Genomic DNA, 51,615 nt, shown 5'->3' with positions numbered 1-51,615 from the left:
TCACAAATATGTAATATTGGGCCATGTTCCTCAGTAAATAAATTACCAGGTTTAATATTTTTGTTTAATTTGTTTAACTGGGTTCTGTTTTATCTACTTTTTACTTTAAATCATATTTAGGCAGAAATTCTAAAGGGTTTACAAACTTTTAAGCACCACTATATACAAATAAACTTGTCACCTTCTAATGAATTTGCCCTGTCCTGATTACTTTTGTGATAAGATCTTTGGATCCTTATTGGCTTAGAGAAGCTTATGGAGGCTAAGAGTTGTTTTTAAAGAGTCAAAGAATATTTTAAGCTTCTAAATCAATTCAGCTCACATTTTATTAACAATTGGTGACATGCTTTAGGCCTGATTGCTACACAAGGGCTAAAACCTTGTTAGAAATCGGCCTTGCAGTGCTTATGGTGCTCTAATTTTGTACGGGCCTCATTATTTGTTTCATTTAATAAAATACAAATTGCTTTTTAAGTTTAATTTGCAAAGTCTGTGTAAAACTTCTGCTCAAATTTAAAGCCCATCTAGAGATATTTCAGGCCCTTTGCGAGTGTTTGGGGAGTCTTCTGGCCTGCTTTTCTTTACTGTATTTTTCTATAGATTTTTCCATCTTTCCTTTACTCCTCATATACATATTTTACAAAAACATATTTTAAATGGATTTTTAAATATTACGGCCCTGGGTAAATGAAAACTTTTAAAATGATTTTATTTCCTGAAGGCATTTGGGAGTCAAAAGAACAAACAACTTAACATTGACGCACATTTTATTATTGTAAGTAAGTAAGATGACTACATACTCAGGGCTGTCTAGTCAAAACAGCGAGAACACAAAATCACAATCATTTACCAATATCTTTGTAAGAACTTTTTGAGAAAAGTCCCAAAAAGTCTGTCAGATTTTAAACCACATAACTATTCAAAGCTAACTTAGAAATTGCATAGCTTTTAGGGCTGATATATTTCAATACCAACTTCTTCCTGGCCTTGTAATGCCTAAGACTAGAGACTAATAGCTCATTTACTATTTTACTTAAAATTAAGCTTAAACTAAAGATCTTTGCGGACATTATTTGTTTTGATCTGCACATCTGTCCCGCTAAAACATTTTCCCGCCAAAAATCGGCAAAACTAAATTCCTCTTCCATCCACTAAAGAAATTTTGGCCCACATACTTTACAAATAATTAATTTTGTTCAGTAATATTATGGCTGGTGGACACAAGGCCACTTTGTTTTAATTGTTGCAGGTTGCCAACTGCATAGTAAAATCTAAATATCTCCTTACCTTAATACTATACTAATATATAAAAAGATGACTGACATACTAACGTTTTTTGTGCAATAACGCACAATTCAGGCGTTGTTCAAGCTATTGGTTAATTTTCAAATATTTAAAACGATTTCATTACTGTTTTGTTGGTTATTTAGCCTTCTTGCAAAATAATGATGCACAGTAATTATTGCGTGATTAATATTATTTTACATATTAATTTGCCAGATTTGTTGTATTTTGTATATCATGACACTGAAATTTAGTTCTGTACCGCAAGATAGAATGGAAAGCCTTGCTGTTATTAACAGGTTGCATGCATAACTGAGGTACCATGTTTATGCACAACCATCCTATACACCTCGCTACCTTTAGCCTATAGTTGAATTCAGGTTATCAGATAATAATCACCATCTCCAACCGCGCATTCCCCAGCCGCGTATTTTTTCTGCAACTTTCACCCAAAAAACAATTTAAGTACTTTCTTGTACTCAAAGGCACACTTTTCATAATTGTACCCTCAAAGGTATAATATTGGTCTTTACAGGGCCATGGTACATTCTGTATTCTGGATCACTGTAGTAATAAACAATATATATTTGAATTATACATTTTGTATTTGAAAGCCAGACAATTTTGGAGCATCACGTTCCTGACACGTATTCAGTTGATGATAATGTTTATAATTTTTACTGGTACAAAAAACAAAGGTACATAAAAAGACTTTCATTGAAAGGTACTCTGTTGTACCTCAGTGTAAGGTACAGTCCCAGCGCCAAGCTTTGTATTATTTTAAGTTCAATTTTGTACTTATTTTAGTGTGTTTTATCTTAGTGTATGTGAGGACAATGTGAGGACAATTTTCTCTACACAGCTGACCAGGAAATACAAAACATAAAATGTATTGTCATCTTCAAATAATTTTTGTTTTGTGTTTTTTTGCGCGCGCATTTTATTAAAGCACCAAACAGTTTTAACATCTTTATTTGTTTATTCATTTATTTTACATCTGAGTCACATTTAACATACAGCTCAGTTAACTTTTCAACAGGCCATTTATACTTGCACTTCATATTCACTCACGAATTATGTGATACACACGCTGAACACCAAAGACACTGACGAAACGTCTACGGCAGGGGGTTGGAGGGATTAACGTAATATGGTCTACTGGAAGAAATTAGGCTACTGAGGACTTCTGACACGGATGATTTCTTTTCTAATCCCATATTTGGCGAGCTCGGTTGGTGTGCTCTGTGGATTTTCCCTGCTGCTTCGAGATGCTTCATCTTACCATCAAATAAAGCCTCTAAGCTTCACTGCAGTGCGCACTGCAACAGTCATTCCAGCTAGTTTCAAATAAAACGTAAAAAAAAAATCTTGATTTGTCACACATTCTCACTGTAACTAGTTACGCATTTCACTGATTGGCATATGCTTATATCATTTGGATACCGTTTGCTAAAATAATCAACAATTAACCCGCTTAATATAGGCCCATATCTCATAAAATATAGCACCAACTACTCTTATAGGTCTAAAATTTAACGTTGTAGTGCTGAAAAAATAAGTTATCAAGGGCTTCCCTGCCTTTGGCACTCATTTCACAGTATATGTCCAAATGTTTGTAGACACTTTTCCGTGAAACATTTCTCCTAAAATCAGGGGGAATTAATAGTCAGTTTATTTATGCAGTTGTTTTCCATTCAGCCACAGATAATGTCAGATACTGATGTTAAATGCGTTCTTTATCTCATCCCAAATGTATCCATTGTCACTGGAGCACTTCCATTGCTCTTCTGTAGAGGTTAACATGACATTAAAATATATACGTTTAGAAGGTTTTGATCTCATTTATCATTTAGAATGCCTTTACATTACACTAAAGAACACTTGAAGAATCTTTTTAAAGATTATATATTAAATGAATGTGCATAAGTGGGGGTACTACAGGTTTGTTATGTCAATGCACTGGCGTTTTTAACAGAATGGGCACATTCTGTGGTGCAGCTAGTTCCCATATGTGGACTGTATAGTTTTGAAAACACATGATAATTATGGGAGAAACAGTAAAGTGGCATTGACAGTCTAACTAAAAAAGTGCTGTAAAATAGACACATCTCAAATCTCTAAAACTGTTATGTAACTGTCTTAATTCTACCCATTTAACCTCTAAATCAATTCCATTATTCCTGCAAGCCCTAAGTCAACAGCCAGTTTTTATACATGTACTTGTAACTGTAAACATTTATTAAATCTGCCGAAATTATCAAAGTTCTAGCTTATTGCTTAACAACCCAAAGGAGTTTTCAGATTTAATTTTGGTGCCAAAGTGTAGTGTAAATGAGCGTGTAAACCATATCCTGGTATTTTTGTCCCCTGAAACCACATACTTAATATTTCTACATTAAATAACAGATTAAAAGTCTGGTACCTTTAACAGTACAATGCTTGCATATACCATGTTTTATTACAAAAACGGAGGAAAGTTTTGCCATTTACAGTAGCTGCATCCCCTAGTTAGAGGATTTCTACAAACTTTTGGACGTATAGTGTATGCACATTTTACTGGAAGTTATTATTCAGTGGGATTTGCGCGCATCTCTCAATGGTTATTGCTCACAAAAGTCGACAAAATAAAGCACATCATCACACTATTAGAACACGAGATATTGCACGTTTGTAACAATAAATAAATAAATTGGCAGTTTTTTATTTATTTGAGTGCGAGCTCGCTGGTCGCCATCCAGAAGAAGAGTGCATCAGCATTTCAAAAGGGGAAAGCAGCCTTCCCCTGCTTTAATCCTGAATGTTGTACTTAAAGGCCTCGATGAGCCCCTCGACGGAGTGGATGAAGCCGGAGATGCTGCAAATTCCCCCGATCACGAAGATGGAGACGTCGAAGAACACTTGGTGCCACAGAAGTTTCCGCCACATGAGCTTCAGGTGGAAGAGGCTAGGCAACAGAAAGCACAAGCCGGCGCCCGTGAGGCTTCCGGTCAGGCCCATAAGAAGTGCAAAATGTGGGACGAAGATGGCCATGAGAAGGGTAAAGACGACAAGCGCCACTCGCAGGGTGAGCCCCCATGACTTTAGCTGGCCGCTTGGCCCGTAGCAATTGGGAAAGAGCCCCCGGCCTCCGTCCTGGAAGAGTGACTTCTCTAGCACCTCCACGGCGGCAAAGAAGGGCAATGGATAGGAGAGCAACGCCTTAGCCACGAGGAACATGTTGACCCAGGCGCGGATGCCCCCCGGTAGGTTGTCCGTGATCACCTCCTTAGTGGCGTCGGCCCATGTCAGGTAGGCCACGAGGGCAAAGAGGCCCTTGAGCACGCACGCGGCGATGTGCGTCCAGTCCATCATGCAGTGGAATTCCTTTGGGTTCTGCATGTTGCCCTCGAGCGAAGGCAAGAAGATCTGCGACGTGTAGCTGAAGACGATGATACCGATGGAGATGGGGAACTTCTTGACGTCGATATAGAACTTGACCTTCTCCCACGCCCAGTCGTGCGCGCGCGACAGGCAGTAGGCGATGACCAGCACGTTGATCACGAAGTGCGCGAGCGTGCACAGCAAGCTGAACTTGGACACGGCCTTGAGGTTCTTGAGGAAGGCGCAGGGCAAAAGCGCAGCTGTGGCCACCACCGACCAGGCCTTCTGCGAGACGGGCATCCCCGGAAAACTGTTGTACATCAAGTTGCCACTCACGACCACATACAGGATGCATGTCATGACCAGCTCGATGATTTGCGCCACGTTGACCACGTGGCCTCCAAGCGCAGGGAAGCGCGGCGCGCAGCACGCGTTAGCGATGTCCACGTAGGAGTCCCGCACGCGCACCAGCTCGCCATCCTCGTTCTCCTCGTACAGGCACGCTATTAGGATCTTGCCCGTGTAGCAGCACACCACGGCGGCAAAGATGATGAGGAAAAGGCCGAGGTAGCCGCCGTGCAGAATGGCGTATGGGAGGCCGAGGACGAACATGCCCTGCGGAGAGACACAAGCGAGGCCTTTAGAGGTTGGAAGGGGAGGGGTGGTTATGTGATGGCGCAGCGCGAGCGAGGCTGACAGGGAGAAAAACCTTTCACTGCCCTTCCTCAAGGATGCTGGCCTTAAGTCGAAATGGATTTTTTAGGTGTTTTTGATGAATCCATTTCTACCACTTTGTTGCAATACTGAGTAACAGTATTTTTTTATTTCTCATATTTTTTGTACTTTTAAGATACACAGATTAAAGATACACACATTAACACAGAGTCATTTTCATATGTTTAAAGAGGAGGCATAAATGTGAATGTGATTGATAGAGTGTGTTCTGGGTGGTGCCATTCAGCACCCCCTTTCCTCCCAACACATGCACGCACGCACGCAAGCACACACACACACACACACACACACACTTAAAATTAAATTAATTAATTTAAAGCAAGAAAAAGCGACTATTACGGAAAGTACAGCTAATGGAGATTGGGATTTTCGTTATTCATGATTTTATAGATGTTAGATATTTATAGTTTCCCCCCTAAACTATTGGTACTTTTATTTTTTAAACTATTGTTTTTTTATTGTTTTTTCACCACAAAATAACCAATACATTTTTTTTCTTAAAAAATTCTAGACGTTTAAACGACCGCATGTCCTATACGATTGATATTAAATTGGAAAACGCACCCACTCACCCAACCCCCTTCAAATAAACAAATTAATGAATAAATAAATTGAAATAAACGAATAAATAACCTATGGTGGAGTACCTGGATGGCGTTAGTGACGTTCCAGCCCGCTTCCCAAGCCGTGATCTTGGGTTTGTCCGTCTCGCCCAGTTCCTCACACAAGCCAGTGCTGCCGCGTGAGCCCCGCGGCCCCGTGCCATCCCGCTGATAGCGGCTGTCCCCCTCCAGCCCACCTTCTCCGTCCACTTCCCCGCCGGCCTCGTCCGTCTGCAGCGAGGACATTCGCATACCCTGCCTGTAGTCATAATCCAGATCATCGCACTCGGCGAAGCCCACCGCCTCCTCATCCGTGGCCGCTTGGAAGCCCATGCGCGCGAACGCGCCGCTTACCTTCGCCTGCGACTTGTTGGAGGCCGTGTTCATCGCGTTCGTGATCTTGTTGGAGATTTTGTGCCGGATCAGATGAGCCATGATGATTATGAGATGTCGGCGCTCGAATGGTTTAAAAACTATAAACAGATGTGTGTGAGATCAGCCTTTTTTCAGACTATTTTCCAGATTATTTTCAGTCAAAAGCATAGAATTTTACAATTCCTGTTGCAAATGCATGTCTTTTCTTCTCCTATCTGAGTTTTTATTCAGATGTTCGTTGCAGTCTTGTTTAGTCCGGTTACAGACATGTCCACTGTCCTTGAGAACCCGTCACACTCTCAGATATGCGGCTGTGTTTCTGGAGCTCGACGCGCATCTTCATAAAAAAATAGCTTCCAGAGATAACGTTAACCCTGGTCGAACGCAGGTGATCACGGAGAGCAGGAACGCATTTAGCCGTTCAGAAACACGACCAATTCGGGGTTTTCCGCCTCACACCCACGCAGTGTGTGTTACTCCGTCAGTGACGAATGCCAGTTTCGCATGGATGTGTGTGTGTGTGTGTGTACACGTGAGTGTGTGTGTTGGTGTGTGTGCAAGAGAGAGGGAGAGAAATAAAGAGAGAGAGAGAGAAAATGGGGGTGTAAAATAGGAGAGAGTGAGGAAGAAGATGGGCGCATTTTCTGTGAAGCCCGTGCGCTAAGGCGCACCGAGAGCGCTCTTGATCCATCTCCGAAGAGAAGATTTTGATATCGCACTGGTTCATCTCCGTAATCGTGTTTTTGGCTTCAGGAGATACTAAAGAGAAAAGTGACAGATAGGTAAACGCGTTTGAGCTCAAGTGTGTGCCAATTGGACATGTTGGAGGACAGTCACGATTAAATACGGAACAAAAAAAATGGCAGAAAAATTGTATCTTTATTGTCGTAGAGATGTTGCAATTATTTTATGCATTCTTGATAATAATAACAACAACAACAATAATAATAATAATAATAATAATAATAATAAAATACCGTTAAAAATAGGAAGAAAAAGAGAACGAGCAAAGAAAACAAAAAGAAGAGCCGACAAAGACTAAGAGGGAAAGCGTACAGCATCATCATTATTATCATTACTACTATTGTTGCTATTTGTTTATTCATTTTAAAATTTCATTACAGCTAACTCTACGCTACAAAGTTAAAAATAATTATATGAATAATTACAATAACCTAAACGCAGCAGTGACTGCTCACATTAATACGTCAAATTGTGTTTGGTTTGGATGTAAAAGTATAATTTTAACTAAAGTATTTTCTATTTGGAGAAAGCCTTAAAACCTTTAAAAGCAGCAAAATAAAATGACTACAATTACAACTAAAATGTGCATTTGTTTTACTTTACAGGCGATAACGTTCAGTTTAACGAATCTAATTTAATTACGATTTATTTCTTGCTTATATAGTTTGAAAATATTTTAGATGATTACGAATTGTCTGTTTGTATTAATGTGTACATTGATTGTGCGCCTGTGCCGGCTTTCCATTAGTTTTTTTTTTTTTTTCATCCCCAAAATGGAAGTCTTTTCAATGAGTCACATGACAATCATAGAAACACACGCAGAATAGACGCTCTAATAGATGTTACTGTAGTATCACTACTGATTAAAGAGTGAAGAAAAAAGATTCAGCACCACAGTCAGCAACTCTCACGCCATTAACCTAAACTAGGATATATTTAGGATTTCCTTTTATGGGCGATTGAGCTACAAACACTAAAATCGCACTGACTGCGCCTTTGTCATCTTCCGTTTGAACACGTTTAGTTTAATTAAGAAAAAGAGACATGAGGGACCCTGTGCCCTGTGCCCTCCGTCCTCACGTCACACAAAGCTAATGCAACGCCCAACAGCTCCTACAGGGGTTTACAAAAAAAAGGAAGAAAGCATACAATTATACAAAACCTACTGAATAACATTTAGGGTAATAAAGGTCGGGGTTTTCCACAAGAGTAATCTAGCCTGTCATGGTGTTGATAGACACTCTACGGCGCTCAACATTTCAGCTTTAAATCGCAGACGCTAAGACGATTCTCAGGTGAATAAAGAACTGATTAAATGCAGCCAAAAAGGTAGCTTTACGGCAAGTTTAATTACACGCGTGTGTTTTATCTGTGCAACGGTGATGTTATGAATGTCAGTACAGTACGCGTGGTTAAGCCTTAATCTTAAAAGAAGAGAAGATGCAACTCTGCTTCTAAATATAGCATCAACCCAGAGGACAGAAAAAAGTTCCGCATGTTTTCATGGTTCGCTTATTTAGCCAGCTGCCATTGGAGTCTCTCTCTCTCTCTCTCTCTCTCTCTCTCTCTCTCTCTCTTTCTTTCTTTTTCTCTCGCTCTCTCTTTCTGCGCGTGTGACTCAGCCACCCTCCCCCATCATAGGCGAAATCCGGAGCAATACTTTGGGTCAGAAAAAGTAAAAATCTCTCTCTCTCTCTCTTTCTCTCTATAACATGTTTATTAATGTCTATTATTATTATTCTATTATTATGAATGTTATTAATGTCTGTGGTAATAAAAACATAATACTATTTAATGTATTTCCTAATATATAATACAAGCGATTTTAATCTCATCAGCGATATAAAAAATACCACGTATAAAAATAATGCAATCATTATAGTAAACACACACAAAAAGAAATAATAGTAACAACAATAATAATAATAATGAAAATAATACGTTTATTTTTTAACACAATATATTATAATATATTTATTATACTATATGTTTGTTTTAATATCACTAAAACCATTTATTTTTATATATTTTTATCTACTGTAAATATTTCCATTTTATTTTATTGATTTTTAACGGCTATTTTTTCGTTGGCGCCTCTGGAGCGCTTGAGCGGCACGTGCGTCCAACATCAAAGTGTGTTTCCATGGTGATGTAGTGAGCTTTGGGTGACCAAAGAATATTGCTGCAAGTTGTGGAAGCAGCTGAATTAAGGCTCGCGGGCGGAGCGGCGCTGGTGGGTGCGGGTTTGGGAGGGGTTCGTGGGTGCGCGCGCTCATGAGTTTTTTTGTGCAGGAGCGCCCGTGGATTAGGCGGCTCGTGTCTGGGGGGCAATCCCCTCAGATAGTTGCCATGGCGGCGGTAATTGGCGGAGGGCTGGGTGCGCGTGAGGGCTGTGAGATAAGGAGGCCACGTGCGGAAAGCTCAGCGCTGACGCTACCGCAGCTCTACGCGCGAGACAATACGGCTGAATACACCAACACACACCGACTCTACAGATCCCAGCAGCTTCTCATTTCTACTGTCACGCTGTTCTGCAGCGAGGCGATGCGCGTGCATCGGCAGAACTGCCCCCCAAACCCCACCAGAGCCGCTGAGCTTATTCCTCCTGACAGCCCCCCAACAGCACCGCAGTATCTGCAGCCTGCACAGCACACTCTCAGCTCTGCACCCAGAATCACAGATTTGTCATTTTATCAATTTAGAGCTGCAATTTATCAAATCATTTATATTAACACGCGCGCGCGCACACACATGCAGGCATGCAAACAGACAGGTGCACAAACATTATTCAGAATGACAAAAAGGTCTATTTGCTTACAGGACATGAAACTGAGGCGAGTGGAAATGACAGTCTGTTTGTGTGTGTGTGTGTGTGAGAGAGAGAGAGTGTCTCAGTGAGTGTGTAAGTGAATGTGCCTGAGAAAGAAAGTAAAGGGAGTGATAGAACAGGCCTTGGTTAGTGTGTCACTTTTCAAGCTTGTGAGTGTGAGTGTATATGTGCGTGTGTGTGTATGTGTGTGCACTGTTAGCCTGTATTTGCTGCATGCTGGGCTGTAGGACATGCAGGTCTTTTTGCAGCAGTGTGTTTAAGCTGTGCATGTTTTCGCTTTCACCTCCTTTTCTGCCTCAGGCTTGTAACACAATCTGTTACAGCAAAAAATGAACATACACACACTCAACATGTATAGTAACTGCTGAATGAATGTATGACGGTATGAGTTTTAAACAGTGGTCTTTACACTAATTTTGGACATTTTCATGCTTATGTTCTCTAACATTTTTGAATTAACACATCAGATAATTATTACTAGATAATTAATAGTAAGAAAGCTACATTTTGTCACGTCCTTGATCTGTTTCCTTTACCTGTTCCTCCTGATTGTGTCTCCCATGTGACCCGTGTTCCTTAGTGTTTCATTTCCTTCACCTGTTTTCATTTTGTAGCTTTAGGTGTGTCCCATTTCCGTTTATCTTCTTGTGTATACCACAGTGTTTCCGCCTTTCCATCGTGGTCTTTGGTGTTTATTATTCTGTGTTTCCAGGTATATTCTACTTCTCGTTTACTCTCTTGTTTATTTCCCTAGTTTGTTTTTCCTGTTTTTGCTTTAACATTAATTTTCCTTGGCTGTTTTGTTAGTCTGTCTGTTTGTTTAAGTTTTCTATTTTGCTATTTGGTTGTTTCTTTGTTTAATAAATATATTTACCCCGTTCTTACCTGCATTTGCGTCCGCCCCTCGTCCTGCCGGCACCGTTAATGACAATTATAATATCACAGTATAATAATGAATAATATAATTCACACAGAGAAAATAAGGAATTGAGTAATATAAATAAACAAAACTGACAAAAATGTCTTAAAATAAAGAAAAATGTCACTCAATTCTGTTTGTTTTATTTTTATTGTATTCCTCTTAGCAGAACTGCTCAAGTTCTAACAGTTTAAAAAGTCATTGACAATGAAGAGCCCTTTTCATGTAGTTGAGGTATTGGCTTTGACTCTATCACTTTATTAGAATATTCTCCTTTTTGTTTTTAAACCATTTCTTTGTAACTTTCACTAAAGGTGTCAGGCTTTTGTTTTGCTTTAAAATAAATATTCTCCCAGGTCGTATTTCTGTTTCAGACAGAATTAGATAATTCTGCAGGATATCTCCCGACCCTAGCAAGCTTTCCAGAGCCTGCTGCCAAGAAGCATCTCTAGAGTATGATGCTGCCACCACCATGCTTCACAGTGGAAATGGTGAGTTTGTGGTGATGTGCAGCGTATAGTCAGGATTTAATTATTTTGCCATTCTACCAAGCTTGGTACTGGACTGGTAAAGAACCAACAGAAACAGAAAGAAACAGACATAGTTTGCAGAGTCTCTCCCATTTAAGCTGCTGAAGCTTTGAGCTCCTTTGGAGTACTCTTATGTATCTTGGTGGAGTCTGGCTTCTTCACACTAGTCTTCTTCTCAGACAGTTACTCAGTTTGTGAGAATAGCCTGCTCTGTGCGTATTCAAATAAATGTGCATTATTTTATCTACTACTTAAAGCTGGATTTACCTGAACTCACTACTAATTACAGCAGATGAGAAAAAAACAGGGAGTGGTTATTATTATTATTATTATTATTATTATTATTATTATTATTATTATTATTATTATTATTATTATCGTTATTATTATTATTATTATTATTATTATTATTATTATTATTATTATTATTATTATTATTATTATCAAGACCACATCAAAACTCACAATGTTTATACAGATACTAAAGTAGATTAGGAATGCTCTCTCTCTCTCTCTCTCTCTCTCTCTCTCTCTCTCTCTCTCTCTTTCTCTCTCTTTATCTCCCTCCCTAGTATAGGAGGTGGGCAGTAGTGATTGGTGATTGTCCAAAATCCTGACCCCTATAAAGATTTTGTTTCTAAATGCAATCAAATCCTCACAGCAATGCTCCAAAACAGCTACTCCAACAAAAGCAGGATTAACTCATTATTAATATCCTTCATTTGGCAAGAAACAAAAAATGAGCATATGTCTAAATACATTTGCCCATGTACTGCATTATTGGTATAATAATAATAATAATAATAATAATAATAATAATAATAATAATAATAATAATAATAATAATAATAATACGATAACATTTTTATTCGACTATTCCCCCATATTAGGAAAGGAATGAGGAGAGAGAGAGGGAGAGAGAGAAAGATAGAGAGAGAAAATTGTCCTTCTCTCTCTCTCTCTCTCTCTCTCTTTCTCCCTCCCTCCATGTGACACATGCGTGGGCTCCATGTGTTCTATCCAGACCACTGTCCCTTCGTGCCTGCTGGGTTCATGAATGTGTGGGAGAGTACACACGTGTGTGTGTGTGTGTGCGTGTGTGTGTGTGCGTGTGTGTGTGCGTCTCAGCTGAGATGACCTAGTTCTGCTCATTAATGTCACTGTGGGCTGATTCAGCCACATCTTTATGCCTGAGCACTGAACTGTAGAGCTAACACACACACACACACACACACACAAACACACACACACGAATACACAATATTTTACAACATCCATCACTCAGGTCTTTTGATTTCCTGTACAGTGCAGTGTTATAAAACCAGTACTGTAATTTAGTGCAACATTCCTTTTTCCTGCTTTATTGAAAAATCATTCTACACAATTATATTCAGTTCTGGTGCAAGATATTCCACACAGCAGTCGTGCTGTTTATTATCATAATGTCTTTACTAAGTATAAGACTTGTGAGAGTGCTGGGATTGTGATACTGCAGTGAAATGTGCTGAGAAGGTTTAAATATGAAATATTATTTTTATTATAGGATATACAGTATCATTCATACTCATTTGTACATACAGAGGCAAAGAAAATGAAATATAAATATTATTTTACATACAGCTCTGGAAAAAATAACAGACCATTTCAGTTTCTGAATCAGTTTCTCTGATTTAGTTATTTATAGATATTTGCTTGAGTAAAATGAACATTGTTGTTTTATTCTATAAACTACAGACAACATTTCTCCCAAATTCCAAATAAAAATATTGTCATTTAGAGCATTTTTGCAGAAAATGAGCAGAGCTTTCAGAACTATAAAAAAGCAAAGAAAACAAGTTAATATTCATAAGGTTTAAACTGTTCAGAACTCGATATTTGGTGGAATAACCCTGGTTTGTAATTACAGTTTTCATGCATCTTGGCATGTTCTCCTCCACCAGTCTTACACACTGCTGGCAATACTGGCTTCTGATCATCCACCTTCCTCTTGATTATATTCCAGAGGTTTTCAATTTGGTAAAATCAAAGAAACCCATAATTTTATGTGTTCACTTTTTTTTCCAGAGCTTTCTTTTCCCTCTGTCTGAATGTTTTTGTCCATGGCTCCATAGTTTTCTCTCCTCTCCCACTTTCATCATAGTCAGTTACATCATACGTTTAATGTTACATTAAACTATAGCCCCAAACCAGAAAATATATATTTTTTTACAATTACTTTTATTTATGTTTTATTGCAGACAAAATAGACCCTAAATATTTCATGTTTTTCCTGGTCAACTAAAATTAATTTGCTTTACATGTGTTTCTGCATTTCAAGACTGGACTAATGTGTTAAAGATGGTATTTTGTTATTAATGTATCCAGGTGGTGAATTGAGAAAACACCTGTGTGTCTGTAACTTTAAGAAACACAATCAGAAGTGTTGTCACCCTGAGAGAGGAAAGGGAGGAGCTAAGAGCATGGTAGAGAAGGAGGCTCAAGCTGCAGTGAATGGTGGTGCTCCATTTTAGGATCCATCCAGAGCCATCCTAATGAAATAAGAGGTAAAAATCAGGAAATACTGAACAATATAAGGTTTAGTTGGCCTATAACAGTAGTAGATGCCTATATTGCCTTTCTAAACATGTATTTTGAATGAATCACAACCAGATGCGGGCAGATGGCATTGTTTCTGTGGGGTAGTGTGCTCCTCGTGGTCAAGCCTTGTATTTTTCTGGGTTACAGAAGCTGTTTATCCAAGTTCTCTTAAAGAAATGCTCAAGTCTTGTTGAGTAAAGCTGAGTAAATCGAGTGCCACTACCAAATACTGTACTGTGTTCTAAGCTAGGGTTTTACAGTGTATTCATTTTTATTTTTATTGTTTTGAGTAAAATTTAATCTGAATAAAATACCCACAAAAAAAAAATTATTTTGTCATTTGGTGTGCGTCCTTTTCCCCGGTGACAGAAATTGGTACCAGGAGTGGGGTTTCTGATAGTTTGGTTAGGTTTCTTAGGTAATACATTAGAACACAGTACAATTGTTTGGTAGTGGTGAAGTGTCGCAGGTTCGAGAGGGAGAGAGTGGAACCAGGACCTGGTGGTGGTGGTAGAGGACCAAGAGACCAGACGTCGGACTGCAGATGGAGTTGCAGAGACGGTGGAGTGGAGGACTCATCGCTGCTGGCTGCTGCTGTTCATCTCCCTGGACTGATCCAGAAACCTTATCCTTTATCTGGCAAAGACTATTTTTCCTAAAATGTCTGACCATTCAGAGGAGGAGAGGGACTCTGATGATGGGGTTGAGCCAGAAGAATCGGACATTCAGAAACAAATTGGTGAACTGAACAGAAAACATGCTGTATAGGATAGGATGCCTGATAGAACATATGTCTATGTGCCACGAGAGCGTCACATTGCTCCGTTTACTGGTGATTTTGAAAAAGATGGAAGACTAGTAGATGATTTCATTGAGGAAACTGAACGCGTCTTACGTGCACGCAGTCAGTCTCCTCCTGAGCAGTGTGACTTTGTTCTCTCTTTGTTGCGAGGGGCTGCATTAGAAGAGGTACGTTTACGAAGTGATAGTGAAGTAGACCAGGTTAGTGACCTGTTCACCTACCTTCGGGAAGCTTTTAGTGATAGGTGTAGTGGGGATCAGCTATTGCATGACTTTTACAGCCGCAAACAGAGAGAGAGTGAAGGCTTACTGGAATTTTCACATGCCTTATCACAAGCACTTAACAATGTATTGAGACAAACACCTGATGTAGTACCAAATATGAAGGTAGTATTGAGAGATCAGTTTGTCGAGGGAGTTCGGGACCCTGCACTTAAGAGAGAGCTTAGGAGGTGGGTTAGAAACAAACCTGATTCTTCGATGGTAGAAGTATGTGAGGAAGCTTACCTATGGAATATGGAAGAGCCTACTAATTCAAAACCATCTAGAACTAGAAGCAAGGTGTCTGATTCTGAGAGGGGTGCATGCTGTGCTGTAGTAAGTGTTGGTGAACACAAACCATTGACTTTGGATGACGTCATGCAGGTTGTTACTGAGCAGGGAAAGCAGCTTAGTGAGCTAACGCAGGCAGTAATGGAGTTGACCACTCAGAAAACTCACACGTTCAAACCCGTCTCTAATGCAAGGGCTCCACTCAGATTTACAGATGATGGCAAACCTATCTGTCTGAAGTGTCAGAAGGAGGGACACATTGCCAGAAATTGTCCACAAAAACGGCACACTAAAAATCCAGCCTTTACTGATGCACAGGGAAACGAAAGGCCCCGATTGCTGTGAGTCGGGCAATTCAGGGGCAAACTACAGACTCACCTAAAGCCAAGTTTAGCCAAGGTCAGGTGTTGGAGTGTGCGGTAGGAACGTGCCCTACAATAGATGTTAACATTGGGAATGTTCCTGTTTCATGTTTGCTGGATACAGGCAGCCAAGTAAGCACTATTACAGAAGAGTTCTTCCGCCAGCAGTTAGGGGGAGAAGAGGGGGATATGCTTTCAACCTCTGGCTGGCTTAAATTAACCGCCGCCAATGGATTAGATATTCCCTAACTGGGCTATTTGGAGTTAGAGATGGATACCGTGGGTATTAAAATCCCTGATTGTGGATTTTTAGTCGTGAAAAACCCTGAGAGTTCTCAGTCATCCCTACCTGCTATCATAGGCATGAATATCATCAGTCGCTGAATTTGATAGAACTTTGGATGCAAAGCTAGACTCAGATTGGAGGACTGTTTTCCAACAGATGCATAAATGTGATGTTGACAAGACAAAGATGGCACGATTAGCAGGAAAAGATTTGTACATGTCCCAGCTGAATCAGTAGTCACTGTCATGGTCAGAGGTTTCTCAGACACCAAGTCACCAAACCAAGGTTCATGGTTGTTGGAGCCTGGTAAACTACCATTACCAGGAGGTATTGTAGTAATGCCTTCTTTGGTTAAGGAACACAGACATCAGGTTCCAGTGCAAGTAGTTAATCTCTCTAGAGAGGATGTGTGGCTCAATCCAAGAACTCGCATAGGTGTCTTGTCACCTGTACAATGCATTACCAATAATCAGCACTGTGAAGTAACGTTTCAGCGTATTTCTGCCAATACAGAGCAGGTGTCAGTGGATTTAAAAGAGTCTCAAGATCATCAAAAGGTGTCTGATATACTGAGTAAGCTGGATGTAGGTGGCACTGAAAAAGAACAAGCAGAGTTAAGGGCCTTACTTGGTAAATATTCAGATGTGTTCGCTGTTGGAGATGATGAGCTAGGCTACACAGAAAAGGTGAAACATGAGATTGTGTTAGTTGATGACACTCCAGTGAACCTTCCATACCGTCGTATCCCACTGACCCAGTACAAGGAGGTCAAAGATCACATTTCTCAGCTTCTAAGGAAAGGAGTGATTCAGGAGAGTACCAGCTCCTATGCTTCACCTGTGGTAGTAGTAAGGAAGTCTGATGGTAGTATACGACTCTGCGTCGACTATCGTAAGCTAAACTTAAAAAACTAAGCTAGACGCATTTCCTTTACCTCGTATAGACGAAAGTTTTGATGCTCTGAGAGGTGCAAAGTTCTTCTCATCTATAGACCTGGCTAGTGGATACCACCAGGTGGCAGTACATGAACGTGACCGGCACAAGACTGCATTCACAACCCCATATGGGTTATATGAACATTTACGCATGCCAATGGGGGTTGTAAATGGACCAGCTACATTTCAAAGGTTGATGCAGGCAACTATGACTGACCTAATTTTTCAAATAATTTTAGCATACTTGGATGACATTTTAGTCTTCTCTAGGACATTTTCAGAGCACGTTGAGAGATTAGAGACAGTACTGAGACGACTCCAGGAGACAGGTCTCAAAATCAAAATAGAGAAATGTCATTTCCTTCAGGAAAAGGTCAAATTCCTAGGACATCAGGTCTCGGCAGAAGGTATAGCGACTGACCCTGATAAGGTAGAAGCTGTGAAGCAGTGGCCAGTACCTACCACTCTGAAAGCTTTACGCTCATTCTTAGGGTTCTGTAGCTATTACCGAAGATTCGTGCAGGGGTTTTCAAGGATAGCTGGTCCACTGCATGATCTGGTAAATAACTGTCTAATGGTTGGACCTCCTTCTAGAGTAAATGAGCGGTTGTTGAGCTTATGGAGTACTGAGTGTCAGACCTCTTTTGATGTTTTAAAGGAGAAGCTGGTTTGTGCTCCGGTGCTCGGGTTTGCAGACTTTACTTGCCCTTTCACTGTAGAGACAGATGCGAGTAGCCACGGTTTAGGAGCTGTCTTATGTCAGCAACAGGATGGTAAAAGGCGGGTGATAGCATACGCTAGCCGTAGGCTTAGAAAGGCTGAACAAAATGACAAGAACTACAGCAGTATGAAGTTGGAGCTTCTCGCCCTAAAATGGGCCATAACTGAGAAGTTTAGGGGATATCTGCTGGGTGCAAAATTTACCGCAATCACAGACAACAACCCATTATGCCATCTCAACACAGCCAAGCTAGGAGCTGTTGAGCAGAGATGGGTAGCGCAGTTAGCTGCCTTTGACTTTGACGTTCAGTATCGCCCCGGCCGGAGTAATAAGGCTGCGGATGCCCTCTCTAGGCACCCTTTAGCAGGGGAGCCGAACATTGCCTCTGAAGATCTGGAGTATGATGGTTGTGTGGCTATTTGTAATTTGGTCAACAAAGGAACCACACTAGGGCAGGAACTAGTAGATGTTGGGCTGGAGAGGTGCGAGGTTCGACAAATTCGAGCTAGTGAGGCAGGTCACCCTTTGGCTGGGTTAGATCAGGAAAATACACCTACTTTACCAGGCTATTCTAAAGATGAGTTGCGTTCTTTTCAGGAGCAAGATCCTGTCCTCAGCATCTTTAGGTCCTTTTGGGTCAGAGGGAAAAAGCCAAACAATAAGGAGAGGAGAGACTTGTCTAAATCTGTACTGTCACTTCTGAAGCACTGGGGTAGAATTAGAGAGCAGGATGGTCTACTGTACCGAGTAGTGGAAGATCTGAGGCAAGGTGAATGCAATCAGTTACTGTTGCCAGCTTGTTTAAAAGTACAAGTTCTTGAGAGTGTACATAACTCTATGGGTCACCAGGGCATAGAGAGGACAATGCAACTGTTAAAGCCAAGATGTTTTTGGGTTGGTATGTATGAGGATGTTGAGCAGTGGGTAAAGAAATGCCCACTTTGTGTACTTACCAAAATGCCTCAGCCAAAGATTTTTGGCTACCAGACCATTAGAGGTAATTGCTGTAGATTTTACTCTGTTGGAACCAGCTACAGATGGTAGAGAAAATGTTCTGGTTATCACAGATGTGTTCACGAAATTTACACAGGCTTTCGCGACTCGAGACCAAAAAGCAGACACAACAACAAAAATCCTTTTAAAGGAATGGTTTATGAAGTACGGTGTGCCCGAGCGTCTGCATTCAGACCAAGGCCGTAATTTTGAAAGTGAATTGATTGCTGAACTTTGTAAACTGTATGGTGTAAAGAAAAGCCGTACCACCCCTCATCACCCTACCGGAAACACCCAGTGTGAGCGCTTTAATAGGACGCTACACAATCTTTTGCGCAGTCTCCCTCCAGACAAAAAGCGTTGTTGGCCTGAGCATTTATCTGAAGTTGTGTACGCATACAATGTGACCCCTCATGCCACAACGGGGTATTCCCCTTATTTACTGCTTTTTGGAATCGACCCGCATCTGCCTATTGATGCTTTGTTAGGACAGACTGCAGAGGTATCAGCAAAAGCTGACTGGTTAGCTGCTCACCAAAGGTGACTGAAAGAGGCACATGCACAAGCTAAAGAATATTCTGAACAAAAAGCTGCCGAACGCATAGCTTTCCAGAGTGACAAAACCTATTGTCCACCAGTTGGTGTTGGTTAAACTGTGTATCTCAGGAACAGACCACAGGGACGAAATAAAATACAGGATGCCTGGCAATCTATTCCTTACAGGGTAGTAGAAATCCAAGGGACCACTTACTCTGTTGAGCCAGTAGAGGGAGGCCCATTGAAAAGGGTTAATAGGGTTGACATTAGGCCCTTTGTATTTACTCCTATTCCTACTCGTAGAAAGAAAAGCAATCTTCCTAGATCTGAGACGACTGCTGTTAATGACACTGAGTTAGATCCAGAATGTATTGAGGAGGGTGTGGTTTTGGAGGAGTTGAGTGTTCCAAGGTTGCAGATAGAAATGGACTGTCATGCTGTTCCCTCTTATGACAGGGCAGAGTCAAATCCGACCAGTGTTGAGGTTGGTCCTGAAGCAGAGACAGTGGAATCAGATACTGGGTCCAATCTTGAGGTTCACTCATTACCTGTGCCTTCTCCTCGTAGGAGCAAAAGAACTAATGCAGGACATCATTCTAACCCGCATCATGAACCCAGATCCATATTAGAGTCCGTCCCACTTGACTCAGTGACAGTTTCACAAATTTTATCCATCTTGGGTACAGCATTTTTCAGAGAAGCTGTGAAAGAAGTAAAGAAATCTTATGAGGTCACCGAGGACGTTGACTCCTGAGCAGGGGAGAATGTAGCCAGGTGGTGAATTGAGAATACACCTTTAAAATGTGTGTCTGTAACTTTAAGAAACACAATCAGAAGTGTTGTCACCCTGAGAGAGGAAAGGGAGGAGCTAAGAGCATGGTAGAGAAGGAGGCTCAAGCTGCAGTGAATGGTGGTGCTCCATTTTAGGATCAATCCAGAGCCATCCTAATGAAATAAGAGGTAAACATCAGGAAATTCTGAACAATATAAGGTTTTTTGAATGAATCACAACCAGATGCGGGCAGATGGCATTGTTTTAGTGGGGTAGTGTGCTCCTCGTGGTCAAGCCTTGTATTTTTCTGGGTTACAGAAGCTGTTTATCCAAGTTCTCTTAAAGAAATGCTCAAGTCTTGTTGAGTAAAGCTGAGTAAATCAAGTGCCACTACCAAATACTGTACTGTGTTCTAAGCTAGGGTTTTACAGTGTATTCATTTTTATTTTTATTGTTTTGAGTAAAATTTAATCGGAATAAAATACCCACAAAAAAAATTCTTTTGTCATTCGTTTCCCCGGTGACATTAAGGTGCTATTTTATTTATTAATACAGTGTGGCCATTGTTGAAATTCATTCAAAAAGTCTCCACACATTCTATATTAGGGACAAATCAGGCCAGTACCCAGGCCAGTTCTTCTTTCACACCATTGGCTTTGTGATGTGTGCAGTATGTGGTTTTACATTGTCCTATTGAACAATGGATGGACGTCCCTGGAAAACATATTGTCTTGAAGGCAGCTTATGTTACTCTTAATGTACTTTTCTAAGATCACAGGAGTGTAGAGACAAAACCCTGACCATGACAGATCTTAACGTTAGGACTTGCTAACAACTGTATGGTCTGGATGGTCTAGATTAACATTGATAATACAGATTTATTCATCTGACAACAGTAGGCGACATGTTTCCACTGTGTGTGATGGTCAGTTTCAGATGCCTCCGATCCTAGAGAAATCGACTCCACTTCTGGTGCTACCAGACTTTTCACAGGACATTTGTGCAAATTATAGATGTTTAGCTTATGCTCTTGCCCTTGTTAAAATTTACCCAATTCCTTGAATTGTTAAATTATATTATGGCCTGTAGAGAAAGAAAGGACTAAAAAGGATAGGAAAGGATAATATCTGATATAGTCTTTTATATCTGCTTTGCCTAGTTTGTATATTAATTAATAATTAGTATTTAATACTAAGGTCATCCAGACTTCGAAGGAACACATATTTTCAAAAGATCCTGACCATATTTTAAAGTATTTATTTTTTTACTTAGTTCAGTAGTTCCTGCCATAATATGGATTAGAACATTACTCAAACCGTGCTTTTCACATACCAACTTTAACTCTACAACTTCACAACTGATTCTCTCAAACACACGAAGAGGCAAAAACTTGATGAGTTCAGTACAGCTGTTAACTGAAAGCCTGAATTCCAGGTGACTCTACCTCATAAATCTGACTGAGAAAATCCATCCATGGTGTTCAAAGCTGTCATCTAAACAAGAGGTGTTAAAATATAAAACATATTCTGGTTTGCTTAACACTTTTTGTTTATTAAATAATCAAAAAGTCATAGTTAAATGAATTTAGTATTAATCTACAATGCAGAACATATTAAAATAATGGAAAAAAAAACACTTAATTTAAGTTTTGAGTTTTGTGTTAGACTCTTTTAAAAACATAAATAATTGGTACAGTGAGTGAGTTCTGTAGATAAAGTGTTCTAAGGGAAATATTAAAAAGAACTATTTTAATGTTACCTTGTGTCGTAAAAATGTTGCCCCGCCCCTAAACCTGCCAGTAGCTCTGGGCCAGTGTCGCCAATTTAGAGACTTTTTTGCCAGATTTAGTGACTTTTCAGACCGATCTGGCTAAATGTTTTCTAAAAACCGACTGGCGACACAGAGCAGAATAATAAAAATCTCTCTCTCTCGCACGCTGGCTCTCTCTCTCCGCATGCGCAGTGTGCTCCTCCTTTCTCCCGACTCACCATCTTGGCTTCACGTTAATGCCTAAAATGTGTAAATATCTGTACATTTATAGTTTCTATATTAATAATTTTACATTAAAAAATGTATGTATTTTATAGGTTATATATCTATTTTATAATTTATTCTTACATATAATGTTACTTTTAATATACAGTGTAGAATTTTGGTTTGAAGTAATACGTTTACTTATTAACTGCATTATATTAAAATATAACAGGATTTGCATATATTTCAACATTATGTAATTACGGAAATGTAAATGTATTAATAAGTATGGGCAAATTGTTCTTTTAAAGCAAGTTCATTTTACGTTTAGTTTAATCTTTTATGGCGTCATAAATATGCAAATGAGTGCATTACGCCATCTAGCGAAATTGAAGGAATTTTCAAGCAGGATTTTGCTACTTTCTTCTGAAAAAGAAAGTTGGTAACACTGGCTCTGGCTGTTAATATTTTAGCCTTGTTTAACCAACCAGTCAGCGCACAGTAACAACAACGCTAGAGTCTTTACAGCCTAAAAGTGTTTATTGTAAAATTTAAATGTATAGGTAAGGTTTTTCAGTAAAATACTTTATTATTGTAGTATATTGTACATTGTATAGACATATACTAGTTAATGGGTGGTCAGCAGGCAGCAGCCTCACATGTATCCGTGTTTGTACAAATAAAGTATCAGAAAGTCACAAGCTACTGTCTAATAGAAGTTTCTCTGTGCACACCACCAGCAAAGCAACATATGATAATTGTATTTTCTAGGATTAAAGAAATGCCCTGCACAGGTAGTAAGACACTATTTTTATTTTATTATAGTTTTAGCTCCACTCAAGCCCATTTATTGAGGTCTCACTCGCGGGCTCCCTCTACGGGGGGAACAGAAGTAGGCAGGCTCTTTGAAAAACTTCGTAATACAAATTATAATGACGTAAGATCATACGTAATACGTAAGATATATCCTGTAGTCCTGTTTCTTGAAATAAGTTGGTTTATGTGTCTTTTGTAAGTCAGAAGATGAATCCTTGGATTATTTCTTGTCAATATTCACAAAGTTTTTGGACGGACTTAACATTCCTTCTTTTGATATTGATGCAAAATTGTATGTGGAAAACGTTTCTTCTTCTATCCTGACATCTCTAATGCCATAAATCAAATCGTATTTTAGCAATAAACAACATTATTTACTGCAGTAAGAGGCATGGTAATTATAAACTTACTTTTCTTTGCTTAATGAATTAATTTAAATCATACTATTCTTCATTAAGTATTAAAAAAACTGCTAGAATCATCTCACACCATAGGTCTAAAATGCTATATTTATCAGTTCGGTATGTGTTTACGTGCACCCCTAGCTTGTAATTTGTAGTTTTAGATCCTCCACAACAGTCTGTATCTGTGTATATTGTTCTGTACTGTATGTTTCTAATAAATAATAAATAATAGTAATAAACAGGACATAACGGAACGCTACAGGCCGCGTGCTGTTCTTTCCGGCTGTATTTTGATGTGGCACTCATTCTGAAAATGTCCTCCTCGGGCGGTTCGGGCTGTAAGGTGTTTAGGTTCCAGGATCTACGCGCTGTTCCCGACCCGCTGCTCGAGCTGCAGCCGGCCTGCCTGCAGCCCTCGCCGGCCCCGGTGGTGGTGGATAATGGCTCGTTTCAGAGCCGGGCGGGCTGGGCGTGCGGCGGGGCTGAGTTCGAGCGGCCGCTCCTGCAGTTTAAATCAGTGGCGGCGAGAAGCCGGGGAGCGGCGCGGAGCGAGACCCAGGTGGGGAACGACATCCCTAACCTGGAGCCCCTGCGCTGGCTCCTCAAGAGCCAGTTCGACCGCAACGTGGTGGTGAACTTCGAGATACAGGAGCTCATGCTGGACTACATTTTCGTCCACCTGGGGATCGGGACCGAGGTTCGTGAAGATGTTAGTTAACCTAGAAGAGCTGCTGATAATGTTCATGTCTGTCTGTCTCTCTCTCTCTGTTTGTCTGTATATCTATTTATCTGTCTGTATATCTTATATATTTGTCCATCTTTCTGTCTGTATATATATGTATATCTGTCTCTCTCTGTCTGTTTGTATATCTATTTATCTGTCTGACTGTATAGCTTATCTGTTTATTTTTCCTTCTGCCTGTATATCTGTCTGTCTCTCTGTCTTTGTATCTGTCTGTCTGTCTGTCTATTTATATTTTGCACTTAATGTAATTGACACCTGATAAATTGATAAATTACCCTACTGTGGTTTACCCAAGATCTGAGTTTAAATAGCTTTTTCTTGTGTTTTTCTCAGGGAAGTGTGGAGCACCCACTGGTTCTCACAGAGGCTCCATGCAACCCGCTTCACTGCAGGCAGATGATGTCAGAACTGCTGTTTGAGTGTTATCAGATCCCACAGGTTGCATATGGAGTTGACAGCTTGTTTAGTTTCTATAACAGCAATATACAACGAGGGCTAAAGCTACCTCACACTGGCCTGGTGGTATCATCAGGATATCACTGCTCTCATGTGTTACCCTTCTTCAACGGCAGGTATGAAGCCTTGATTTGTTTTATTCTTCACAGTTCTGTGTAGTACCGACAATTATTTTTCTGTAAGCTTTAGTGTGTGTAAAATGTCCTGAGAGCAATTCAGTTCAATTCAATTCAATTCAATTTTATTTTTATAGCGCTTTTTACAACAAAGGTTGTCACAAAGCAGCTTTACAGAAAAAAACAGGTCCACGCCTCTTATGAGCAGCACCACAGAGATGCCAATTTTATGGTGACACAGTGGCAAGGAAAAACTCCCTTTAAGAGGACTCAGTCAGAGGAGACTCAGTCAGAGGAACCCATCCTACTCGGGTTGACCCGTTCAGTACAAACAAATAAACAACAAACAAACAAATAACAGAACAAAACAACAGTACAGAGAATAAATGTGAACTTTAGCTAAAATAAAAGATACTAATTTATGAATATAAAAATGTGATGGGCACAAACTATAGAGCTATGGCTAATATAGAAACAGATACTGAGTGTGTTAATGTTAATCAGTGCAGAGCTGCAGGGCTGCAGAGCTGGAGTACAACACAGCGGGCAGTTGAGAGCCAGGCTGGGAACATCAGGAACAGGGCATCTCCATACAAGAGTGATCTTTATGTTTGACATGTCTGATCTAAAAAGAGTTGTTCAGTCTAAATTTTGGGGTTTTCAACACCGCTCACTTACACAATATCACCTGACTTGGAGTAAATAACTGGAAGGATTAATTGAATTACTGTTTTAATGCAATTTTAAAAATGGATAATCAATATTGTACATCTTTATATATAGACTCTACCAGAGAGAATCTCAGTTGATAGACATTTGCTTCTGTCAGTCTGTCTTCTGTCAATGATTTTCATATTTTAATTGGCATAAGTAGGTTAACTTTGCACCTTGTTCAGTATAAAAGCTCTTTGTAAGCTTGGTAAGGGAGCTGCTTCAAGTAAAAAGCAGCTAAATTAAACATTTGTGTTTATATTGGATTAATTCTAAATGGATTCCCTTAATCTAAATGGTGTTTGCTCCTTTTTTGACACAGATAAAAAGTAATTAAAAAATTGTAGTTGTTAAAGCAGAACTACAAAACGTTAAATCGTAATTGAGAATTGCTCAAATATTTGAAAAATATTGAGGTTATATAATTAGTTAAAAATATAATTCATCTATAGTTTGCTCGGTTCTGTAGTGTTAAAGATATGGTTGAAACCGTACCCACTTATTAGTATCTAATAATTTGTTGTATTTATGAGTTTGTGTATATAAGTACACAAGATTAATGGCAGAATAGTTCATTTTGTGTTTGTGTTTAATCCCTAAATGCTATATATCAGTGTTGTTCTGAGATAGCAATTTTCTGATTGCATGTAAAGGAATATATGTTGTGTACCGGAACTCCAGTATCTGAAGGTTTGCTACAATTAGTGTTGTTTCAGTAATGTTGTCTGCTTGTTTGCGTGCAGATTGGATGCTTTTAACTGTAAGCGTGTCAATGTTGGAGGAAGTCACACAGCAGCTTACATGCAGAGACTTCTCCAGCTGAAATATCCTGCTCACCAGGCAGCCATCACACCCAGCCGCATGGAGGAGCTACTGCACCATCACTGCTACATGGCTGTGGATTACCAGCAGGGTAATGCCCTCTCTAAAAAATACATTTTCTTATATCTCTTTGTTTATAATTGAGATGTACATTTGAATTTGTGTTAAATATTGTTTTAGTTTTGTAATTCATAGAAAGGCAATTACCTCAATTAAGTGAACAGAAGTGCTGGTGGGTATCAGGGTTATCTGATATGAGAACAGCACTTTATCAGAGGAGCTCCTGCAGCTGTTTCTTGCCGTATGAGAGTTTTTATTTGAGTAAAATAAAATAAAAAACAACAGCAAACCGACAAATTATTTGCAATTATTCACTGAGAAAAGAGACATAGGAAAATTGGCACTCGATTTACAGTTCAGAACCAGTCCTGTGAAGTCATTTATCTGGGAAAAATGAAGAAAAAAAAACTAAAACGCTGGAAACGAGGTCCAAAAATTTAGGAGCAGTGTTGAGCCATTCTGAATACTGTAATACTTTAGGTTGAAGAATATTATTAAAATTTTGAAAGTTTTATTATTTGTTAACTGGAGAACCAAGGGAACTGTGACTGATAAACTGCCTCTTATGATGATAAACTTGTGCAATAGAACATTTGATATATGTTAGTTTTAATACTTTAAAATGTTAAGTATTTTAGGTTTTGTTTATAGTGTTTATAGAATTATTAATATTATTTAGTTTTGAAAATAAATCTATTTTTTAATTTGTTTAATTAGTATTGTTTACACTATGCAACTGTTTTTCTGCAAATGCAGACCAATTCTTTCATATGTTGTGTAATCTTTTGCAGTAAAGTAAACCATATAAACCCGTAATCAAGACCTTAATTTAAAAGCCTTGATGTTTTCTATTCTACAAACCCCTGACAGTGGAATAAGCCACATTCCTGTATAAAATAATAGTAATAATTAATAAAATACTGTAATATACATTTTTGGTCATACCACCCAGCACTTGCCTTAATTAATTGGCTGTCAATAACACCTGGATTCTACAGCCCATTAATATGCTCAAATTTAACATTTATTTAAGTGGGTTTCATATTTTAGATTGAGTATATGTTTTTCAGTGTTCCATAATAATCTCAGATCCTGTGAGGCGTTGGTTGGATGAGAGCAGTTGAGATGTTTCTGTACACTTCAGAATTCATCATCTTCAGTGAAATGACCCAGTTTCAGTGGTAGTCATACATATCTACACGTCTAGATATGAGGGTATTTCTTTGGCTGTTTATAGGCTGGGTCTCCCTGCTTTATTTTTACTGTGTTTTTTACAGTGTAAACTACAGGTTGACTCTCTCTCTCTCTGACTGTATCTTTCAGGATCTTGTGGTTTTACTGTGTTTGAACTGTTGCTAAACTGGCTTAAGTATTACTGCATATATCTATAGAATTATGCTATATTGGCCTTTGTGCTTTTGCTATGCCATTTAAATTTAAAACCACAGACAATTATTTTCCAGTGTTAAAACATCATTATATAGCATTTTAAATTAATTGTAATGCTTCACTGACTTGTAATAAGGAAAGTAATGCCTCTAACATTGCCTTAACTTAACCTAGTCATGCCAGCTTCTGCATTATGAAACTTTCAACTGCTGCTTAATCAATCAGTCATATTTGTGTAAACTGACATAATATTACACGTGATCCACATGGTTTTAGAACCAGGGAAAAGCTGGGTAAACTCTCAGACTGATTTGTTTAGAGCTGCACAATAAATTGTTTTAACATCACAACATGTGGTATCATTGATTTATGGTATAATTAATTCAAACGAATTATGGATTAGATTAGAAAGTCTCTAATTATTATTAACGAGCTGTTCAGTTGTGGTTTAAAAATAAAAAATGCACTCTGTTGTCCCACAGTCAAAACTGAGTGTTTCGCATTAGTTTTCTTGAGTTTCTGGTAGTTTTGTTGTTGAGACCAATTTTAATTTATTTTAATGCTCCACTGAATTTTAATAAGTAGAGCAACGTCTCTAACTATACCACTCTGGGCTCGGTCATGTCAACTTCTGCACTATGAAACTCCACATAATCAAAAATAGGAATTAGGCTCAAAATGTGACAAAATTTGTAGAAATACCTATTCTTACATAATTCTGATATAAACAGGCAGCTGAATCTTGGCACATGTCATTTTTCTTCTCAGAGCTGGAGAAATGGCGCAGTGCAGAGTTTTATGAGGAGGAGGTTCACCGCATGCAGTTACCGTTCTCTGGAAAGGTTGCGGGTGTGTTTGCGAGTGCAGAGGAGAGGCAGGAGAAACGAGTGCAGCAGCTGCGGAGGCTGGAAGAGCTCAACAACCGGCACAGAGAGGAAAGACTCCAGCAAGATCAGGAGAGACTGGACACACTGCTAGCAGTGCAGGTACACACATGACTTACTACAGTTCTTCAAATATACTAAGATTGTAAAAATACTGTAACACTAAAGAAAATGGATACATGAGGGTGACAAACATATTCCAAAAGAGGACTTAGAAAATATTTGAAGGGAATCAGAGGGGTATAATTTGTTTGTTGGATACAATGTGGATCACAAAAGGCTAATAAGTACTATATTTTCTGGAAATGCCCTGTTATTAAAAAATACTGGAGAGACATACACAATGATTTAAAGGAGATGTTGGAAATTCCTCTTGAATTTAGATTAGATTTTTTTTTATACTTGGATAAATGGGAAACTTAGCCATGGAAACATGGTGTAGCGTTTCAAAATAATATTTATTTAAAGTAGCTTCGACCTTACTCACCATAAATAGTAGACTGGATTAATGTTGTGAGATGTTTTTTATAATAGATTTTTTTTTTTTTTTTAAAAGCAAAATTATATATAAATGACATTATTTATATATGTAAGGAGTACAATTCACTTTTACAAATACAGAACAAACCACACTTTAAGCTTAACCACTGGTGGTACATTGGGAATTGTACTGGGGAAAATGGGTAGATTTTGTTAACTTTACCTACTCCAATGTATTTGTTTGTAGGACATTCACTAAAAATGTCCCTCAAATCCTGCAAATGGCTTAATCATTAGGAAGTACATCGTCTCTATTTACTGCCTGTTGAGGAGGTACGTATAAGACATAAAAAAAAATAAAAAAATTATAAACATTATCAAGCTTTGTGTATCTCTTGATCCTAGTCTGTACAATCTAGCTATGGATATTTTTAAGTCGCTTGAAAAGGGCGTCTGCTAAATACCTTAGATGTAAATGTAAATGTAAGCCCTTTATCGTGTTACAATATGTAAACTTGGCAAAAATACACACTGACCTGAAGGATTTGTATAGAAGTAAATTGTACATTTTCTTTTCAATAAACACTTAAATCTGTAACACAAACAGACAGACAAAATTTCTGTATATAAAGAACTACATATGTAATGTTTATGCTAAAAAAAAAAGGAGAAAAGACCCTCCTCTCTGATCTCTCTTCATGTAGGAGCTGCTGGAAGAGGGCGCAGTTGAGCAGTTTCACAGGCGCCTGATGGAGCTGAACATGGACTCAGCTGAAGAACTTCAGTCTTACATCCATAAACTCAGTCTGAGTGTGGAGCAACACCGCCTAGCCAGAGCAGAGGTGTGTTAAAATGTGTTCTTGTGTAAATCCTTAAATTAGGTTCAGTAATTTAATAAGATGTGCTGTCAATTATTACTGAACTAAAATAGAGGCAGCCTTTTAGCCTCAATTTAATGTGTAAAAAAAAAAAAAAAGGAACAAATAAGATAAAATTCTGAAACTGAATCAGTTTTAAATATTATGTGTGGTATAGTGTTGTATATAGTTTTTCATGACAACATGATGTGTCATTGATGTATGATAGACTTCATTATGTATTAGATTAGGATGTCTGTAATTATTATAAACGAGCTGCTCAGTGGTGTTAAAATAGTATCAAATTAGGAAAAAATAATGGTACCACTTTAAAATAAGACTATCTTTATAAAGGGTTGATAAAGGATTGACAATTAGTTTATTAAAGATTCTAATTAGATTGTAAATGGCTTAAAAATCATTTATAAACAGTTATAACAAATACGTAGAAAGAGACAATGACCTGTTGTTTGTCAAATAGTGAACCCACAGCCATCTATATTGTTGCCCTTTCTACGTATGTGTTATAACTGATTATTAATGATTTTTAATGCATTGAACACCTAATTAGTAACCATTAATAATCTAATTGTAAACCATTTATAAACCCTTTATAAAGGTAGTCTTATTTTAAAGTGGTACCGAAATAATTAATAAAAATAAAATTAAATTAATAAAAATAATTTAAAAAAACATTAAACATGATATATATTAATAAATATATTACATTTTAAAAATGTAACATTTATATTAGCTGTTGTATAGAATAAATCTCATACAGAAGCACCAGAATCTAATCTAAATTCAACAATTTCTGAGTCCAGAGACGTGACCAAATCCAAATGAGGTTAAGACCGGAGACCACTTGTTTATAATCTGTAGACTGGACTCTAGTCTGACACTGGATTTGGGTTCTACAACAATAGTACACTATACTATGTTATGTTTTGATGTATCACTGTAAAACTCTTCTCAGGGCTGCCAGTTGTGCAGTAGTATATAGTAATGGTGCCTTGAGAACACCAGATGGCGCTGAGAACAACATGATTAAAAGAATCACTCACAACTAAATAGGAATAATATTCTCTGAAAAAGGGTTTGGGCCCAGTTATGTAATGTATTGCTGTAATGCAGAGCGACATGTTGAATGTATTTGTTGGATCATGTTTTAGAGAGTGACAGTGGTTTCTAGCTCTGGTCCTAGTCATTGCTTTTATACAGGGGAATGGCTGAATGAGTTTCAATAAGCATAGGATATGTTTGTTGATAGATCACGGAGTTGGAGCAGCCTATGGATGAAGGTGAAATGGAGGCGGATTTACGTGAAGAGAGCGCTGAGCCTGAAAAAGCTGATACTATTCAGGTGAAGTGAGATTGCTGTCATTTTAATTCTAAACTTCTTTTTTTTTTTTGCAGAATACACCATGTAATGTTTCTTGTTATCTTTCTTACAAATATATGCTGTAATATATTTGTATATATAATAAATGCTGTAAAATTTTCTGGGAAAACACTGCATTGACTTTGGACGTTAAACACAGTGGACCGTCACTGACATCAGTAAATTTTACATTTTATTTGTAAATCAAGGGAGCAGAGTCTGGAGGAAGAGTGGAGAGACACACAGTCCAAACTGCTCGAGTTCTAGTGTGAAGTTTTCACCAATCAGTGATGGTTTGGAAAAACGAGTCATGTCATCTGCTGGTGTTGATCCACTGTGTTTTATTATCAAGTCTAAAGTCAGTGCAGTTTTGTTTTCCCACAAAATCTTACAGCACTTTATGTTCCCTTTGCTGACAACTCTTATGGAGATGCAGATTTCATTTTCTAGCAGGACTTGGCACACTGCCCACACTGCCAAAAGTAAAATGGTCTCAAATTATATTCTAATTTTCTGAGACACTAATAAATCTCTCACTTTCTGTCCTTTAGCCGGTGTTTAACATGGCTGAGTACCACCAGTTGTTTGTGGGAACTGAGAGACTGCGTGCACCAGAAGTCCTGTTCCGTCCGTCTCTGATTGGTGAAGAGCAGATGGGACTTATTGAGACTCTGCAGTTTGTACTGGAACAGTAAGCATCTGACAATCTTAATTTGTAGCATCAGTCTTTTCTTAGGCTCTCATTCTCTTAAAGGACTTAAAGCAGGGGTGTCCAAACTACGGCCTGCGGGCCATTTGCGGCCCGTTTCCTTTTTTGGAGCGGCCCGCGAGGTATTTTAGAAATAGAATGAAAGTTGGCCTGCTGTTAAGCAGGTTTTTATAATGTGAGATTCAAAGTTTGAACGCTAGGTGTCAGAAACGGGCCAAAGAGTCTTAAAGCCGAGAGGGTGCGCATTTCTAGCGCAGAAAAACGGGGCAAAGAGTCTAGAAGCAGAGAGAGTGCGCATTTCTAGCGCAGAAAAACGGGCCAAAGAGTCTAAAAGCGGAGAGAGTGCGCATTTCTAGCGCAGAAAAACGGGGCAAAGAGTCTAGAAGCGGAGAGAGTGCGCATTTTAAACCTCAAAGAGCCAATACAATATATTAAATGTAAATACTGGTAGATTTTGCAGTGATTCATTCTATTAAACAAACCTGTGAAATTATATAATCACTATCAGTTTTAGAGTGAGATATCAAATGTCAAATCTCTAGAGTGTATTTGAAGTCATATGATCATGACCTTGATCCAATCAACTGCCTTCCTCTCACTGTAGAAGAATTTTTAGGGTCGGTTTTCCAGACTGGAAATTAAGCCAAGTCAGAGACTGTTAATATTTCACTGAAAAATCACCATTTAAAACTCACAGTCCAAGATTAAGATTAATCCCTTTCTGGGAAATTGCCACTTAATTCATCAAGACTCCAGCTGAGTGACCTGTCTTATTTATAGATGTTTGTTCTTTGGTGTAAAAACAGTGTATATTTACACATATGGACATATTTAAACCTTTTAGCTTGAAATATTTTAAGTGTAGTTAATAAGATGTGTAGTTATTTAATAGTTTAATTTCTTACCATTTATAATTTAAGGTTTATTAAAGTTAGATTGTGACATGGTGCAGGTGTAAGGTTATCACTGCTGCAAACTGTGAATTATGCCTGTTAATGCTGCCTAGAGAATTCTCTGCTAGAAGGGTTGGAACTGGATTGGGCTTAAAATACAAAAATAATGAGTGGACTAATTATAGTAATATTATTAAGAATTTCTTTCTCTGTCTACTAGCTAGCTTTTATTTTTTTTTCCTATTAGGAAATATTTACTTGAGCTTAACCCACATTTGTAGTTTTTACCCATAGATTTCAGACAGTTTTTCACTGCTGACCAGTTTCTCCTTTTGCTGAGTAATGTTGCTAGTCTTGGCGCTGTGGTTTCATTAATTTCCAAGCACACATTCAGTGTGTACTGGTGTTACTGAGTAGACTGTGCTTTTGTGTTTCAGGTACTCTCCAGAGCAACAGGCTCTGCTGGCTGAAAATGTGTTTTTGACTGGGGGCAACCTGTTGTACCCCGGAGTCAAAGAGAGAGTGGAGAGAGAACTGCTCGCTATTAGACCCTTCCAGTCACACTTTAAGGTAGAGCTGAGGGACACACATTCACACACAGTGCTTTAGAAAAAAAATCAAAATATTTTATGTTTTTATGTTGCTCTACCAGGACCTTAATACAGAGCCATTCAGTGAGCTAAAATCAATGTGTTTGCAAAAGGTAACTTTTATAGTTTAATTAATTATAAACCATTGGCAACATCATGGTAAACAGAACAATATGTACATACATTACTGTCCTGACTAACTTTTGTCTAAATACTTGGTTATCTGTGCCCTTGTAAGTCCATTAAGATGAAATCTGTTTAGTTATTTATATAAAATCTTTTTTTTAATAAACCTTTTCCAAGCAGAACACAATATTGACATTCCAGGATATTCCTGGATATCCTGGAAATTCCTGCATAACGCCTATATATGCATAGGTACAAATCATTGTGAACGATTCAGAACACGATTAAACTCCGACCACCAAAAATCACATGATCACAATACCAGTTCTGGGCTAAAATGTGTCCCAGTTGGTGAACAATGGGCTAAAAATGAATTAAAACTATCAAATTTAAAAATCATTATGCAAGAACTGGCAATTCTTGCTCCTGGGCTCCCTCTACAGTCCAAATGTAATTGGACTAAAAAACATGTTTTCACATGCATTTTTAGACAAGCTGACAGAATGAGAACTGACATCTAAAGTTAAAGAATCATGTGGATTAAAGGCCCATGCAAATTTCCTGCAAAACTAAATTTGCAAGCTTTGCACAAAACTGAACATGCCTTTGCAAATTCACTAGCTGGCATTCGTTTGCCTGCGCTCTCGACCTGTCGATAACACAATAGATTAATATTAATATTACAGGATTTTAAACAAATATGACTTTGGTTATGCAACTTTTTGCTAAATCATTATCCTGTCTGCATGCTTCACCAAAGTTTTATAGTGCGGTAGCTGGCTTGCTGAGATTTTGCACAAAAGTAAAGAATAAAATATAATTTATTAGTTAAAAAAATTAAAACTTTTTGTACCAATAATACATCATGTTTTGCTACAATGAATAAATCAATTAAGGATGATTTGTTGATTATGGTTACTAAAGATTAAGAAGGATAGAAGATTAAGCATTGCAATGGGTAAATTGGACATTCTGTGCAGATCTACATTAAAGCAATAAAATTTATTCAGCTAAAAATTATGTAATCAGACTGCTGGCAGTGTCAAGGGCTGTAAATGTATACCACCAATGATTAACCCTTTCAGGCCCTGCATCCATTACAGTGGACATCAGGTATTTTCTTTATTTTTAAATGTTTTTTTTGCACATACCACTATTTGAGAGCTGCTGTTGTCCATCAGAATATGACCATGAACCAGCCAATGAACAAGTTTATAAACCAATAAAACAGTAACTTGGCTCCGCCCACAGCACTGGAAAAACAGTAGTTTAGTACTAAAGCCATTGAGGCAAAGTAACATTTTTTATTTTATTTTTTTTACAAATTTAATGTGATTTAAAACACCTACGATTGATATATATTTTATTTTTAATTTTTAGGGATGGTTCATTAAATAAAATAGGCCAATATTTTAGAACATATAAAATATTACACACATGCTTCAAATCCAATGGTAATAAAAAAACAATTAAATTTTTTTGTTAAATTTTTAGTTTATTTGCTGTATAGATTTTATAGTAGAATATTACTTAGTAGAGTATTACTTTTAGTGCATTACAGACAGAAAACAGCAATCTTGCTTTTTTTCCCATCAATTACCCATGGAGGTAATTCAGGTCTGAAAGGGTTAATGGTTAAATATCCATAAACACTGAGAGTAACTGTCTCTTTCTTTGTGACTCAGGTTTCTCAGGCAGCTCAGCCAGCTCTGGACGCCTGGTTTGGGGCCCGCGAGTGGGCTCTGAGGAACCCTGTTGGATCTGAAGGCTGGATTAGCAAACAGGACTATGAGGAGAAAGGAGGAGAGTACCTGAGTGAGCACTGTTCCTCCAACATCTTCATCCCCATGAGGATCAGTAAACCTTCACAGCGTGCCAATGAAGTGTCACTATCCACCACAGAGCACACACAGGACATTAGCACTGCTATGGGCTTGGACAGTGATGTGGCCCACAATCCAAACAGTGGCTTTTCTGTCTCAATAGAGTGAAAACGTCTCATGTTTCCATTCACTCTGTTCAACACTGTTACGCGTAAAGTGGTAAGGGGATACAAGCTGAATTTAAGTGATACGTAATGGAATTGGCATCGTTTATATTTTTGTTACAACCAATACAATCAAACTACTACAATGTGGTTGTGTTAATGTTTTGGTAAATGCCCAGATCTGTTCTCAAAGAGGATTTTTTTTCTTTACATGATTGTCTTACATGCATCTTACAGCTTCATGTGTCCAGTTTCTTAATTTAAAGGTTGACTAAAATCTGTGGAGATATTGACATTAATGGACTGCTATATTTCTAAGCAAATGGAATGCAGATGCTGTATGATAAAATGTTAAATAACATTACATGTGACACATGTTCATCTTATTAAAAATATGTGAAAAGGGGAAAACTTATTGATGTGCTTGTAGATGTGTGAAGAAAGAAAGAAAGAAATATTCTTTTTTTACTTTTTTATTTTAATAGCAAGTGTATTTATTTAATTCATGTATAGCTGTTATAAGAATACATCTCAGTAAAAGCACAGCATGTCCTTTAGTATCAACACCAGTGTACAGCTTCATTTTAATGTACTTGATAATTATTTTTATTTATCCAAAGAATAATTTAGATTGGTGGCCTGATCTGTTAGCAATGAAGACACCATTACATTACATTACCATTACATTTAAAATGTAGTTTATTATGAATCTTTTATATTATTTTATGGATCTAAGAACAGAGTACAACACTGCTATCTAGTGGGCGTGGTTTTTAACACAAAACAAAATGATGTAATACAATTTCAATATTTTCTTACAATCCTAATATTTATTATTATTATTATTATTATTATTATTATTATTATTATTATTATTATTATTATTATTATTATTATTATTATTATTACTATTACTACTAAATCAATTATTCCACTGGTGTTCTACCAGAGTTCTATCCACTGGTGTTAAACCTGCATTGCCCTCACAGGTTCAGTTGTGCTACAGGTGAAGATGCTGTGTATGTACATGGACACTCACTATATGCAAATCAATCAATTAATAATACGCCCCCCTGGTGACATCCAACCCTCTGCTTTTCACCTCTATCAGAAAGACACTGCTCAGCCCAATCAGCTTTCCCTTTTACTGCACCACTAAACCCATACATCATCCAGTGCCCCTCCCACACTACTCCTCCCATTTTTAAGCATTAAGCAAAAATCAGGGGGATTATTTACAATTCAAAGGTGAAATTTTGCTAAAAAAGCATTTAGTACGGTTTACTTTATTACTTCAGCTAGATTTTTAGCTAGCAGGAAACTTGTTTAGACAGCAGATTTTAAACATTGAGTCTATGGGTTGAAAGTGCAGTCAGTTGGTAGTAAAAGCCTCCACAGTGTGGTGCTGTTTCACAATTATTCTTCTCACATGAGACCTTCTCTTTGACACACATTTGAATTCATTAGGACACTGGAGCCTTTATGTCTGAGCAAAGATGGGTTCTTTTGATTTAGGACTGTGATAACAGCTTAGTCATTGTAGTTTGTCTTTTGGCACCTCCACTGCAGATTTGCTGTCTCATATTATTGAGCATCCCTAGTGAGGTTCCTATTTCAGCCTGAGCAGGAAGGCATTGACTGAGCCTGTTCGGAAAAATAGAAAATGGCACAGAGTTAAGAAGTGAGCTAGCTTTAGTTTACATGAAAAGAAGGACGTTGTGCAAGTTTGTAGAAGAAGGTGCAAGCTCTTTACATTTAGTACAGTTTTCATCCATTAGTCAATTGATTTATCTCAAATTTACTTGATGTAAAACACGCATCACTTCAGCATTAACACATTAGAACACACTGCCAGACATATAATCAAACATTGATATTCATGTATTTTCTATTTATTTAAAAGTATTAAGCTCTGCATAGAAGAGAGACTGATTTACCCGCAGTAATCAGTCACATGGTTGTTTCAAATCAGGATAATCTTTGTGAAAAATGATATAGACTGTGTTGTTTCTTTCTGTACCATTGTGTGACTCAACAAATGCTGTATAAGCACACACATGCATGAGCGTGTGTGTGCGTTCAGTTGGCTTGTGTCCAGGACTATAATCCACACAGCCCTGCTGAACTCTTAATACCTCAATCTCCTTGGGACGTTGCATTATATGAGTTTGGGTGTTCCTGCTTCTGTCTGCTTACACACTCTGTGTACTCTTGTGTGCAAAAAAGAACATGCTGTGCCAAACGGTGAATTTTTTTTTAAAGGACACTGTCTGCTGGACTAATACAAACTGTCCTAATATTAAAGAGATTTATTAAAAGTAATTCTGTAGCTCATTTCAACCAGTTTAAATTTTTCATGATTTCTATATTAGGATGTACGCTATCAGTATGATATAAACTGTGAGTTGTTTGATGTAAAAGACAACAATATAAAAAATATTTAACTAAATACCTCTAAAAGCTATAATTAACCCTTTCAGGCCTGAATTATTTCTCTGTATCTTATTATTCTGACTAAAAGGCACACTTATAGTCCTTTAACCCTTGTGTGGTGTTCATATTTTTGTTACTCGTTTACTTTGTTACTTGTATTTAATTCAGCAAAATTAAGCAATTTTACATTAAAATGCTTTACACATGCTCGCTTCACCTAAATTGCAAGCAATATAAACAGCTTACATGGTTAATATTTGCCCTTTACCTTTCTTATGTAACATTTCTTTCAAAAAGTGCTCCTCTTTTTTCATTTGTTTTTTAATAAAATGTAAAAGAAAATGAATTAAACTCAAGATATGAGTAGAAAATTTGTTTAGTTCCAAATTTACAAATGAGGCAATGTTTAGTAGCCCTTGGCCAAACATACTGTATGTAATATAAATGTGTAGGGGGGGGTTGGGGGGGGGGGGGGGGGTTGCAGTGTGTGTTTATCGAAAATGTGTTTTGATATATGTTTTTCACAAAATATGAGCCAATGCCAATGAGTTTGAGTTAGAAATAATATTTTTTTTAGTATCATTTGATGAAAAATGAAAACGGGTCCCACAGACCCGAACACCACACAAGGGTTAATTAAACCCAAAAATCAAAAGTGTGCCTTATAATTCAGTGTGTTTTATGTAAGAATTTTACCAGTCGGGTATTAAGGATTAAGCATTATAAGGTTGAGATTCAGTGTCTCTCCAGCACTAAAGGTGGGTGCAGGCAGTAGCCTATTAGCATTACCTGCTAACCGCAGTGCTAGCTCTTTCACTGTTCAGGGGCGAGTATATTGGGCTGTAGTCTGCATGTTTGCCGTGTTAAAACAAGCTACATGGGATAAACCGCTAGCTGATAGCGCCCTGGCTCACCGGAACACTCAGTGTTAATCAGTCTAGCAGATTATCGGGCAGAATTTACGTTCCACTAGCGCTGTGTTTAGTGGCTAATGCTAATGCTACTGCACCCACCTTAGTGCTGGAGAAATATTGGAAATCTAAGCTTATTGTAAATAAACAGAATCGCTTTCCTCACCCAAGTAAATGGTTTTCAGGAGATAAATCTGTGTAGATTAACATCTAGTGCTCATTTGACTTTGAAAGAATTTTTGTTTTGTTCAAGAATTTGTTTAATTTGGCTCTTGCTCACTTCGATGTAGTCATCCTGACTAGTGTCACTTAATGCACCTTATAATCCAGTGAGCTTTATGTATGAAAATAGACCAGAAAATAGACGTTCATTGATAGTGTGCCTTAGCGAACAGTGCGTCTTTCGGCCTTATAGTCCGAAAGAGGATATAAGAATTATCATTTCTGTCTGTAATATACACAAAACAGAACTCAATTAAGTATTCTAATGTAAAATTCTAAATTTAGCAGAATTCTAAACGTTATTATATAATATTTTACTTTTTGAATATCCATTGCACTGGAAGAATGTATTTAGCATTGTTCATTTATAAATGATACTGACCTTTTTACTTCACAAACCATGATTAAACCATAAAATGTAGAGTTATGTGCAACAAAACAAAGTGGGATATAATAACAATGGTGTTGATCCACATGTCAGTGCAGTGTTTTCCCGGAAACTCTTACAGCACTTTATGCTGTAAGCTGTAAGAGCATCCCTCTGCTGAAAACTTTTATGCAGATGCGGATTTCATTTTCCAGCAGGACTTGGCACACTGCCCACACTGCTAAAAGTAGTAATTGATCTTATATAATATTCTCTGAGAGGAATTTTTTGAGATACTGACTTAGGTTTTCATTATTTATGAGAATAAATACAAATAAAAAATAGAATAAATTAGCGCTTAAAATAGATCACTCTGTGTGTTATACATCTATATAATATATGAGTTTCACATTTTAAACTGAATTACTGAAATAATAACTTTTCAATAATAATTAAATATTTTATTATATATTATAATGTATTATATTGGAAGTTCTTCTTAGCAGGGACAGGCATTTATATATATATATATATATATATATATATATATATATATATATATATGTATGCCATTTTACAATGAAGCGTGTGATTGAACATCAGGTTGATATTGGACTTTTCCTTCTTGAATTAGAAAGAACGCTTCACAGTACTCAGCATCAGGATCCTGTCCTGTATGACTTGGTGAAAAGTGTTCTTCATTGCCCTCAGAATCAGAATAAATTGGCATGTTGCCTCTTCAAAGCTCAAGTGGTCTAAACTGGACACAAGGTCAAACGTCAGAGCTGGGGATGTAGGAACAAGTCCAGTAATGCAAGTTGTTCTGATCTCAGTCTGATCTCTGCCCTGTTCTGCCCCTGGATCAACACATTAGCTCATCAAGCAATTCAAGAGCTGAGTGAGCTACATTAGAGCAGTGGACCAGTGGCTGACCAATAGCTGCTTAATTCACATTCCCATCAGCTCTGTGCAATCAGGTCAAATGCTCTCATGTATCTTATGAGCAAAACAAGTGCTGAGTTCTACTTAACTCTTACAGAACTGCCTTCTGAAATACAGAAACGGTTACAGTGTTCTTAAAGAGGCACTAAACCATAAACCATATTTTCATTAATAGATGAAATGTGTTCCTTTAAAGTTGTGAAACATTTTTATGAGCACTTTTTGTAAACTTTAAAAACTTGTACACTCATAATATGCAAAACAGTTGAAAAAATAATTCCTCACCCTGGTGACAACTATCAACTATCTGCATCTCACCACTATCAGAGGTACACTGCTCAGTCCAATCGGCTCTCCTTTCTGCCCGCCCCTAAACCCATACATCACCCAGTGTTGCTCCCAAACTACTCCTCCTATTTTTTTTGCATATTTCAAATTTAAGGTAAGGGTAGAGGTTTAGTTACCCTTTAAAACAGACAGAATATCATGGATTATTTACTAAAAGCTGAAATCTAAGCACACCAAAATAACTGAATAATTTAAGCTAGTAAAATTTATTATTTCTTAACTTATTTCTGAAAGGCATATAAAGAAAAGTATATATTTTTAAAGAATACGGGCCCAAAGCAATGATTTTTTAAGGTGTATCCACATGTTTTGGTGATGTTTACACCAGATAATTACAAAAGAAAATCAATTGGCATCCCGTGTGGTAGTCCATTGTGTATTTGATATAGAGACAGTACACAGATAAGAGTACAGAGATGGGAAAATTATTTTTTATATTATGAATGAACAGGTATCCCAATATTTTTGTCAATATTTTATATTTAAAGGTCATTACAATGAAAGACATAACCAAATATTTCCCTGTATTTCTAACCCAAATCTAGAGCTTGAACTCAACTTGATGTTAAAATGCGAATTTTGTCTTCAAATGACAAATTTGGTATGTTGCACGAGTTATTATAGGCTCACACAAAGACATAAATAAGTATGTAACAATATGGCAAAATGATATCCCATAATTTGTGATCACTTTTGCTGCTTCTGTAAGATAAAACAACAACACTTGAAAACAGTCTAAACGTTTAATGATTCGATTTCCATACATTTCTCAAAGTTTAAAATTGTTCTTTTTGACTAAAAAAAGTATTATGATTAATACTTACAATAAAATAAAACATATTTTATTGTATATTTGGCAAAACATGACCCCGTTCCTCTCTCTTTCTTTCTCCCTCCCTTTCTCCCTCCCTTTCTCTCTCTCTCTCTCTCTCTCTCTCTCTCTCTCTCTCTCTTTCCCTCTCTTACCTCTCTTACCCCTCCCCTCTCGTTCTCTCCTCCAGTAACGTCCAGTTCTCAGGCTCACAGTAAACAACCACAAAGAAAACTCAGGCAGAACTAAAAACCTGCAAACATGCTCCGAATAATCCGTGAACACGCGAAGAAACACCCTGGAGTAAGTGACTATTTTAAAGCTTTAAATTATATAAGAATTATTTTGTGTGAGAATTAATTTTATTTATCTATGTGATGAAGTTTGTAAACTGCTTATAGTTTTTCTGTTAGATTTGGTTTAGGTTTTTTATTAACACTGTCTGCTTCACTGTTGAGTAAATTGATGTGATCTTGAAATAGCTAAAATACCCAGCGGTCATTTCAGTCTTTTAAATGCACTGGTTTGACTTTTCCCCTTGGGAAATATAATGTAAACAAGTGACGGAGCTTTCCGTATTTATTATTTCTTCGACTCATTTACTGATTTTATTGGCTATATTATTAAAAAGCTGAAAACCAACGCTGTAAAAGTAAGTAGTAACTGTAATTAAATTGTAATTGTAATGTTCTGAAAGTAAAATGTAGTGTTTTAAACTCAGCTGTTTGGGTGTGTGTAAACAGAAACACAGACAGGAGTGGACTCGGAGTGGATGTTCTGATTGTAATCAGAGTAATTACAGTGTTATAATGAAGTGTTCCTTCCCCGCTTTACAACAGCGCAAATCTAAACGGGGGAGGGGCTCGAACTTGATGACCACTTTTACCTCACAAACTGATATGTTGATCGTGCTGAGTAAAACACTGAACTGAGGGTGTTTCAGCAGAATTACAAATATATTGTGGCGGCTCTGGGTTGTGTGTGTGTTCTCACGTTTCCTCCTTTCTCTTCCACGCCACAATATTCTCTAGTAGCTTTTTTTCTCTCTAAATTCATAACTTCTTTCAGGCAATATCTTAATTTCTATAAATTCAGTTTGGCTAATTTCAGCCTCGTCTGTTTCTGTATAAGCTCCTTTTCTTCATAAATTGATAAATTTGGTTTGCTAATAGGTCTGTTTCTGTATAAATTCATACATTTGGTTCAGCTCTGTTTCTGTATAAATTCATAAATTCTCGTCAGCTAATAGCACCGTTTCTAAAGACCTATAAATTAATACATTTGGTTAGCTAATAGTTCTATTTCTGTATGAATCCATAAATTTGGTTCGGATAGCTTTGTTTTTATATAAATTCACAAAGGTTGGTTCCACTATCTCTGTTTCTGCATAAATTCATAAACTGCATAAACTTCGCTTTTATTAAGCTGATTTTATATAAATTCAACCTTGGTTTGGCTAACAGCTATTTATGTAGGACTATAAAGTCATACATTCGGTTCAACTAATAGCTCTGTTTTGGTAGAACTATGAATTCATAACAATTTTTGGCTAATAGCTCTGTTTCTGTAGGACTATAAATTCATACGTTTGCTTCGACTAATAGCTCTGTTTTATATGACTATAAATCCACAACATCAGTTTGGCTAATAGCTCTGTTTCTTACGGTGGCCGAGAAAGCCCAACGCAGTGCAAATTGAAAAGCGCTGCAAAAGCACAAAACACATCCATCAAAATTACAACACAGGCGCAGCAAATAGAAAAACGCGCTGCAAATAGAACCACAACACAACGGAAGTGAGTCACAACACAACGGAATTTTCCCGGGGGACCTTAAAAGATACTGTACCAGCTAAGCTGCGTCTTCAGTAACGTCTCGGACTTCACTATGTGTACAAAGGACAATAAGTGGCAAACAAGGCGTTTTGTGAAGCAGAACTTTTAATAATATGCACACAACCGTGGTAATCACAGGTAATAAACATAACTTACTTTTCAGAAGCTTGTTTGCCACTTATTGTCCTTTGTATACAGCTGGTACAGCATCTTTTAAGGTCCCCCGGGAAAATTCCGTTGTGTTGTGACTCACTTCCGTTGTGTTGTGGTTCTATTTGCAGCGCGTTTTTCTATTTGCAGCGCGTTTTTCTATTTGCTGCGCCTGTGTTGTAATTTTGATGGATGTGTTTTGTGCTTTTGCAGCGCTTTTCTATTTGCACTGCGCTGGGCTTTCTCGGCCACCGTAGTTTCTGTTAAAAACAATAAATTCGGTTCGACTAATAGCTCTGTTTTTGGTGGACTATAAATTAATACATTTGCATTGGCTAATAGCTCTGTTTTTGTGTAAATTCATAAATTTGCTTTGGTTAATATCTCTGTTTCAGCCCAGTAAAACTGATTTTAGGCCTTTTTGTCAAAGTCATGAGCAGTTTTAACTCCCCACATGGGCTCATGGGCTCCACCTTCTTAAACTCGCAAATTGTAGTCTTAAAAGTAGGATGTTTCAACGCAATTAGATCCTGCTAAAAAAACACAATATCCATTATGCACTGCGTTCACAGCTCATGATAGACAGAAGCAAGAAATGAGGACAGAACAGCTGGAGAAATAGAGATTAAAAACAGCAAGCATTAATTACACAAACACTACCAAAGCTGTTTTAAACGCAGAGTCGTGCTTTATAGTCTATCGTGACTATAAGCTCCTATAAACTAAATAAATAATTCTATGAAATACTGGAAGATGTTTTCCATTCCTTATCCAGACCCACGTGAGTTAAGAAAAATAAATCTAATGGTAATTTAAAACTCCTTCAGCACTTGGACAGCGCCCACTGTCAACAAACAGCACGACCACAGTTATCTACCACAGCCCTGCACAGCACTTCTGCACAAACCTCACATCTCACACTGAACTGCATGCGTGCTCACTAACTAACGAGCTGCGGGAGAGAGATCTAGCGCAACTTGACGGCCGGAGATTGTAATCTAATTTAATCTAATCTTCCATAATCTCGTCTAATAGCCTCTCTAATTTGGTACCTCAAAGCCAGATGTTCAGCAGAAAGGGCAGAGAGTTCTGCAACAGTCTAAAAGCGCACTCAGTAAAATCCAACTCCTACATTAGAGTTGCTAAAATTATAAAGCAGAAAATATAAAATAGATTTTAAACATTAGGTATACCAGGTTAATAACCGATTTATCCTGATCAAGCATATGGCAACTCTTCAGTGAAGTGGAGACCCTTATCCATCTTGCAACCCAACACAAAGAGAAGGAATAACACAAAATCTCACTTATCTAAACAAGCATATAAACACATACAGTAAACACACTTAAAACCGCCACAACTAATATAAAACCCCTTTATAACCCCAAACAAAGCCTCTGAGACACTGAGTACACTGTGGAGAGTTGAAGTATAAATCTGAAAAATAACACCAACTCTTGGTATGGTTTAACACAAAATGTTTTTAAGAAAAAAAAGTTAACACTGTGATTTTAGCTATATGAATTTAACTGTGTAATATACTTGGATTATATCCATTTTTTAATTTTAAAACTAAAAGTCTGTAGATGGTACTGTGCTTCAATTCCTGACCCTCAAAACTCATACTAAAAATGCATATTGCTTTTAGAGCAGATACTGAATAATGTGTAGTAATTATTAGATCATTAATAATTAGTAGATAAAAATAAAGCAGTAGAATCTTAAAATTAATACATTCATTCATTCCTCTTCTCTCTTTCAGCTCATTCCACAGTTTTTCTTCATATGTTTAGGAATGGGAGGAGCCTCACTATATCTGATTCGTCTAGCCAGAGGACCCCATGTTACGTAAGAGCCATTCATTATGTTTCATTTCCACCAGAAATGTAAGACTGATAGAGAGCACTTGAAATAACAATTAAAAAAAAGCTGAAAGCTTATTAGCAGCGCTTTTGGTCATGGTCAGAAAGCTCTCTGGTCTTCTGTTAATTATGTTAATTTGTCTTTTGTCCTGTGGCTGCCTTGATGGGTCGTGGCCTCCTTTTCCTGCTCCTAAATCACTAGCTGGAACAAGACCAGCAACCCTGAGCCCTGGAATCAGCTTAGCCCCACCTATCAGTACAAAGTAAGTGTGCCAAGTAGGGCCCTCACGCTAGCCTACACACTAACAATAGCCTGTGTTCAGAATCCCAGAAAACAAAAATAAAGAAAAATAAAAAAATAAAATTTGCTTTTACGAAACAAATAATGGGCCATCTGTTGCTTCAAATGTTACATCATCATGGTTTATTTAAAATCTGCTGAATTAAATAAATACTCTTAAAACACTGTAAATTCCTGCAAATTATACAGTACATTAGCAACGGAAATTTGGCCAATAAAGGATAGTAAAATTATATATTTATTGACTGTGGAGAAAGACTACAGCATATTACTGTATTGTAAAAATATTAATTTAGTATAAATGCATCACAGGCTGTTGCATGATGTTTGGGGTCTTGTCTCCGAGTGGTCCAGAGGGCTAAGTGCTGCCACTTTGATCAGAAGATTGCTGGTTCGAATCCTGTTCATGTAGCTTGCCATCAGCTGCTGGAGCCCCAAGAGAGCACAATTGGCCTTTCTCTCTCTGGGTGGGTAGATGGTGCTCTTTACCCTCATCACTCCAAAGGGTGATGTTAAAAGGTAGAAATAGAAATGATGATTATTCAGAACCGATTGTGACATATTACTAACATATTATTGTACAATTACAGCTAGCCATACACTGTAAACGAACAGAAAAAAACTGGGAAGAGATATGCTCCAAAGTTACTGCATTGCAGTTCTGAGCCAGGACAAAGCTATACTTTGCAATAAAGACAATGGCAACTTACTCTTATGGTCTACAACACTGTGGGAAGGTAGTCCATTACCATTATATAAAGAATAATATGAATAAATAAATGAATTCCCAAACAAATGTAGCCCTGGTAGACACAATTTTACCCTAATGGTGAGTTAGGGGTGGCAAGACACACATTATGCAAATAAAGGATGTCAAGGGCCAGTAGTAAAAAATATTTTAATGGCTCCTGGCTGTTTAATTCAGATAATATTTACTCAAAATATGGCTTTGAATATATGGAAAGGGTTTTGTATGTTACTTTATTCAGAGTATAATTGTGTAAAACCACTATAATTGTGTTACCACTATTTTTTCTTGAATGTTGCAGTTAAATATACAGATGGCAGCTGTATTCAAAGGACATCCGGGATGCATTGTGTTTTACAGGTTTTCAATGGAACATTGTTAAACAGTTCTTTACTGTATGATTTTAGTGTTAAAAAAAGAAGAAGCTGTGCTGTGCTGGATTCTAAAGTCCACTCACAAAAACTATTAAGTTAGTATAGAAAAAAAGGCGTTTAATATGTTACTGCTGTTGATGGTTATTAATTTTATATTATTTTATATGTCCTTCCTTTCTGTGTATCAGTAATGCTTTGTAAGACTATAGACCTTGTTCTCTTTCTCTCTCTCTCTCTTTTGTAGTTTGTGGCAGTCACACAGGACTACAAGAACCTGAAGAAGGAGGGGCCTGACTTTTAATCTCTAACTATGCTGGTACTTTAAATGTTTTTTACAACTGTGTATGTGTGTGTGCCTCATTGATTTACACATTTCTACTCATGAAAATGAGCTAAAAGGAAGCATAAAAGTACATTTATTTCTAATATGTGTACCATGATTTGAAACTGTTGTGTTCGATCCTGCTTGGGTGAATGAATGGACATTATAGCTTTTTTTGGATTGATGAGGTGGTGCTTATGAATGACGAAGGATTAGTTTTGGTTACACACTTAAAATGCTTGGAGATCAGTGCACATTTTTATGGTAAATATTTTTTTTTTCAGTTAGTATAAAGACTTTCAGTCCTTGACCCTGTATTACAGACCCCTACACAGCAGTTTTAGTTCCTATTTTATGATAACAAAATATTGATCTACCATATTTTTCGCACTATAAGGCGCACCAGATTATAAGGCAGATTATGTGACACTAGTAAGGAACAGGGGTGTCACCATGTTTTCCTTCTAATTCAGCAGGTCTCCCCACTGGGTGGTGGTGGATGGGAGGGTAGGTAAAGTTAAGTTAAGTAAAGCTAAGCTAAGTAAACAACACTGTAAATGTAAAAAAAAAATTTTTTAAGTTAAACAAGCACTGGATTTTAGTCTACACTCTACATTTCTCTCCTGGAAGCTGTTTATTTGGGTGAATAAAACGCTTTCGTTTATGTACAGTAAGCATAGATTCCCAAATTTCTCCAGCACTAAAGGCTGGAGCATTAGCATAGCCACTAATGCCCCAGACAGCGCTACACTGAGAAACCCTGAATGTTCTGGTAAGACAGGGTGGTATTAGCTTGTGGTTTGTCACACGTAGCTTGTTTTAACATGGTAAATGCACTGGGTACAGTCCGATATACTCACCTCTGAGTGGCACTGAGAGCTAGCGCTTAGTGCAGTTAGCAGCTAATGCTACTGCTGCTCCAGCAGTGCTACCCAGGGTTAGCAGCAGGGTTAAACAGTCTGGTAATATTCACCTCTGAACGGCAAAAGTGCTACCTCTAACGTTTAGCGGCTAATGCTAATGCTAATGCCTCTCCAGCAGTGCTAGCCAGGGTTAGCAGCAGGTTACAGTCCAATATCACTCACCTCTGAACAATGAAAGAGCTAGCGCTTAGCGGCTAATGCTAATATTGTTCCAGCCTCAGTGCCTTGGGCTTTACTGCCCTTTACAACCTGACTGGTAAAATTCATACATAATTATAAGGCGCAATAACGTTTTTTGCGAAAATGAAAGAATTTTAAGTGTGCCATATAGTGCGAAAAATACCATATATCCCTAAAACTAAATATAAAGTCCACTCCAAAAAACTACTGTATATTTCTAAAACTAAATATAAAGTCCACTCCAAAAAACTACTGTATATTTCTAAAACTAAATATAAAGTCCACTTCAAAAATGACTTTTATATGTTGCAACTTCAAACTTTGACAATGATAGAGATGATTATGTGTCTCTCAGCTTGTCCAAAAATGCCTGTTTAAAGCGTGTCCTTTATTGGTGACTCCAAATGACAATTCCAGCTACTGACTGTAGGAAATGTCCAGGAGCAAGAAATACCAGCCATTGCATAATGCTGGAGTTGTCTTAAAGTAGCCATGGTTCTACTTAGAACCCTTGGTTTTGCTGGAGAACCTTGCAGATCTCCTTTTTCCTTTTTTTAAGGGTGTACACTGTGTTTAACTGTGTTCAGCTGTGTGTTATTGCTGCAAGGGTGGAAAAGATTGTTTACTAGATAGATTTCATAGACATAGCTGTGTAAACAGACTATTTAAAGTCGATTATGTCTTGCTGAAAGTAGTTCTGGTTGGTTAAGTGAGGAACTGATGTGCCATTCATGCACCACAAGGGGATCGAACACTATTTGGAAAGTGAATAAGATATATAAATATATATATATAGATAGAGTATAAACAATATGGAGAGTAGATAACTGTAGAAGAATTAGATTACGCTGTAGTGTATGTTTGGTTTATATGAACTGTTTAGTGTAAATGTAAAATTTGCATTATAAAGAAAAACATAATGAAATATTGTACATTCTCCTTTTTTACTGCTTCCGATGGGTTTACCGTATGTGCGTATGACACAAATGTTTTCTGTTGTCTTCTGTTTGCCTTTATTTAATGGTATGAAGTGATTGTGGATGATGTTTTGCAGTCCACCCTAATAAAGAGTGTAATGCATACATCCTGTCTATGTGTCCATGCTGTCTTTATTAGAGGTGAATGTACAGGGAGCTGCTTTTCCTGCCCTGAGGGAGAGGTCCAGCACTGAGATAAGATCTGTTCATGCCTTTCATCTCTAAGCAACACACGTGTGCTGTGTGATGATGGATGTGTGGATTTTCTCCTCATTAGTGCTGATCAGACGCTCAGCTGTATGCTAATGCTTGTGCGAGACGTGACTGTATGTATGAGGGACATCAGGTACAAAAGACCCTTCAAGCTACAGTTTCATACGCACAACCAGGTCCTTTCATGTGAAGTAGTGTTTCACACTGAACTTGATTCAGAGCACTGTCCAGTCAGAGATTTAGTTCCTGCACTGAGTGCAGAAAATAAATATATTAGGAAATGTAGGAGAAATATAGAGACATTTGAAATATATTTGAACAAGATCAGTCATATTAACACATGCACCTCTCTGCTGCAAATAAAAATATAAACTGTTTATAAAGAATTTAGCAGTAAAGATGCTGTAAAGTAGTGCAATTACAGTAGGAGCACAAGTAGTTTAATATATTTTGATGCAGTTTCCCATAAAACAAGCTAATCAAACGGGTATTAAATGAAACCATTAAATAATTGAAGAAAATATTCCTTACTAATAATCATAAAAGTATCAAGTGGTATTACTGTAGTCATTTGGAATGATCAAAAGTCAAACTTCAGAAAAGTGCCCATTAAGTTATGTATAAATCATATATTTTAAGTCCTATAAAACTAGAAAAACAAACATCAAATGACACCATTAAATCCTTGAATAAGCTTTTCCAAGTTATTAATGATATAAATATCAAGTGATATTACTCTAAAATTTTGGAATAATGGAAAGCCAAACTTAGGAAAAGGGCCCATTCAGTTTTGTATAAACAGATTTTTGAGTCCTATCAAACCAGAAAATCAAATGTTTATCAAATTACACCAATAAATCCTTAAAGGACACAGTCCTTACTATTAATCATTAAAAGTTATAACTGGTATGACTGTATTTGGAGTAATGGAAAGTCAAACTTATAAAAAGTGCCCATTCGGTTTTGTAAAAACCACAAAACGGAGTCCTATAAAACCAGAAAATCAAATATCTGCCGTATCTCTGCCCTCTTTTCCCCTTTAGCCCCGCCTCTTTATTAGTAGGGATGTTAATAGTTATAAAAAGACACCATTAAATGCTTGCAGAAACATTTCCAAAATGTTAGTCACATGAGTATCAAGTAATATCACTGTAGCATTTTGGAATAATAGAAAGTCAAATTTAGAAAAAGTGTCCATTTATTTTTGCATAACAAAGATTTCCTATAAAAAGAAGTACTAAACCAGAAAATTAAACAGTTACCAAATTACATCATTAATTCATTGAAGAACCCTTTCCATACTATTAAAGGTTAATTAAACCCCTGATGTTGGATCACTTAACCCTCAGCTCAAATTTAAAAAATGCCAAAAAGGTTGGAGAGGTTTTGGAGGGGCACTGGGTAAAGTATGGGTTCAGGGGTGAATGACCACAGTAAAAACGTTTTTTAAAGGTAGGAAAGGTCCATAAAAAATTAAGCAGGACTGATTTTAACTATTATTGAAAAGAAAATGGTTTAGGGTTTAATGCGTTTTTAATGACATAAGTATCAAGTTGTATTACTGTAGCATTTTGGAGTAATAGGAGGTCAAACTTAGGAGGGGCACCAAAAATATATATATACATATATTTTGCTTTTTTTGAGCACCCAAATGGCTAGACCCTGCAGAAACTACACAGAGTTATATTTCCTGACTGAGTGACTTTTACTCATCTTTTCAAATGAACCCATTGTCTCTTAACTAAAAATCTCCTGAATGCATCCGGTCCATGTCAGTTTGAAGATGCTAGGTTTGTTACCCAGGCCACCGCAGTTATACAACCCTCCCTCCTCATGGCACAGCGTGAGCTTCACCCAAAGTAGAAACCAGTTCAGGAAAGCCAACAAACCTCCATTCTACCATTTCTAGCTGTAGAATTCAAAGGGAATCACTTCAATGAGGACAAAGAAGAACTAATAAAGTGGCCTCCCTGGGTTTGCACTGTAAACACATAGGTCATGAGAAAGGGAGAGAGGAGCAGTGGAGAGGGGAACAGATGTTTATTTCCTCGTCAGCAAAGTTGAAAGTTTGACTCTAATCCCAACATGTCTGATAATCGCTTGACCCTGTGGAAAAATCGCTTTCCGACAAGCGAGTGTGCACACGAGCTCACGCACACATTTCATACACACGCGTTTCTCCACAAGCTGCTGCTTCTCCTCCTCCTATAGACCTCATTTATTCTGCTCTGCTCTGAAGGACAGGAAACGGTTCCAAGACACACAGGAAATGTGCAGAGTTTGATGTTTACACTAAAATCTTCAACCTCGTCATGTCCATCTGTGACTCTGCTCCAGAAAACAAATCCATGTAAGCCTTTCTCACACTGCAGCCACTCTCTG

At 37.6% G+C, this 51,615-nt stretch overlaps 3 protein-coding genes across 3 annotated transcripts; 2 read left to right on the top strand and 1 right to left on the bottom strand.

Moving 5' to 3' along the window:
* Nucleotides 1-2,240: 2,240 nt before the first annotated feature.
* LOC125806204 (vesicular inhibitory amino acid transporter-like) lies at nt 2,241-7,034 on the bottom strand. The gene is made up of 2 exons (XM_049486169.1): nt 6,027-7,034; nt 2,241-5,259 (listed from the first exon to the last, which is right to left on the bottom strand). The coding sequence occupies exons 1-2, from the start codon at nt 6,414-6,416 to the stop codon at nt 4,072-4,074; spliced, it is 1,578 nt and encodes a 525-aa protein (XP_049342126.1). The 5' UTR covers nt 6,417-7,034; the 3' UTR covers nt 2,241-4,071.
* Nucleotides 7,035-23,390: 16,356 nt separating this feature from the next.
* Nucleotides 23,391-37,637, top strand: actr5 (actin related protein 5). The gene is made up of 9 exons (XM_049485784.1): nt 23,391-23,806; nt 24,188-24,426; nt 25,881-26,050; nt 28,177-28,394; nt 29,477-29,614; nt 30,900-30,992; nt 31,562-31,701; nt 33,050-33,182; nt 35,014-37,637. Exons 1-9 carry the CDS (start codon nt 23,423-23,425, stop codon nt 35,317-35,319), a joined length of 1,821 nt encoding a protein of 606 aa, XP_049341741.1. The 5' UTR covers nt 23,391-23,422; the 3' UTR covers nt 35,320-37,637.
* A 3,886-nt stretch (nt 37,638-41,523) lies between these two features.
* Nucleotides 41,524-49,132, top strand: ndufa4l2a (NDUFA4 mitochondrial complex associated like 2a). Its single transcript, XM_049485793.1, has 4 exons — nt 41,524-41,652; nt 45,096-45,181; nt 45,398-45,458; nt 46,863-49,132. The coding sequence occupies exons 1-4, from the start codon at nt 41,611-41,613 to the stop codon at nt 46,917-46,919; spliced, it is 246 nt and encodes an 81-aa protein (XP_049341750.1). The 5' UTR covers nt 41,524-41,610; the 3' UTR covers nt 46,920-49,132.
* Nucleotides 49,133-51,615: the final 2,483 nt, after the last annotated feature.

The sequence above is a fragment of the Astyanax mexicanus genome, chromosome 12, assembly GCF_023375975.1.
Source record: "Astyanax mexicanus isolate ESR-SI-001 chromosome 12, AstMex3_surface, whole genome shotgun sequence".
In the NCBI taxonomy this organism is placed as follows: domain Eukaryota; kingdom Metazoa; phylum Chordata; class Actinopteri; order Characiformes; family Acestrorhamphidae; genus Astyanax; species Astyanax mexicanus.
Note: the sequence above shows the minus strand (reverse complement) of the source record. Positions and strands in the feature narration are given on the sequence as shown.

Excerpts from the sequence above, each read along its gene's own strand:
- actr5 (XM_049485784.1), top strand. The coding sequence starts at position 23,423 with ATGTCCTCCTCGGGCGGTTCGGGCTGTAAGGTGTTTAGGTTCCAGGAT. Across the intron at positions 24,427-25,880 it reads TTACCCTTCTTCAACGGCAG|ATTGGATGCTTTTAACTGTA; the intron begins GTATGAAGCCTT and ends GTTTGCGTGCAG. Across the intron at positions 33,183-35,013 it reads CCTTCCAGTCACACTTTAAG|GTTTCTCAGGCAGCTCAGCC; the intron begins GTAGAGCTGAGG and ends TTTGTGACTCAG.
- LOC125806204 (XM_049486169.1), bottom strand. The coding sequence starts at position 6,416 with ATGGCTCATCTGATCCGGCACAAAATCTCCAACAAGATCACGAACGCG. Across the intron at positions 5,260-6,026 it reads ACGTCACTAACGCCATCCAG|GGCATGTTCGTCCTCGGCCT; the intron begins GTACTCCACCAT and ends GTCTCTCCGCAG.
- ndufa4l2a (XM_049485793.1), top strand. The coding sequence starts at position 41,611 with ATGCTCCGAATAATCCGTGAACACGCGAAGAAACACCCTGGA. Across the intron at positions 41,653-45,095 it reads ACGCGAAGAAACACCCTGGA|CTCATTCCACAGTTTTTCTT; the intron begins GTAAGTGACTAT and ends TCTCTCTTTCAG. Across the intron at positions 45,182-45,397 it reads GCCAGAGGACCCCATGTTAC|CTGGAACAAGACCAGCAACC; the intron begins GTAAGAGCCATT and ends CTAAATCACTAG.